Here is a 60,948-nt window from a genome sequence, read left to right as displayed (position 1 = left end):
GCAATTAAAAATATTATCCAGAGAAGGAGACCATAGGCTTTACCAGAGGGTCTACAACCCCTGCAAGATGGTGTGACCTTGACCCTATCAATCTATACAGCCAGCCAAATCCTGATTTGGACACATCTCTAGCTCCTACTAATGTCACTGCCCTCCTTGGGAACAAACTTATCCTGCCCTGTGGGTCTCAAACATTTGACACTCAGTACATTCTGAGCCAGGACTGGCCAAGGCTACCACTGCTACAGGGCTCTGAATAGGCTGGAATCATGCCCACTCAGTGTGGCATGTGACAGAGGGACTCATCTTTGTACATCAGTCTTTCTGAGACAAGGGGAACAGCTCTTGCCCTTGATACTAAGGGTATTAATCAATGATTACCTAGGAACGTGAATGGAACACCTTCATATCCCACATAATCATGAGGCTTCCTAATTGGCCTAGAGTGATCTTGGGATTGGAAAATTGGTGAATGAGTGGATCCCAGATTGGTGAGGAGTGTTCTGGGGAGGAAGCCGGATATAGAAGCATAGAAATTAAGTAGCATCCAGTTAAGACAAGATAGTTTTCTTTTATTTGAATTCCCAATTACCTTACCCAAGTGGGTTATTTCTGAATTTGTATATCCTCTCTTCCCTTATAGATAACATCTAAAAAGCCTTATTCTCCCTGGTATGTAGTAGACAAAATTAAAGGGGAAAAAAAATTCTGAAGCAGGTACTCTCAGGCAGCCAGTTACGGTGACAGTGGTCCCCCCAAAAAGGAGGCAGGTAAATTAGGGATTGGTTTAATATATCTTTGAAGCCAGGGCACTAGACAGGCTAAATAAGAGACTAGGATGATTGCTCAGAAATCTCATCACATCCAGTTAGGAATTAGGCAACAGTGACATTTGGATCCTTCATGAGATCCAAGAACCTTAGAGCTAGATGAGAATTTCAGTAATCTAGTTCATTCCCATTTTACAGGTAAAGAAACTGAGGCCCAGAGAGACATGACTAGAATTGGAAGCTAGCCCCTCTGCTCCTACAGTTCACATCCTGTGCTCTTACCCCACCACCACCACAAATGGCATTACTTAGTTTCATTCTCATCCCTGTGATGACATTTCTGCCGCAGAATTGGGCCAGTCAGCACTAAGCCCAGGGAATTCAAAACATATCTTCAAAAGCCAGGTGATCAGGTACCTTGTGTAGGATAAGCAACCTCTGGGCAGTGATGGAGGAGGGGCCTTAGGACGGTACCAAAGCAGGATTGTGTCTTGGAATCCAAAGAGGGTATAAGTACTCTGTCTGTTTACATGTGCACATGTGCACGCGTGCACGCATGCCTGTGTCACTTTGCCTGTTTCCAGATTTCTTCAAGTTCCAATCTCAACAGTGTTTCCATTTGGGTCTCCATGACTCTCTAGAGGTTCTTAACCTGAGCTTTTTGGAGGCAATCACAGTTAAGTGACTTACCCAGGGTCACACAGCTAGTAAGTGTCTGAGGTCAAATTTGAACTCAGGTCCTCCTAACTCCAGGTCCAGTGCTCTATCCACAGTGCCTCTTAGCTGCCCCATGACGGACTTGTTTTTAAAAGCATTTCAAAAACTGCATTCCAATGTAACTATTTTCCTTTGTAATCCTATGTATTCTGTGCATTTAAAAACATGAGCCAGATTAATAACTGGGATTTATATAGAGATAGGAACTGGAACTGATGTAGTAAACTCTCATCTCATGAAAAACCTCCTCCCAGAGGAGCTCAGCACCTTTGCTGCTGGCCTTTCCTATAGTTTGAGAGGTGCCTAGAGACGAAATGACTTGATCAGGGTCTATACAGCCAGGGTCAGAGGTGAGAGAGACTAATAAACTCAGATCTTCCCGGCTGTAAGGCCAGCTCTTTAATCATTACACCATGAGTGTCAAACCTGTGGCCCCTCCAAATATAATTGGGAAATATTTAACAAAATAAAAATATAATAAATCGCATTGTTCAGTCGTGTGACTCTTCCTGACCCTGTTTGGGGCTTCTCTGGCAAAGATACTGGAGTGGTTTGCCATTTCTTCTCCAGCTCAGTTTATGGATGAGGAAATGGAGGCAAACAGGGTTAAGTGACTTGCCCGGGGCCACACAGCTGGCAAATGTCTGAGGCTGCATCTGAACTCAGGACTTCCTGATTCCACACCGTAAAACACAGATAATGTTAATATGTGATTTTCTAAGTATGTGGCCGACAGGGATCTTTTTTTTTTTTTTTGGTGAGGGCAATTGGGGTTAAGGGACTTCCCTAGGGTCACACAGCTAGTGAATGTTATGTGTCTGAGGCCAGATTTGAACTTGGGTCCTCCTGACTCCAGGGCCGCTGCTCTATCCACTGTGCCACCTAGTTGCCCCAGGGATCTTTTTGTATGGTTTAGTGGCTCCTGTTTCTACTTAAGTTTGACATCACTGCTCTCCAACACCCACATACGCATTACTGTGTTCCACCTGAGGCTCAAAATTTGATGAGGTGGAGACTACAGGTCTTCTTAACCCTATTTTGAAAATGAAGGAAGCCAGCCTCAAAGGAGTGAAGTGTTTGCCCATGGTCACACAGCGGGGAAGCAGTAGAAGCAGGATTCAAACACAGATCTACCCCACTCCAACTACCGTACAACCATGACTCCATACACAGAGGGAGGCGTCCATTCCCATATTCTGTGGTTTATTGAGTGCTGCCTGCCTGGCATCCTGAAGAATAAGGAAGACCAAGTCCAAGACTTCCAGTCCTTATATTTGTCTGAAATCAGACTGTAAATAAATCAACATTTGAACATGTGAGAGTAAGGAAGCCCCTTACGTGTATCAGCAGTGGAAGTAACTGTTCATAAATGTGTGGGCTGGCTTTTTTTAAAAGCCTCATAGGCCTCTAGTGGAATCGCCAATTTTCCCTTTCTTTTCCTAAACTGGGTCTCAGCTTCCCCTCTGCCTCATCCTAGCTTGAGTCACGCTCCTGCCTCCACAGGAGTTGGCCAGCCTCCTGAGAGCCCACCCAAAGATCATTCTGACCCATGAACTTCTTGCATTTAGTTTTTCTGCCTGCCTGGGGCCCAGAAGTCGGGACAGTGGGCATGCTCGGCCTCCATGTGCCCAGGCTGTAGAGTCACTGGACTTGGGAGTCAAGAGGGTTAGGGTTCGAATCCTGCCCATGCTTAGTAGTTGTGCAATCCTTGGCAAATCACTTAACCTCTAGGTTTCCTCATCTGTAAAATGGAGGGAGAAGGGAGAAAGGTGAGAATCTAAGGCCTCTAAGGTCCCTTCCAACTCCAAATCTGTGCAGTTATGATCCCTGCATCTCAATGATCAGTCTCTAAGGATTATTTGCCAGTATCAACCCCTTGATGGGGAGTTTCGGAACCCTTCCCACTTTACACATACGTGGGAAGGCCAGCATCTCTTGGCTGTCCTTTCTGAAGGAGCTGGGCTTGGTGACCCTGCTCTGTCCTGAGGGGAATACCAGCCTGCGGCAGGCACAGTCCCTCAACCCTAGCCTAGGCAAGGAAATCCATGGGCCCCAACCTGTGACTAGGGACACAGCAGGACAGCTAAATCCTTGGAGACCCGCTTGCTTTATTCAGCTTATTTAATACACAACACAACCGTGGCCCCAAAGTGTGCAAAGTTAAAGCCTTCAGCCATGGCTGGGGATGGGGGGGGGCGCTACGGGCTGGAGCAGCAAGGGAATGAGACTGAATGGACTGCCTTCCCTCCCTGCTATCTCTGCTCCCCATCACCTCTGGGCAGGGTAGACTTAAGACCAAGTCCCTGTGGGCAGCCTGAGGGACCAGGGGAAGGGGGCAGAGACCTCCCTCTGGCTGGTGGGGCAAGGGGGAGGGGTACAGGAGGCAAGAAGTCTCCTTGGGCTGGAGGCCCACAACAGCCACTGTCTGAGGGAGCAGACTGCAGCTGGACAGAGGTGGGGAGGGGGAGGCAGGGCCGAGGAGAGCACCATTCGCTGTGGGGCGAGGGGTGTGGGAAGCACCCTACGGGACAAGAAGCTAGGAATGCTGGGGTAGAGGCCTTCCCTAGAGCCGCCACCGTCCCCGCCTCAGAGCTAGGGCCTCAAAACAGCCCACATTTGGAGAAAAGGAGCAGGGTGCAGCAAGAGAGACCTGAGGCAGGCGCAAGCCCTGGGCAACCAGACTGGTGGGCTCACAGGGGCCTGAGGAGTGAGCTGCTCCTGACAGAAGAGGAGGCTTGAGTTTTCTCCAGGCCCCTGGAGAGAGCAGTCCTGGCTCAAGGGGAAAGGAGGGGGCTTAAGGGGAGGGAGAGAGACCACAACCTCCTAAGGGGCCAATTCCGGCTCCCTGCTCCCCTCCCAGAAGGGCAAGGGTTTGGGAACCCATAGTGCAAATCCATGGGGGCCACTCAGGCCACTCAGTTACGGAGGGAGGCAACGCCTGAGGGGGCCCCACGGGGGACTCCTCCACCCCCTCCTCGGCCACCACCGCTGTCCTCAGTACAGCCGCTTCTCGTAACTGTGAGAGAAGGCAGAGAGAAGGCAGAGGGTTAACATTCGTGCCCTGTCTCCATGGCAACCCTCGTCCACTCCTGCCAGAACAGTACCCAGAAACACCTATGGAGCTGAGGGCAGTAGAGACAGAGGGGGGAGGCCGAAGACAGCAAAGGATGCTGGATTCAGGGTTTTCCCCCTTCCCCCAGCAGCCAAGTCCAAGACATGCTGAGGCCAGGGACAGAAACAAGAGCAGGTGATACCACTTCTGCAGGTTCTAGTGGTGTACCCTCTACAGCACACACACAGACAAGAGGGTTAGAAGAATCCTCCACGTTCCCTCCACCTGCGCGTATCTGTGAGTGGTACAGCAGAAAGAACACCGGCTCTGGGTTCTAATCCCCCAACTGACGTTTTCTACCTGTGTGAATTTGTACAAGCCATTTAAATCTCTATGGACCTCAGGTTCCTCATCTGCAAAATGAGTGGGCTGGACAAGAAAGTCCCTGAAGGCCCTTCCAGTGATCCGATGGTCTTTTGTTTCTCCCATAAGATGACAACATTGCCCTCGTAGCTGGGGTTCCCCACAAGGCAGTGCAAGTGCCCACACTGGATTCTGAACTCCCTTGGTATGTGTGAGGGGCCAGTCTTAGAGGACCACGGTTTTAGCTGGCAGGAATCTCAGGAGGATATCTAATCCAACCCCCTCACTTTACAGATGAGGAAACTGAGACCCCAAGAGGTGTAGTGACTCAGGCAGTCAATGACAGGGCCAAGATCAAACCCAAGTCCTGTCCTCCAAATCCAGCACCCTTCCCACGACACCACTCCAGGCCCCTCCTCCCCCTACCACCCCCGAATGCCCTTAACGAGCTCCGTCCCTAGACCTCCCCTGCCTCTGGCTCAAGGAGAGGGACTCAGGGGTCACAGGGGCCACAGGCAGCTTCAGCTCTAGGGGCAGCTGGCATCTATGCAAGCTCCCAGGAAATGAATGTTTCGTGGTTCAGCCTGGACGAGGGGGCACCGTGACATTTCCACCTGCCCACCTGATTCTGGTGGAGGAGGTAGCCAAGACAGAAAAGGGGACAGGGTCGTGTGTCCCGTGGTTGTACCCCAGGTCTACCCATCCCAGTCCCACCGTTAACCCCCAGCCGCCCTGGCCCACACTAATTTCTCTACTCTACTCTACACTGGGCCCCGGGCTTCGCAATTACTTACATGGCAGAAAGGTATAGCTACGGGAGCAGGGCAGAAAGAGACATAGGTTAGATGCCCGCCTGGTGCCAGGGAAGACAGGACCCCCTAGCTACCCCAAACCAGCCAGTGCCAGGGCCACATGCCCTGTACTGCTGCCAGCTGATAGTGCACCACCCCCTTCCCCTCACCCCTCCCAATACCAACACTATTCTCAAATCACCCTGCTTTAATGCAGTGCCCCTACCAAAAGCCCCTTAGCAATCTAGGCACCACCACCAGCAAGAGCCCAGCACCATTAGCCCATAGCAGCCCCAGCTCTCCTACTGCCAGCCACCAAGCCCCTGAGGCTGAGCCATATCTACATACAGGTCGGTCAGGTGGCCATACCTACCATTCCTATGCGGAAGGAGGAGGGGAAGGGACTTGGTTAGAGGGCCAGAGATCGAGTTCATGGGGAATCTTACAGAGTGGGTGGGAGCTTCCTGGAATGGATGGAGCCAACATGAGGACTCACCTGGGCCAGGCCGTGGGTGAGAAAGGAAAGCAGAGGCCTTGGAACTAAGCCAGCTATGCCAAGAGCCTAACCTCCAACTGGGGGGGTTCTGTTTCCACCTCCTCGATACCCTGATCAAGCCCCATTACCGTCAGGCTTGGTGAGGGGAGATCCCCACACTTACGAATGCAGGCCATGGACGCCGCCTTCTATCTGAGCTGACATTGTCCGCTTCTCAAACTTAAGCTCTCCAGAATACATCATGGACCTGGGGAAGCAGGGGAAGAAGTGCAAGGTTACCAAAGGGACAGGGAAGCCCACCCTTCACCTGCCCACCACCACATCTCTCCCCAGAAAGGAGTGCTCACCGCAGGACAGAGAGGCTCCGGGCACCAATATCCTGGCAGCCATGCTGGATGCCAGCGATGAGGTAGGGCACAAACTTCTGGATGGAGCCTTTGTCTTGAATGGAACCCGAGACACCCTGGGCAACCTTCACCTTGTCCCCCTCACTGCATGGAGCAAAGAAGGGAGCTCAGGAACCCTGCCCTGCCTTGAATTCCTACCCTCTATCTCACCTGGCAGAGGAGCTAAGGATGGACTGGAGTGGGGAGAGACTTGAGGCAGGAACCCCACTGAAGTAGGATGGCAAAGACCCCCCAGGATCAGAGCCATCCCTTGAACCAGCCAACTCAGGGGAGGGGCATACATGGCATCTCCGGTTCAACCTCTCCAACACAGAACTCATCATCTTCCACCTCAAACCCTACCCTACTGAGTGACCCTGGACCAGACATTTAATCTTTTTTTTTGTTTTATTTTGTTTTGTTTGCGGGGGAGATAATTGGAGTTAAGTGACTTGCCCAGGGTCACACAGACAGTAGTGTCTGAGGCCAGATTTGAACTCGGGTCTTCCTGACTCCAGGGCAGGTGCTCTATCCACTGCACTGCACTGCCCCTAGTCTCTAAAACATTTGGGTGAAGACGGAATTGCCTCGAATTTTTTTTTTAAATGAATATTAAAAATAAATATATGTTCTGTATGGCTTCACATGTATGACTGATATATTGCTTGCCTTCCCAACTGGTGGAGAGAGAATATGAAACTCAAAATTTTTTAAAAATTAATCTTAAAAAAGGGAGTTTCTTCTCTAGGCGTTGTTTATGCTAAGGAAATCGCAGCTCTTGCCTCCCTACAATCCTCCCCACCCCCAAATCCCTAGCATCAGTAGGATAGTTTTTTAAAGACCCTCTCGTCCTTCCCTCCCTGTCCCGACAAAGAAAGCCGTCCACTGCTAATCACAGTGACAAAGTGGGCTCTATCCTTGCCCACAGTGATCACAGGCAGTGGTGGGCGCCCAGGACGAAAGCTGTCTGTGTGGGAGAAGGGAGTGTAGATGCTGGGGGAAGGCTGCACCCACCTGAAGTATCTCTTCTGACTGCTACTGCTCTTTTCCATAGCATCCAGGGAACCCATACCCCGGTACTTCTTGAGCCGTACCCCATCAGAGAAGAAGTACTCCCCAGGGGCTTCTGTGGTAGCTGCCAGTAGGGAGCCCATCATCACTGAGGGAGCATGAGGGACAAGAATCAGGCAACCAGCCCCAGAACACTTGCTTCCCACCTCCCCGCCCACCTGTTCACTCCCAATGTCCTGCTCCCCCCTCACCTCCTATTCCTGACAGACTGGGCAGCCAGTCTCCCAAGCCCTGTAGAAGTTGACCCACTCTACTGCTCTTCCCCCTCCCCCCGCTAGTCACCTGTGGAGGCTCCAAGGGCCAGGGCTTTGACCACATGCCCCACTGTCTGAATCCCACCATCAGCAATGACGGGGACTCCAAAGCGACGGGCGTATTCTGCCACCTTGTACACAGCAGTGCCCTGAGGCCGGCCACACGCCATCACTGCCGGGAGAAGGGGATGGCAAAAGAAAGACATGAGGAGCAGCCAGGAAGACCCAAATCTGAATCCTGACAATTGCTGTGTGACCCTGGGCAAGTCATTTTAACCTCTCTCTGTCTCAGGATCCCCATCTGTAAAATGGGGTTAAAAACAGCACCTACCTCACAGGGTTGCTGCAAAGAGCAAGTGAGTTAACATATTTGAAGTGCTTTGCAAACCTTAAAGCACTCTATAAATGCTGGCTATTGTTACTATTTTTTATTTTGTTTTGTTTTGCTTTTTGGCTAAGCAATGGGGTTAAGTGACTTGCCCAAAGTCACACAGCTAGTAAATGTCAAGTGTCTGAGGCCAGATTTGAACTCAGGTCCTCCTAACTCCAAGGCCAGAACTCTAACCACTGTGCCACCTAGCTTCCCCCCCCTTTTTTTTTTTTTATTAACAACGATGTTGGAGAAGAGATAGAGATGTTGGGCTCGGCTACAGAGACCTCTGCCAGCATGAGTTCAGCCCCACGGCCAGCTTATTTCCCTAGGGGCTCTACTACCATGAGGGACTGACTTTGCCATGTAAAGAAAGGGGGAGAGGAAAGACTAGAGGGGTTGGGGGTAGGACACAAGACACAGACACGCACACACACGCATTCCTACAACACAGAAGCATGACAAAAGGTACAGACCCAGGCAGCTAAATGCCCCCAAGCCCTTGGGCAATATTATCATTCTCTTCATCATTGCTAGTACTAATAACAATACTAATAACTGGCATTTATGGCTTTATAGTTTGCAGAGTGCTTTCTGCCTGTTAATTCATTTGATCCTTACAAAAACCCAAAGGGGAAGGTGCTATTATCATGTCCACTTTACAGATGGGAAAACTGAGACATACAGAGTCTTCTGATTCCAAGTCCCACACACTATCCATTCCTGCCCAGCAAACACTAACACACCTTTGAGTTCAAATTCTGGCTCAGATACTTACTAGTTGTGTAAGCCTGGGAAAGTCACTGAACTCCTCTGTGCCGCAGTTTATTAAGGTGTGAAATGAGGGGGTGGGACTCAATGGTTTCTAAGGTCCCTTTCACGGGCAGTAAGCACTGGTCAAGGGGCAAGAGGAGAACGATGCCCACCTAGCAACAATGCTGATGCAGGGCTACACTGAGACCCCAGCCCCAGATCCCAGAGGTGAAGACGGTGGCCCACAGTGCTCAATACCCAAGAAATCTCTCTAGGGCAGAAGGAGACCACAGAACACATTCTCTATGTGTCAAAGTCACCCACCGCCAGATGCTTCCACGTCATGGGATCTTAGAACACAGAATTAGAAGAGATCTTACAAGACTGCAAACCACTCCATCATTTTACAAATGAAAAATATAAGCGCCAGAGAGAAGTGAGTTATCCAAGGTGGCACAGATAATAAGTATCAGCCAAGATTTGAACCTAGTTCTTCTAACTCCAAACCCGTGCTATTTCTCTCCTCTTAATTTTTAATTTTATCTTTTTAAATTAACAAGCATTTTATTCCCCACACCCACCCCCAACCTCGATTAAAAAAAAAAAAGAATGAGAAACCCTTGTGGCGTCCATGTGTACCCAATGCTATTAAACTAGCAGGAGGGATCAATGTGGGCACAGCCTGATGGGTGACTGGGTGACACTCACCTTCCTGGGTGATACAGATGGAGCCACAGCCCATGCCCACTCGAAGACCATCCACACCTGCATCGATCAGGTTCTTGGCCTGTGCTGCTGTCACGACTGTGGGCAGGGGCATAGGAAAACTGAGGATCTGGATATACTATTCTTGCCCGTAATGAAAATAACTGAGACACCCCCTTCCCCATGAGAAGCATCCCACTGACAGAGAGCACAGACTGCCATGAGGGTCTGGGGACCGCTATGGTACCACCACCACCACCACCCCATTCCTGAGGCCAAGCCAAGGGTTAGGGAGCCTGGAGGACAAAGGAAGAAGGGAAAGGAACTGGGAAGGAGGGAGACCATCAGGAAAATAGGGACCCCAGACTCACCATTCCCACCAATCACCTGCAGTTGGGGGTACTTCTGCTTGATGTAGTGCACCATAGCAATCTGATACACCGAATTCCCTTGAGACGAGTCCTGGGAGAAGGCATGAATAAGGATCTCAGGCCCCCTCCTAAGCAGAGGAAGCCCCTTACCTGAGATGTGGGCTTGCAAAATCCCTGAGCCCCAACCCCAGGAAGGATCCTTCCCCCGGAGTCACTACCCATGAGAACCTCCCCACTCCACAGTGTACCCAACTTCCAGTGCCCCCCTTTCAATGCTCTCACCAGCACAATGACGTCGGCACCCGCCTGTGTCAGCAAGTCCAGGCGGTATTTGTCATCCTCCCGGGTGCCCACCGCGCTCCACAGAGCAACTGCTTGTGGGCATCTTTGGAGGCCAGGGGATAATCCCGGTTTTTCTTCAGGTCAGTCCGGGCAATGATGGCTACCAATTCATCGCTGTCATTAACAATAGGCAGCTTTCCTAGCATGGAAATATGGGAGCATAAGAAGTGGGCAAAGGCTTATCCGATCCCATACTTAAGTCTAGGGAAACAGTTTTTCCTTTCCTTTTCTTGGGGGGTGGGGCAGCAAGGAGAAGGGTTGAGAGGTGAGAGTCATTTTACTATATCACCAAAGACTGCCATGAGATATATGGCAGTACCTGCTGAGAATAGAGTTCTCAGGCACCAGAAGACCAAACTTGAGCCTTTGCCTCTGGTCAGACTGATTCTGGGGGTAAGATCTTTAAGCAAGGGGGAAGCTAATTGGAAATCCCAGGCTAGGCCTGGGTCATTCCTTTCCTGTTTGTAAAAAAGTCTACTCTGGAATACTCATTCTAGATTCACAGCCAAGCCCCTCTCCTTGGGAGCCCTGAAGTAGTAGTCCATGGTCAGGCCAGGCCCATGAAACAATAATAACTGGTCTTTATATACAGCCTTAAGATTTGCCAAGTGCTTTAAAAACCTAGAGTCCACTGACTGGGAAATGGCTAAACACACTGTGGTACCTGAATGTCATAGAATACTGATGTGATGTAAGAAATACAGTAAACATGATGAAAACAGAGAAGCATGAAAAGACTTACATGAACTGATGCAAAATAAAGAAAGGAAAATGATACATACAATGACTACAATAATGTGAACTGCTCCTTTGAGGGGGTTGTGGTGGGGGGAACATTGTACATAAGCTTCAAATTTTTTTGCATTGTGTCAATTGTTTTTTACTGAATTTTTTTCTTTTTTTAAAAAAATTCTTTGTTATAAGGGATGACTTTCTGGAAGCAAGAAATGAAAGGATAAGGGGCGGGGGGCGGGGAGAAATATAAATGATATAAAAACAAGAGGTGACAATAAAAATCCATTTTTAAAAATGTATTAAGTCCAAAAAGCTTTTCAGCTTGCTGAGTGAAATGCCCCTCAGCATACCCTTAGATACCCTCACTATCTGCTACTGGGCAAAGCTCAAATTTGTGCTCCTACTATATAGTAAAGGGCATCCTGGGCCATGTCCCAAAGGGGCTTCTGATCTAGGGGCAGGACCCTTTGAGTCAAGCTGGCTCTAGCCTCTCATGGGCCGAAGCCGTTCCAAGAGGCACAGGAAGACCAGCTATGTCCTCCTATAAGAGTAATCCAGGAGGCCCAGGGAGGGGTGGACCAAGCTAAAAAGGGCTGGCATTGCTTTCTAGGTTTGGTACTCCCCTAGTACCTTTCTTGCTGCGCTGCAGGATCTCATTGGCTTCTTTCAATGTCACGCCTGCTGGTGCCACCACCAAATCGTTCCGACTTGTCATCACCTGTTGTGGGGGAAGTAGAACAGGTATGTTTGTTCTTAAGTCAGAAGGCAGCAGGGGAGGGGAACCTTCCCTTTCAAAAGTACTCAGAAACCTCAACCCTTGTCACCTAATATGTCCCACCAATACGAGCCACTTCAACCCCTGCCTTAAAGGGTATCAGGCTTTGGGTCATGGCCCACCCCTGCCTAGCAGGCTTACCTCACTGAGGTAGGTCGCATGGTCCTTCTCGGCAAGGAAATCTATGTCACGGGAAGTCACGATGCCCACCAGCTTGCTGCCCATGGTGCCTGTCTCAGTTATGGGGATGCCTGAGAAACCATGCCGCATCTTGGCCTCTAGCACATCACCCACTGTGTGTGAGGGGCTCAACACCACTGGATCTGTGATAAAGCCCTGTTCAAATTTCTGAGGACAAGAAAGAAATAAGGTAGGAAGGAGGTTGGAAGCAAATAAGAAGAAAAATGAGGGCAGAATGTCCTACTCAAACAAGGCAGGTGCCCAGATTCTGCCTACTATCAAGGCAGCTCCTATGGGGTATGACATGGGCCAGCGGAGACCCAATTCTTCCCCCACACCCCACCCTGCATCACCACCACCCTTGTTACACAGAAGGGTGAGAGCAGACAGGATACTAAAGCCTGCTACCTGGTAGGTGTTTGAAAATAAAGTTAGTGGAAGGTACACAGGGATGTGTCTCATTGGCTATGTATAGAGTAAATGGAAGTTGTTCTGCTGGCCAGGGTCTAGGGTCTCTCCAAAGAGTCTAGTACTCACCTTGACCTTGCGCACCTCATTGGCCTGGAACTCAGGAGTACAATTATGGTGGATGAAACCAATGCCACCCATTAGCTGGAAGGAACGAGGAGTGGAGTCAGAATTGACAGTGTTGTCCTCCCCATACCACCAAGCAACTCAGTTTTAATTCTTCCAAAGTGAAAACCCAACTGATCACACCCCCACCCCACAGCCTCCAATATGCTCCTTCCCCACTCCCAAGGTCTACTCACAGCCATTGCAATGGCCATATCGGCTTCAGTTACAGTGTCCATAGGGGATGAGATCAATGGTGTCTTCAGAGTGATTTTCCGAGTTAGAGCTGAAGTCAAATCCTAGGGGCAAAAAAAAGTACGAATACAGGAGAGTGGAGGGGAAGGAGAAGACAGGTGAGATATGGTTTGAGGGCAGAGAGGAAAAGCATTAGTTAAGGACCATCATCCTTCTCTTCTCCACAATATCAAATACATGAAAAGTGCCAACCAGCCCAGTGATCTGTGTCTGAGGACAGCAAGAGGTGGTATGTAGTAGGACAGGGGAGTTATTAGGTTAATGACATATCCTGAAGTCATTTTCAGTCATGTCTGACTCTCTGTGACTCCATTTGAGGTTTTCTTGGCAAAGACACTGGAATGGTATGCCATTTCCTTCTCCAGCTCTTTTTACAGATGGGCAAACTGAGGCCAACAGGGTTAAGTGATTTGCCCAGGCTCACACAGCTAGTAAGTGCCTGAGGCCAGATTTGAACTCAAGAAGAGGAGCCTTCCTGACTCGAGGTCCCACCCTATCCACAGTGCCACCTTGTTGCCCTGAATAACCCTAACTCCCCCTTAATGCTGTTTTTTAATAAATTACCCACTACATTCAAGATGTAGCATAAAAGTTGTTATCAAGAAAATGCAAGCCTGAAGAAGTGGGGCTAGTCACACATTGAAATCAAGGGGTAACTGACAGAAAGCAGTCCACTGGTTGGAGATGTGAAAAAAAATAATAAACAGAGGAAGGCCCCCCAGCATTTTGAGGACAGCTCCTTTGATGAAGTTATGGTAACTGTCCACAATGAGCAGGCAAGGATGGGCCAAAATCTGCAACACTGGAAGGGGCAGTCTCATCAGTGGGATCACAATGAGATCACTTCTGTTGAAGTACTGAAGAATTTCGAATTCATAGGTCCCCCCTGAAGGGCACTGGAACAGAGTGTGTGCACGTGTAGGGGTGCTGCAGTACACTCAGGTGCAACTGGGGGACATTGAACAAAAATAAAGGGGTGGTAGAAGCTAAGAAGAGAAGTTTGAAAAACTGTACATGTCTGTTGTGTAACAGAGTTAAAGTTGTAGTGATTACATTATTTTCCAAATAAACACACAAAACGCAAGTTATAACCAATCAGTAGTCAAGTCCACTGACAAGTCTAAACAAGCAAGTGTTGGCAATTGAGCATGTCACAGATTGACAGGAAGTCCAGCATGCATAGGCAGGAATATGTGCCTGTAATAACATGTTTACAATACAATACTATACGGTTACACAACACAATATTGCATCATGAAAATTTCAGTGCAGGTAAAAAACCCCAAATTTACAATAAATATTAAATTTAAGATGCAGCATTTTTTTAAAAAATTTATATTTTTTAAAATGATGCAAATTTTTAAATAAAAACCATTAAAGGGATAAAGAAAGTATACTGGGGTGGGGGAGGTGCTGAGTAATTTTTTTTAAGGGGGTGATAGGCCAAATAAGTTTAGGAACCTCTGATTCAGATGGATAACTTTTTGCTTCTTAGAGTAAGGAATTCCATGAGTTTACTAGCCCCTATGTAAAACATAAGGTCATGTGGCACCAGAGTTAGTGCTGGGCTCCTGGAGTAGGGAAGGCTTGCCTCTAACACACTGCTTGCTGACCCTGGTTGGGTCACTTAAGTGTCCCCAGGCAATTCTCTAAGATCCTCTAAACTGCAGAAGAACTGCTGATAAGACTAGTAGAGGGAGGGATGGAATTCTTCACCAAGAACTCCTATGCCAAGGAGATCACAGGTTTAGACCCAAAAAAAAATTCGATTTGTCCTACAATTATAGTACAGTACAGTAGAAAACATTGGCTTTCGGGTCAGAGAACCTAGTTAGAATCCTGTCTCTGTTGAATTACTATCTGTTTCATTTGACCTTGGACAAGAAGACAGTAAAATGAGAAGTGGGGACCAAATGAAGTATAAGGCTCCTTCACCTTTAAATGCTACAATCTGGCCTCTTTCAAGTTCCCAACTAAGCTAGGACCCCTGTGATTTGGTAAACAAATTCACCTTCACCCAGTCCAAACAGACTGAGATATAACAAGCCTCTTATCACTCCTCAACTTTCTTTGGTTCTGGCTCAAGTCTTCCGCCTATGGCCCTCCTTACCCCCAAGGCTTCTTGATGGTTTTGGTTTTATTTTTGTGGGTTGTTGGGTTATTTTGGGTTGAGGTTTTTGTTTTGGGTTTTTTTTTTCCAATGGGGGGGAAGCTAACAGTTCTCTAAACCATTTCCAGCTAGGCAGCACAGTGGATAGAGTGCCGGCCTGGACTCAGGAAGACTCATCTTCCTGAATTCAAATCTGGCCTCAGAAACTTACTAGCTGTGTGACCCTGGGCAAATCACTTAACTCTATTTGTCTCAGCTTTCTATCTGTCAAATGAGCTAGAGAAGGAAATGGCAAACCACTCTAGTATCTCTGCCAAGAAAACCCCAAATGGGGTCATGAAGAGTCAGACATGGCTGGAAACAACTGAACAACAATAAAAAAGCTCACAGTTCCTAAACCTTTTCCAGCTCTACCCCTTTCTTGAAGGGTGGAGACAGAACACATACTAATTCTGCTATGGGAGTTCAGGCCTCACCAGTACCACCTTGGGTCACATCTGTATCACTGAGGTAAGTTTTCCCTTCAATTACTCCAAGGAGGCCCATCTAATATTTATACATTCAAAGGTGAATTTGATTGGGTGAACCGTCTCTTCAGGGTTCCTCATCAACTCATCGACTAAGAAACCAGTCAATTAATCAATAAGCATCTGCTAAGTGTCAGACACTAAGTACAGACTTTGTCTTTGAATAACTTTGTGGGTAAGTGTCTATGTGTCCAATTGACTTATTCTAATTGTGTGTGAGAAGAGGAAGAGAGGGAGAGAGGTTAGGTCATCAGATATCCATTGGTATTTCTTTCCTTATCTATTGGTGTGGGGAAGAAGTTAGTTAGACATCCTTATGGTAAGGGCTGAAAAACCTCGTCACTCAATCACTCAGAAAATTTCCTAATCAGCTAAGAATGAATTTGGGATTGGAAGGGATTGATGAGGTGAATAAGGGATTAATAAATTAAACCAAAGGAGCCCAGGTAAGGCTGATCATCCCAAAATGACTTAGCAGAGAGCTCTATCATAGGATTTAAAGAAATCTTCTAGTCTACAACCATCATTTCACAGAAAAGGAAATTCAGGACGAGAGATTAAATCCCTTTCCTATGGTCAATGAGATAGGAGTTAAGAGACAGGACTGAACCTAAGGTTTCTGACTACAAACCCAGCACTCTTTTCTATGACAATAGGATGTGGGGATGAAGAGATGATTCTCTTGAAGAACAAGAAAGAGGCTAGGGAGCTGCAGTGAGAACAGAATAACTTAAGAAACAGATATCATCTAGTTGAGGACTAGGTAGAGTTTCCATTCAATGCATTTAATTAGTTGCCTTTTCTTCCCTCCTCTTTAACCAGACTGTGATTCCTTTGGTTTGGGGAGAACCTCTATCAAAAGAGACAGGGCAGCTAGGTGGTGCAGTGGATGGAGCACCAGCCCTGGAATTGGGAGGACCTGGGTTCAAATCCAGCCTCAGAAACTTACTAGCTGTGTGACCTTGGGCAAGTCACTTAACCCTGACTGCCTCCTAAAAAACAGATATAAAACTTCTCATAAACTTATCAGTTTTAGAGAGTTGCTGAGGACTAAGTGATTAAGTATGTACCAGACACAGGACTTCAAATGCAGGGGTTCTTGACTCCAAGGACTAGCTCTCTAGCCTATGGCACACTGCTTCTGCCTAATTACTTTACCATGGTATATAATGGCTGAATATGTATATTCTCTTTTCCCCTGTAAATAAACTCTGGAGGAAAAACGCACTCTCCTGGTCTGGAATTCATCAAGACTTGGGTTAGCAGGACAATCAGGGCCAGGGCCAGACACCCAGACATGGTAACAGTGCAGAAGAAGAGGAACAGGCAATTAGGGTTTAAGTAAGTAGATGTCTCTGGATGTAAGGAGCCAAGCTGGTTCAGAGACCCAGGAAAGTCCAGGAGGCTGAATGCCAAGGATTAAGAGAAGTCTGGAAAGTAGGGAAAGATTCAAGTCTTTAAAACCAAAGACAAAAGCCCCCTGGACAGGCTCTAAGCAGGGTAGATGTTGTCTTGGCAAGATGACAGAGTCCTTAGCATAAGGATGAGGGCACCCCTTCCCCTTTTTAAGAAAAACCAAGCTCTAAGAGTCTCTTTCTCTCACACCAAAAACAGTAAACCCACAAAGAAAAAGGTACTTACCACCTCATCAGCTGTGAAGTCTATGAATCCTGGCAGGATCAGGAAATCACTGTTGAGATATAGATACGCTATGATTACTATGTGGGGAGTAGAGGCAGGAAGAAAAGAAAGCCTTTTCAAATGAAAAGTCACCCTTAATATTACTAATTAATAGGGCCAGCTAGGTGGCGCAGTGGGGTCTGAAGTCAGGAAGACCTGAGTGAGTTCAAATCCGACCTCAGACTAAACTCTTGACACTACCTGTGTGACCCTGGGCAAGTCACTTAACCCCAATTGCCTAAAAATTTTTTTAAAATTACTAATTAATAATTATTAACAATTACTTACTATGGGGCCCTCTGGACCCCTGCTCCTCCAACCCACTTCTCTCAAACACTCCTTATGGCCCATGCCCACTGCCCAGAGAATGGATGCCAAGAACTAAAAAGGTCAGGTAGCATTCGTGGCTTGCAGCAGTCACTCTGTCCCTCTCTCCTAAGTCTCATTAGGCTGCAGGGAATGCCAAGTCCAACTACTGGTGAGGCCCAGGACTGTTTCCTCTTTACCTGATACACAGTAGGTGCTTAATAAATGCTTGTTGATTGATCCCAGACTGTGACAGTCAATAAACATTTATTGCTTATTGTTTCCCAGTCAGGAGAATTTACGGAATTCCTGTCAGATGCAGGAGGGTGCTATGTGGAATGCCATGGGAAGTAGTGGCCACTGGACAAAAAAAAACATCCCATGCCACCACATATAGACGGTACCACCCTTCTCCTTTTCCCCATACAATATGGGAATGAAAAAAAAAAAGCCCAAGCACTTACTTGAGAACAACTCTTATATCCCCTCTAGGTCTATGTCAACAGATATAATTTTTTGGTCTACATCTGTGATTTCACCTGTGTGAGGAACTCCCTGTACTGGGGGAAGCTCCATCACCCAAGCAGATCAGCAGCTTTGGGTAATTCACAGGCTGAGTGAGTAGCCAGGGGACTCTGAAAGGTTATAAAAATGACTCATCCAGGTTCACATAGCTGATCACTGTCACAGAGGGACTTGAACCTGGGTATAAAAAAGCACAGTCTAAATGGAATATAGAAAGGCCTTTAGTCCCAAGAAAATGTAGTGATCAGAATACAATCATAGTTATTTATACTGAGGAAGTTTTCAGTGTGTTTCAGAAAGAACATGGATTGAAAGGAAGACTGGAGATCATTTCAGATAGGATCTTATTGGCTAGAGACGGTTCAGGAAAGGTGGGGCAGAGAGCAGAGTGCCAAGGCTTAGGGGTTGAGTTGCTCCAAAGGGTATAATTTCTTAAGTTAGAGAGATGATAGCTACCAAGCCATACACCCCAGGGACCTAGGCAGTATAAACCTAACAGAGGATACAGCCTGCCAGACACACCCAAATGCAAACCCCCGGAGCCACTCCCCACAGTGCTAAGCAAAGTGGCCCAACTAAAGCCACGTCTGAGAGAGGTGCCACATCAGACTACCGCAGGAAGAAACAGGCACCCTTTCCGTGGTCACCTGGCCTACAGCTCCCTCAAATCCAGACTTTCAGGTACTGTGCCTATAGTAAACCTGAGAAGAAAGCTGGTGAGCTGGATTTAGAGGGACAGGTGGGGTTCTTCCCTCTTCCCTTAACCAGGTCCCCCATTCTCAGCAGTAACTCCACCACACACCTTCATTCTTTTTCCACGTTGTCTCCTGGGTGTCAAGTTTAGACCCTTCCCCTATTTAAACCTTAGTTCTCCTGGCTGTTTTCAGTTAGGACACAGGATAAGCATGGAGTAAAGAAACAAGGGAGTGGAACCCTCAAACTTCAAGATCTAGGGAAAGGGAAAAACCCTAACCAAGACATCAGGATTTTCTAGTCATTACCTCTCAAATCAGGTCTATCCCCTCCATCCTTCCAACACACAGAGCCCAAATTTAGACTGTGATCTATGGGACATTTGAGGCCACCCAGTCTATCCCCTACATATTAAGGAAGTGGCACAGCTACTAAGGGTCTGTGCCCAGGCAGTTCTGACTCAAAGCCACTCTACCCACCATACCAGTTGACAACAGAACCCAAATTCCCAGCACTTAACACTGTCTACTGGGACTGGTACAGTTAGGATTGATAGGCTTAGAAATGAAAGATCACTTAGTCTAATTCCCCCATTTTACCACGTATGAAACCAAAGCCCAAAGAGTGACTTTCCTCTGGGTCATAAGAGGTGGCAGGGCCAGGAATTGTACCCCACGGTTCTGATTCCAAATCCATAACTCTTTCCATTGTACCAATAAAAAGGAAGACTGTCCCACAAGATGCCTAGTTGAGATGCCTTTGAACTCATGACTACCCCCTAGAGGTGATCAGTACTCCCTCCAATTACTTAGCTAGGGAGGATTTTTTTAAACCTCCTCTGAGGGTCGCTTAACCCCATCCCCAATTAGGAAAATAAAGTTCTGGTGTTCACCAGGACTACCGGGCAGAAGAGGGGACTGGATTGGCAGAAGGGTGAGAGAAGAGGAGACCACTTGGCTTGTGAGCGACTTCGGCCCCAGGCTCCAATGCTTCTGTCTGGCATGTGCCCGGCCCTGCAGCCAGGATCCCGGGCTAGTGCCAGGCCTGCGGCCAGCCAGGCAGCTGGAATTGGGCCTGGGGAACAAAAAAGAGCCGCAGACCAAGAGGAAGCTGCTCCCTTCCCCCACACACCCAAATCCCGAACAGAGAAGGCCAAGGAAAACGGGGGACAAAAGTGTGCACATCAAAGTGGGCACCAGGGCCAACCTGTGGGGCTGCTGAAGCATCTGGGGTAACTGGATAAGGGGGGCAGGGACCATCCAGGAAGGGAGGCAGCTCCGCTGTGTCCCTTCCCTCCCGCGGATGATAATTACCTGAGTGGCTGTCTTATCTGGGCTCCCGGAGCCCCTCCACCAACAGCAAGGCTTGGGGACTGAAATGCCCATGGCAGAGCTGGGAGCCTGGATATCCAGGGAGGGAGGCACCATTGGAGCAGGGGTCCCTTCCGCAAGACTACCCAAGAAACCCACAAGAGGAGGAAAAGGAGAGTATCCCTTCCGGCCCTCCGGATCGGCCCAGGCACTGGGGTCCTCGAGTCCAAGGATCCTCCTATGGGATCTCCAGAAACCCTTGGGCCTGCAGACTTGCTGCCACCTGTGTATGGGTGCCATATGGTGGGCCGAGCACCTCGCTCGCACATAGTAGGTGCTGCGTAAATAAAACTGCTGACCTAGGTGGCAACAAGCGGGAAAGGAGGGTGCTCTGGGCACGGTGGGAGATACATGTGGGCAGGGATGCCGCTCGGCGCGCCCCTCCTTCCCCATCCCCCGCGCCACGGGCAGCGGCAGGAGGACCCCCATGCTGGGCGGGGGGGAGGCTGCAAAGGCAGGGGCAGGTCGGGGGGTCTGCTCTGCGGCGGCGCGGAGGGGAGGTCCCGGGGAGAGGGAGGCGCGGGCACGCTGGCTCCGAGGCCCGCGGCGCGCGCGGACTTACTTGTAGGTGAGGCCGTCGGCGATGGCGAACAGTTGCTGCGCCGTGAGCCCGTCCTCGGGCACGTAGCCGGTGCCGCCGCTGATCAGGTAGTCCGCCATGCTGCTGGGAGACGCGGAGAGCCGGCATCAACGCCCCGAGTGCGCGCGGCCGTGCCGCTGGCGCTGCGCCCTCCCGCCCGGGCGGGGGGCTGCGGCGGGGCTGCCTGAGGCGGCTGGGCGAACTCGGGCCGCCGCCCTCCCTCTCTCCCGCCCGGCGGCTCCTCGATCGGGGCCGCGCCGCACAAAGAAGCCCCGGGCAGCGAGTCCAGGCTCCGAGTGGCGCGCGCACAGCCGGGCCCGGGGGCGCAAGGAGGGAGCGCTGGGGAGGGGAGTAAAGGAGGGGGGGGCGGCAAGGAGGGAAGCGCGGGGGAGGAGGAAGGCTTAGAGGAAGGGGCCGAGCCAGCGCTGGGGACACGCCCCCTCCGCCGCCCTCGTCCCGACCCGCCTCCCCAGCCCCCTCCGCTTGCGCCCTGCCACCACCCCCCTCTTCTAACCCCCCCTCCCTCTGCAGGGGGCTGCTTCGCCAACCCCAGCCTACCCAACGCTCGCCCCACCCCCGCCGGGAGCCTCACTAGCCGGGTCTCATCCTTCCCAAAGAGCAAGCCACCCCGCAGTCCTGGAATCCCTGCAGGTCTGGAGAATGAGCTCAGCTCCCCGATCGGCGGCGACGCTTTGGACCGGACCCTTTTGGACTTGGGTGGGGCAAGTAGGGCAGCTGCTCTCAGGCACTGCCCATAGGGGGCTGCAGAGCTCACACATCTCGACCCTGAAGCTGCTCCAACCCCAGGGTAAAATGCAGTGTCACTAGGCAGGGCAGTTGGATGATGGGGGTGGCGGTGGGAGGCATGTAAATTAGGATGGGGGAGAAGGATTTGGGAATATGCCTGAAGCCTGGGCCTTTAATTAAACATTCCTGATTTTGGAGTGGCCTTTCTTCTTATAGTAGAATGCCCACATCATCAGATACAGGAAATGTCAAATTATGCATCAAATCTAGAACGGTGGACCTGGAATCAGGAAGATCTGAATTCAGATTTGGCCTCAGACATTTAACCTTTTTCTGCCTCAGTTTCCAAATGTAAAGTGGGGATGATAATAGCACCCTACCGCCCAGGGTGGTTGTGAGATATTCGTAAAGAGCTTTGCAGACCGTAAAGAGCTGTGTAATTACTAACTATTAATAGAGCTGGAATAGACCTCCAAATTCAACCCCTCCTTGGGAATGAAGCAATTTGCCCAAGATCGCCCAGGTAGGAAGAATCAGGGGTGGGATTTTAACTTGACTCTAAAGGCATTACTTGGCTCCTCCTGCCCACTATGGCTACCCCTTGATTCTCAGACAGAGAGCAAATCCAAGGTGACTCAGTGCTAGGGTTCTTGTCTAATTGGCCTGACCAGTGGTTTTCAGCTCAGGGTCTCCTACTGATGCATTTGGGAACCTCCTCTGTAACTTAGGAGCAAACAGCTGGTACTTATCAAGGGAGAAAATTTAAGACCAAGAAAATTTAAACCCAAATCCTCTGGATTCCAGGGTCAGGCCTCTCTCCATTATTCCAGGCTGCCTCTCATGTCAGGGTTTCTAGCCTCATAATCAATGGGATGATCACCTTTACTCTTCCTATCCTCCACCTCTCACCTTGGAGGTAGAGAGTACCTAGGTTCAAATCTTTGTTCTGTTACTTACTACCTGTATAGTATCTGAAGTCACTTAAATTTTGGGGGCTTCATTCTCATTGAAAAATGTGAGAGTTGGACTAGATGGTCTCTTAAAAGACCCAGGCCCAGGATACGCTCATCAGGCTGGCCTGGGTGTATTCAGAACAGTCCTGGGCATCACACTTTAGCCCTCAGTGAAGGAGTAGGTAGGTTGCTGGTCTCTTGCACCTGCCTACCACAGATCTCCCTGCCCTGGGAGGCCCTGAGTTTTGTTTACTCTGTGATAGTGTGGTGGTAGTGTGACAGCAGAAGGTTCTCTGGGGGAGTCTTGGCCTCCAACCTGGGATCCTCCCTGGGATGCCCAGCCTCCCGTTAATGACACCTCCAGGGAACTTGCTGGGAAAACAGGCTCTTCCTCCCATCTGTGCATGGTCAGAGTGGGTTGGGGGAGGTTGTTCCGAGTTGATCCTAGATACTGAGGGCACCCAAAGCCTAATTAGATCCTAGATGACTGGAAATGGAAAGCAGCCTTCCAGAGCAACCCCCATAGTTTCCTGCTAAGGAAACTTGAGGGCCATGAGGTTGAGAATCTCCCAAGTGTCTTACCACCTTCACTTCAGGCAATGGACAATATAGGTTTCCCAGAACTTTCAAGCCCAGAGCTCACACACTCTATGATCACTTGGGTCAAGAAATATGCTTCTGGGAAATCTTGGTTCACTAGCAGCCCAGTGGTCTGTGCTGGTGTAGTAAATTTCTGAGGCTGGATTTGAACTCAGATCTTCCTGACTGCAGGCTCAGTGCTTTGCTTGGACAAGTCACTTAACCTCTATGGATCTCTTTTTCCTGATCTGTAAAATGAAAGAGTTGGTATATGTAATCTGAAGTCCCTTCAAGGCCTAAATCTCTGAAACTGAAACCAAGGCCACTGGCTGTAGCTCTAGAGGCTGGCAGCACCTAGAAGCCTCCCATTCCCAGCTATCCACCTTCTGGCATCATCTTTTCTAGAGAAAGGCAGAGCTGTGGCCTAGTGTTCACAGAGCAGAACATGCCTTCTGCTCAAACCCCAACTCTTTCCATTTAAATGGTCTGCTACAGGCCATTCTTTTTTCTAGGGCATGATGGGCCTCCAGATATTTCTATAAGACAAGAGTACAGCAAAGTTCTGCTTAGGGCTAATAAAGAGGACACCTAGATTCTGGTTCTTGCCTGGGATTGACCCAAGTAGATGTCCTGCTTCATGCCTTCACTATTAGAAGTAAGAACCTTAAGGGAAGGAACCTTGAGGAGGGAATCCCGGTGCCTAGCCTAGGTATTGGAACATCATGGACTAATGTGTTGACTTGTTCAACCTGTAATTTCACAGGTATAGGGACTCTTCCCAGGGGGAGACTTCCTCTACCAGTGCAGATGAGGCAAGCGTTCTTTATAGAAGGTTGCCTGAAGCATTTAAAGGTTAAATGACTTGCCCAAGGTCACACGTGCCAGTACGTGTCAAAGGCAGGACTTGAACCTAGGTCTTCAGATCCTGAAGTCAGGCTGTCTGTCTTCCACCCTACATAATAGTCCCATAATAAATGGTTTGTTGAGTTTCTCTTTAGTCTCATTGAAGTGAATTGCCTCTGACCCAGTATTCTACTATAAAAAGGAAGGCCATTCCAAAATCAGGAATATTTGACTACTTAGTGACCCACAGATTCCTTCCTCCCTTTACTACCAATGACAGGGAAGCTAGGTGGCAAAGTAGATAGAGTAATAGGCCTAGAGTCAGGGCTTATCTTCCTGAGTTCAAATCCAGCCTCAAGACACTAGCTGTGTGAACCTGAGCAAGTCACTTAAAACTGTTGGCCTCAGTTTCCTCATCTGTAAAATGAGCTGGAGAAGGAAATGGCAGACCACTCCTGTGTCTCTGACAAAAAGACCCCAAATGGGGTCACCACACAACTGAACAACAACAAAAATTACTACCAACCTCTTGAAACAGCCCTCATCTCCCCTGGCCCTAGGCCAGCAGCCTGACCAATCAAAGGGTCAGAGGCTGCTCATTACTCTAAGCTGCTGGAGTACTGTAAGCTTTCTGTATATTCCTGCCCTCTTCTAATAAACCTGCTAATCCATGATATTCCCTCCTCCCTTTTCCTGACCTTCTCCAGCTGCTTCTTCCTTGGGAAAGGGAAATCAAGATTACCCAATCCAGGGGGCAGCTAGGTGTCACAGTGGATAGAGCACCAGCCCTGAAGTCAGACCTGAGTTCAAATTCGGCCTCAGACCAACCACTTGACATGTACTAGCTGTGTGACCTTGGGCAAGTCACTTAACCCCAACTGCCTCACTAAAAAAAAATAATTACCCAATCCATAGTTTTCCTGCCAGATGGTTGCTGGGATAAAGCAATAGGAGAGCCTTTCCCCAGCCCTGTTCCCAGGATGGCTTAGGGGCCTGGGCTGGCTTGGGACAGAAGTACCATCCAGGAACACCATGTTGGCTTCAGCCAACTCTTTGGAGCAAAGGATGCTGGAATGAATCTTAGGGACCATTTAATTTAGCCCCCTGGACCTGGAGTGGGAAGACCTGAGTTAAAATCCTGCCCCAATCACATTATCAGCTGTGTAGCCCTGGACATCTCTCAGTCTCAGTTCCTTCATCTATAAAATGGGGATAATAATAGCACCTACTTCACAGGGTTATCATGAGAACCAAATGAGATTATATAAGTACAGTCCTTTGTAAAACCTTAAGGCCAGATATGACTGTTAGCTATTAGCTATTATTTTACCCAATGACACAGAAATACTAAGCAGCAGAGTGGAAATTCAGTCCCAAGTTCTCTGACTAAATCCATCCCTGGCTTCCCTAAAGTGCTTCTCAAAGAGAAAGGTTTTCCCCTTTTTCCTAAAGTAGGGGTGAGGAACCTGTGGCCCTCTAGGTCCTCAAAATTTGTTCTGTGAAGTTTGGATTCAGTCAAAGGGCGGCACTTGAGGACCTGAGGGCCACATGTGGCCTGGAGGCACAGGTTCCCCACTCCTCTCCTAAATGTGTGTTGGGCTGGAGCAAAGGGGAGAGGGAGAGGGCTAGCTTGGAACCAGTTCAGCAGTTCCTGGTGTGAAAGCTAAGGCTATGGGAGGTTCTCTCTGGAAGAAAGAAGCAGTCTCTTATAGGAAAAATGTTCTCCTTCAAGCAGAGATGGCATCTCTCAGAAAGGCCTTAAAGTGAACCCAAAAATATGGACCATGGAAATTAGTGCTGGCCTTGGAGTCCAAAGGTTCTGGCTTAAATCCTGATTCTGCCATATACTAGCTGTGTGACGTTGGGAAAAATCACTGCTCCTCTCTCAGACTCAGTTTCCTCATCTGTGAATTGGAGGTAGTAATAATACAAGAGCTGCCTCCACCATAGCACTGTTGAGAGGAAAGCATCTGCAAATATTAAACCATTATAGAACTGAGTTATTACATTAAGTAATAATAACAATTATTATTCCTGAGCAACTTGCTCTTATCCCTGACTTTGTATTTAGTACCAGAAATAGGTACCAAATCTGCTTTCTGTAGAAGCAGTTACACTTCGGTGCACATAAAGCTTCCAATCACCACTCACCCCAGGAAGTGGCTCCTCCCCATTCCCCCCCCACCCCAGGGCCTTTATTAACAGGATTTCCTGGGGGAAGATGTCCTGGGTCAGATCACCCGGAGGGAGGGGGTGGAGGAGTGTGACAGCCTGAGGCTACTTGTCGAGTTGGGGGAGGGGCACGAAGTAGCGGTTAAGCTGTTGAAAGTTCTTACATAAGCACCCAGTCTGCAAGCCTGAGCTGTATGGCTAATTCCCCCAGAGGACCCCCCCCCCAATCCAGCTGCCAGGGGTCACCTCCCCAAGCTGCTGAGCACCAGCAGATGGAGCCGGCAAAGGAGTCCAAATCCTTTGGACAGGAAGGACAACCAGTAGGGTGTCCATTTCAGGCTGCAGATAAGATCCATAGATTAGCTGCTGTCTCCTTTACAATCCAGTTCAGCCAGGTCCCAGGTCCCTATCTCCCCAGTGGGTCCCCCACCCCCTTACAGAAAGACCCTGGCTGCTTTCCTCCTCCCGGAATCATTAACTGCAGCAAATACTCAAAAAGCTGCGGAATATGCTTGGCTTCCAGCCCCCATCATACCTGTTGATTGGAGGAGGTGTAGGGTGAAGAGAGAATAATGCCTATCCATCTGCCACCCTCCCGGTGACCCCTCAGCCAAAGTCAAGCCCGGTAGACCAGGGTCTCTGCGGCCCTTGATACCCGTCTTTACTAAGCAGACCCACTTTTAAGAACGGGTCTAAAGAAGAGGGTAGCCAAAGAGCTCTGAAGAAAGTTTGCTTTATAAAGGGCTGGGAAGCCGAGCAAGGAGGGGAGAGGTGGGGGTTCGCCCATTTCACATGCCTACAGGCCCCTACCCGCTCTGGACCGGGAAGGAAAAGGAGTTGGAGTAAAACGGCCCACCACCCCGGCCCCGACCCCTGCAGAATTCTGCATTTGCATCCCCATCCAAAACTCTGCTGGCGGACCGTGCCATTGGAGGAAATGGGGGATGAAGACGATGGAAGCAGCATGGGAGGTCGCTCCCAGACCGCCTCCTCCCCAGGTGCTGGGTCCCCACCAGAGCTCTAGAGCAGGGCTCGCGCCCCCCATCCCACCCCCAAGCCCTGCCCCAGGCGTCACCTCTCAGGCTCATAGCCTGCCTGCAGCAGGCGGGCGCTGTACCGCTGCGCCGCCGTCTCGTGTCCTGGGTGCTGCCCCCGGGCTCCCGGCTCCAGAGCGACCGCCGCGGCTCCGCCTCCCTGCAACGACCCCGGTCCCGGCCCGTGCCGGGGCGGTGGCGGCTGCAGCAGCGGCACCTCCATGCGGCGGCTGCAGCCTCTCCGCCTCCCGTCCCGGGGCGGGGAGAGGAGCCCCTGCCAAATCCCCGGGCCCCGGGAAGGGGCGGGGCCCTGGCGGGGAGGGGCGGAGGCGCAGAGGAGTGGGGCGGGGAGAGGAAGAGGCTCCCCGAGAAGGGATGCGTGCATGCCCGGAGCCAGGCTGAAGGATTTCCTTCCCGGCGTCTCGGAAGGGAAACTGATGCACGGACATGGAGGACCGAGGCCCAGGGTCAGAACTGGGGAAAGGAGAACCCAGGGGTTGTGGCTCTGTAGCTTTCCCGGGGCAGAAAGTAGTGCTCGCTTTCCTTTGGCTGGCCCGGTTCCGTGCCTCTTCTTAGCTCCTCTTTCTCTTCTAAGCTTAGAATCCCTTCTTCCTCAACCAAGGAAACCCAGATCTCAGCTCTTGATCCATTTCCCCTTTTTGGCCGTCTTTCAACCGACCCCAGGGACAAAGGGCTTGTCTTTGTCATTTGAGAGAGGTGTTGCATTCTATTTTTAATAAATCTGAATTGTATTTCATCGTTCTTGCTATTCCCTCTTCCACTTTGGGGAAAGGAGTTACCTAGGTGATTGCACAGTGATTATGGGGGCGTGAAGGGAGCGTGTGCACACGCACACACACGCAACCCAATCAGTCAGGAGGTTTTGATTGCGGCTGGACGCTCGGGGGTGTTCGGGGAATCATGATGAGCCAAGGGAACTAGATACGACTACCTAGAAATTAAGGAAACACCCACGCGCACACTCCGTCGGGATGGAAGAAATTTCATTGTACATCCGCGTTCTATTTCTGATTTTATATCAGAGGATTTGGGTCAAAATCCTGCCTCTGAAGCTTACTAGCTTTGGGACCTTGGGCACGTCACTAAACCTCCGTTTTAGTGACCCTCAGTTTTCTATTCTGTAAAATGAAATGTTGGTCTAGCTGGCCTCTGAGGGGTTCCCAGCTCTAGTAGATACATGATAATCCCTTGGTTTCCTCTCCTAAGTAAACCCTAGGAAACACACTCCTGAGGTTTGGAGTATTCGGTAATGTGGTATCTACCAACGGACAAGCAATTAAATGCCCATGATGAGGCAAGCGCTAGAGATGCTGTACTAGCTGTGTGACCTTGGACAAGTCACTTAACCCTGTTAGCCTCAGTTTCCTCATCTGTAAAATGAGCTGGAGAAGGAAATGGCAAACCACTCCAGTATCTTTGCCAAGAAAACCCCAAGTGGGGTCTCAGAAAGTTGAACATGACCCAAAAGACTGAACAACAAAAACCCCTCAATATCGTTGTGAGAATATATTTGCAAGTTATTTGAAAATTTTAAAATGCTATATAAATGCTAGCTATTGTTACTATTATTAACATAAAAGGTGAGAAGGTCCCTGCTCTCTAGAAGTTTACATTCTCTTGGATTTGGAGGCAGAATACTTGGGTTAAAATCCTGAATCTGCTACTGGCTAAAAGAGTAAATGCGTTTCACTTCTCTGGGCCTCAGTTTCCCCATAAACAAAATGAGGAGATGTACTAAATGATCCCTTAGGTCCCTTCCACCTCTAATTCCTAGGAGACAGGGAGAAATTAGAGAAGTAGGTCCTCCAAGCAGGCACTGGAATTAGGGTTCCAGTGCAGGTTAATGTAAGAAGAGCTCCTCCAACCTTAAGCTGTGGTTAATTAAGACTTTAGACCTGGAGGGGCTGTCAAACTCAGACAGGGGCACTAAACCTTGCTTAAAGATCCCTGGATGTCTGGAGGGTGGGGTTTGTATATTGACTGAGAAAACCACATATTAACATTGGCTACATTCCATAGTATTTTTATTTATTTTGTTAAATATTTACCAATTATATTTTAATCTGGTTCTGATCTGGCACTAGGGAAAGTTGCTATGGCCTGGGGCCCTAGGGCCTTATTGTTTGACCCCTCTCCTCTACCTCTAAGGTTGGAGGAGGTCTTTGACCAAAGACCTCATTTCCCACTCCTGGAGCTGGAAATAAACTACAGGCTTTTTGAGAGCTGTGACCACTTCTTTTGTTTTGCTTATTTTCAAGATCTGTCATTTAGTTGGTATGGATGAGCGGTCCCCCTGTGTAGAAGATGACAGCCTCTTTATGACTCAGTTGATGAGGCAACTAGATGACCCAATGCAGAGAGCCCTGGGCCTGAGAGTTAAAAAGACCTCAGTTCAAATCCTTCCTTAGTCACTTGTTAGCTGTATGACCCAGGGCAAGTCACTTAGTCTCTCTCAGCCTCAGTTTCATTATCTGTAAAATTTGGACAATAACAGCATCTATCTCACAGATTAATATGAGTCAAAGGAGATAACAGTTGTAAAACATTTTGTAAATCCTAAAGTGCTGTAGAAATGCTAGTTTCATCATCATCATCAGTCTTGAGAGTTGCTATAGTGGAAAAATTGTTCACTCTTCAGCTAATCCAGTGGTGATCTCTCCAAATATAGCTAGGGTGGTTGTCAGACAATGGAAATGCAATTCATTGTCAGCCCACATTAGAAACCTTTCTAGCTTGGTAGGACATGGCAGGAGGCAGCTAGGTGGCTCATTGGGCCTGGAATCAGGCAGATCTGAGTTCAAATTCAACCTCAGACACTAACTGAGTGACCTTGGGCAAATCATTTAACCTGTGTTTGTCTTAATCCACTGGGGAAGGAAATGGCAAGCCACTCCAGCATCTTTGCCAAGAAAATCTCAAGGACAGTATTGGTCCATGGGGACACGAAGAGTTAGATGTGGTTGAATGAGTGAACAACAGATGACATGGCAGAATGGGTGCCACGCTGGCACAGCTTACAAGATTCCAGGGGTGTCTTGATGCCACAGTGAGATGCCAGTGTCTAACTCTAATGTAGGGAGTGCCTACTACCTACTCAATAAATGTTGGGTAATTGAACTCAGTAGGGGAAAAAGGGAAAGGAAATATGCCCAAGTTCCTCTATTGAATCACTCTGGCTCTACAAACATTATTCAATGCCCCCCATATACAAGACCCTGTGCTGGGTTTTGAACGTGAAGATGTGTAGGACGTCATTCTTGGCTTCAAGAAACTAATGGTTCAATTGGGAAACAGAAAATGTACCCTGAAAGACAAAACAAATTCACCAAATGAATATGGGAGAGACAATGAATAATTACAGGAGTTCAGCGCAGAGAGAAATGATGATTACATATATGTGTGTATGAGAATCAAATGAGGCAAAGTACCTCCCAACTGTAAAGAACCATATCTATATAGTTCCTCATTTAAATAAACAGATAGATCTATTTATAGATAATATACATCTATTATATTATCTATAATATATAATACATATATACAATAATATACCTATTAATCACTAATAATATATTAATGTATTATGTTTACATATATAACATATCTGTTTATATATGTAATAGCTAGTATTTATAGCTTCTTAAAGTTAGCAAAATACTTTGCAAAGATTTTATTTTATCCTCACAACAAACCTGGGAGGTAGGGGCTATTATTATCCCCATTATGCAGATGGGGAAACTGAGGCAAGCAGAGGTTAAATGGCTTGCGCATGGTCACACAGCTAACACATGATTGAGGTAGCATTTGAACTCAAGTCTTCCTGACTCCAGGTTCAGCACTCTATCTACTGTGCTGTTAGCTAGAGACAGAAAAAAGAGAGAGAAATAAATATATGCCTACATACACACACGTTCATATATATGTATCCACACACATAGTTGCATATATATGTCTATGTTGTTTGTGTGTGTGTATGTGTGTGGATGTATGTATGTAGGAGCAGTTATGTGGTACAGTGGATAGAGTACTGGGCCTGGAGTCACGAAGACTCATCTTCTGAAGTTCAAATCCAACATCAGACACTATCTGTGTGACTCTGGGAAAGTCATTTAACTTTGTTGGCCTCAGTTTCCTCATCTGTAAAATGAGCTGGAGAAGGAAATGGCAAACCACTCCAGTATCTCTGCAAAGAAAACCCCAAATGAAATCATGAAGAGTCGGACATGACAGAAACAACAGAACAACAAATGTATGTATGTAGGTAGGTATGTATACAGCTGCAAGATACGTTGCCTCATTTGATTTTGTGTGTGGTTCGTTACAGTTGTAAGAGGTACTTTGCCTCCTTTGAGTCCCACAGCAATCCTGAAGGTTATACAGAGCTGGGGTTTTATCATTCCAGTTTTAAAGATATGGAAAAGGAGCTCCGGAGAGTTTACTGCCTCACAAAGTTCACCGTGTCACTGATAAAGCTGGTCTCTAACCCAGGCCTCCAATACCAGTCCATTGGCCCCCTGAACTTTTTCTACTTTCTTAGTTCTCCCATCAAGTAGCAATTTACCTTTCAACTCCTCCTACCCCTTGGAAATCTTCCAATTCCCTTGACCCCCTAACTAACCCACCAAACCCCCTCAACCAGCCACCAAAATAGTACTTAGAAAAGGAGCTAGGTAATTTGAAAACATCGCCTTCCTTCCTCAGCTGAGTTCAAAACACTCTTTAAAAGACTATGTATAGAGAGACTCGTTCTTCTCCCCATCCCTTAGACTATAAATGTAATTTCTTGCAATGTGTTCATGGTAACAATTCCAATTTAACAAAATAATCTTCAGTGCCCCCAAGGAATTAGTCATTAAATGGAAAATTTTGCTGTAAATTGCTGTTTATACATGTATTATATTACTGCTACTGGGGGAACTATTTGTTTTTTTAAAAAAAGAAAAAGAAACTGTTCCAGGAGAGATACTTGATTTAAATAAAGGCTCAAGCCTCTGTAATCATGTATTTGTTGAATGAAATAATCTTAGGAGCATAGCTCTAAAAGGGACCTAGGAGGCCATGGAGTCCAACTCCCCACATTTTACAAATGAGGAAAGTGAGGCCCAGGAATATTTAATAACTTAGAAGCCCAAGGCTACTTAAGTGGCCTCAGAGACCATCTAGTTGAACTTCCTTATTTTACAGATGAGAAAAATGAATCCCAGAAAACTTTAGTGATCGAGTCACCACCACTTAAGTAATATGGATAAAAGGGGAATTCAGATCCCTGGCCTCTGACTCCAGGATGCAGGGTTGGGAGCCACTTAACTAATGCTGAGGAAAAGAGTTGTCTGTCCAGTTTCTCAATTCTTCTTCCTTTTTCTTAGTTAAAATCAGAATCACATTTGCAGTTTCATATACAATCATCTTTTTTATTGTACTATGTTATAGAAATGCTTGTTTTATTCCACAAATTAAAGTAAAATAAATAGAAACTGAAAGAAAATATCAGGATCACATCACCTAAGAGGTGAACAAAATCCTTTACCTCAGAGTGTCAAACATGTGGCCAAGGGACTCATATGGCCCACAACATTCCCTGGGGCAGCCAGAACCAGATTAAAGTGTAGTTCCTATCTGATTTGAATATGCTGATGTGGTAATAAAAAAAAAAAGAACTATGTGAACATGTGGCTTTCAAAATCAACTTATAGCCCAAGAGGATCCTTATGGATGGCTTAATGGCCCTCGTGTCTATTTGAGTTTGACACACCTGCTGTACTATATGGCACTCCTTCTGCAGAAGAGAAAAGTAGGGGAGGAGATTTTCACTTCACTGAACTCCAGATCTAGTAAATGATAAGACCAGGACTGAAACCCCAAACCTCTTGACTACATAGTCCAGTAGACCAGGTCCTTTCACTCATACTGCACAGACCTGTTGGTATTGGTGAAGTTTATCTAGGCCTAACTTGTTCTTCTTAAATACTAAGTGTTTATAAACATTTCCTAGAATCATGAAGTCTGGTGTGACCTTGGGGGCAGTCCCTACATAAGTTCCAACATTCAATTTTTTTCTGCTCTGACTCAGCAGAAATCCCTACTCTTGGAGCCTATTCCAAGAAGTTACTTTCTCTTTGGGGGAAAAAAAAAGGACTGGCATTGATTCTATTGAGATATCACTGTAGGAGCCTGAATGAAAAGTCTGAGCTCTGATTCTTTTTCTCTCGGTGTTTGTCTATCTGTCTGTTTCTCCTTTCTTCCTCTCTTTTCTCCTCTCTTCTCTATCTCTTATTTTCTCCCTCTTCTCTCTTTCTTCTCTCTGTCTCTCTCCATCTCTCCCCTCTCTTCTGTCCCCTCCTCTCTTCTCTCTTTCTCTCACTCTCTCATTCTTTCTCCTTCTCTTTTTTCTCTCTCTCTTCATTTTTCTCCACTCACTCTCCCTGTTCCTTTTCTCTGTCTCCTCTTTCTTTCCCTTATTCCTCTCTCTTTCTCTCTCTTCTCTTTTCTCTCTTCAACACCCCCCCACACACACATACACACACACTTCCCAGGCAAGAAAAGGTGGGAAGAGCTGGAAGAGATTGGAGTAAGCAGTGTTGACACAGTAGTTTAGGGCTATATACAGTGACAGTCTAATAAATAGTGTTAACAGAATAATTTAGGGAAGACTGCCAAATGAAGTGTTAGTGTGGTAAACAAAGAAACTCAGTGATTACAGAAAGAGTGGAGTAAACAAGAGCTTAATAGTAGGCAGAAGAATTTCCAGAGGGATGCATTTCAGGTCAACTTTGGGGAAATATATTATTGGATGGATAAATGTAATAATATCCAGAAACTCTTAATGCCTCTCTCACTTTCTAAGCATCACAGGACAGAGACATAAGGAAAGAAATGGGCATTTATTAAGCACCTACTATGTGCTGGGCACTCTGCTAAATGCATTACAGGTATTATCTCATTTGATCTTCAAAACAACCCTGGAAGGTAGATGCTATTATCATTCCCCATTTTATAGATGAAGAAACTGAGGTAGGCAGAGTTGAAGTGACTTGCCCAGAGTCACACAGCTACTGAGGCTGATTTGAACTCAAGTCTTCCTGACTCCATGCCTAACTCTCTATCCACTGCACCACCTGTTTGGCTTTGATAAGAGAAATATAGCCAAGGGCCATTGTGAAGTCAAACCCAAGCCTTGAGTTTCCATTTCTCCAGTTTCTTAGCATTCATGTTTCTTAAGCCTATTCTCTGCAATTTACACAAGGATTGTAGGGGGGAAGGGAAAGGTTCTGTGAGCAGCTTTGAAAATAGACCATTGCATTTATTATATACTTAAAAAGAAAAGCAAGCTGTTCACCACGCAGAATCATAGCTTCATATACAATCCTCTCTTTCTGTTCTGTTCTGTTCTGGATATGGAAATGCTGATCTTATTTGGTGTTGGTTGTTAAGAAAAAAGAAAAATAGAGAGTGTTATATGTACAAAAAAAAGATGGGGGGGTGGGGAGACCTTGAAGTGAGAAGCCTAGAAACTGAGGCGGGAGAAGAAAAAGGGAGAAACGACAAGAAAAAACAGAGCTTTGCAGAGACTGGAGGAAGTAGGACTCAGAAATTTGGAAGGGAAAGTAATGAATCTGAGGATTCTGGTGACTGTCCCTGAAAATGCCAGACCTCTGGTAGTGGGAGCGGGCCATCTGTGCCTTGAATGTATTGAGTGAGTGAGGCCAGGTTGCTGACAGAAGCAGATGTGCTGGGAGATTAGAGGCCTAAAGGCCTGCACACCTGTGACTCATTTCATAGACCAAAACAGATATCTGAACTCAAAGATTGAGTTGAGGTTGACAGGAGGGGCACAATGACCTAGATGAGCCCCCCCTGCAATTTTGCTGTTAGCTCTCTTGCTTCTCATCTTCTTCCTCTAGTTCCAGGACCTCATTTGCTTAAATACTCTCTTTCCTTATTCTGCTCTTTTGCATACAAAATAAGGATGAGGTCTGGGAGTTTGTCATTTCAATACGGATGCATAATACCGGAAGACACAGGAGTTCATCAGGACCTCTTCTTCTAGACCAGGTGTGGGGAACAGTGGCCTCGAGGCCACATGTGGCCCTCTAGGTCCCCAAGTGCGGCCCTTTGACTGAATCCAAACTTCACCAAATAAATCCTTTTAATAAAAAGATTTGTTCTGTAAAACTTGGACTCCATCAAAAGGCTTCATCCAAGGACCTAGAAGGCCACATGCAGCCTCAAAGCCACAGATTCCCCACCCCTGTCCTAGACCCTAAGGAAACTGTTCGAAGAAACCAACAGCTCATTATCTGCATGGCCCCCATGGTGGGAGAATCAATTCAGAGCTGGAAGGGACCTAAAAGGCTGCTCCAGCCCCTTCACTCTACATCTGCATTCTGAAAAGGCACCCACCCTTTTGTGGTTTGTTCAGTCATTTCTAACTCTTCATGACCCCGTTTGGGGTCTTCTTGGCAAAGATCCTGGAGGGGTTTGCCATTTCCTTCTCTAGCTCTTTTGACAGATGAGGAAACTGAGGCCAACAGGTTGCCAGGTTCATACAGCTAGTAAGTATCTGAGGCCAGATCTGAATGCAGGAAGATAAGTCTCACTGACTCCAGGTCTGGCACTCTATAGGGTGTGCCACCGAGATGCCCTTATTTGTTGGCAATGGGTGGCAAAGGAAGGACTTCCCTGAGTAGTAGCTCCATTCTAGCCATGCCCTGTCCCACCCCCACCCTCTTTCCCACTTATTCCCTAGTTCAACCCCACAGGGGGAAAAAAGAAGCAGCAATGTGCAAACAACACACTTTTCTTCCACTGAAAGTCCCTAACACTGTCAAATGGCATACCAGCCCCCGGCCTTCACCACATCAGTGGCCTAATGTTCCAGCCGACAGTTCCCAGGCCATTTCTGCCTGCAGGACAGGGCTCTGCAGCAGGAGAGAAGCTGCCCTCCAAGGATATAGGAGCCAACAGAGATTTCACCACCAGAGTCAAAGCCAAATAAAGCTGGTAACTGGTAAAGCTGTCACTGCATTTGGAGGCCTGGGTTGGAGTCCAGTCATCTTGTGAAGGGGCAGTTAGATGGTGTAGTGGGTAGAGTGCTATGCCTAGAGTCTGAGTTCAAATCTAGCCTCAGCCACATATTAGCTGTGTGACCCTGGGCAAGCCACTTAACCCTGTTGGGCTCAGTTTCCTCATCTGTCAAATGAACTGGAGAAGGAAATGGTGAACCACTCTAGGATCTTTGCCAAGAAGACCCCAAATAAGGTCATGAAGAGTCAGACACAACTGAACAACAAAAATCTTGTGAAGTAGGTAATACAAGTAATAGTAAATATTAATTATATTTAATATATAAATAAACATATAAATGTAAATTTATAATATTAGTATTAATTACATCATTAGTATTAATTATATTTATACAGTATTAATTATAATTAATATGCTAATAATAGCATTTATATGCTCTTTAAGGTATAAGGTCTATAAAGGACTTTATATATACTAGCTCATTTGATTTTCATGACAACCCTATGGGGTAGGTATGATTATTGTCCCAATTTTGCAGATAAGGAAACTGACAGCAAAGTTAAGTGACTTTTCTAGGGTCATACAGCTAGTATGCTTGCTGGTGAGACAGCTAAGTGGTGGAAATTTTGGGAGTGTGAAAGACTTGGTTCAAATCATGCCTCGGGCACTAGCTGAGTGATCCTGGGCAAAAGTCACTCAATCTTTCTACCTCAGTTTCCTAATCCATAAAGTAGGATAATACTAGCACTTCTCAGGGTTGCTGTGCATCAGATGAATTAGTATAACTTGACTCAAATGTTGAAGTGCTTTGTAAATCTTAAGTCACTATAGAAATGCTAGCTATTATTATTATTGATGATGACTCACGCCATCTAGGTGCCTCAAAGTTTTGTTAGCTCTATTTCACAGGCAAATAAACTGAGCTTCCTAAAGGTGAAATTACTTGCTGGCATTGACACAATGAGTATTTCTGAGCTGGCCCACTTCAATCCCAATACACTTTCTTCTCTACTATGCCCCTTATTCTCTGGTGAGGAAGGTAGGGACCAGGCGGCAAAGGAGAATGAGCAGAAGGCCCACCAGCTGCTACTTTCAGCAACTCCCTCTCTCCTTTCAGTTTGACAGAGGTGTAGAAGAAAAGGAACCCATATCCGTTGGGCCAGAAAGAAAATAACCCAAGAAGACAGCTGTTTGTCCAGTACAGAAATATCTCCTTAGGATGCCACATCATTCTTGGATGTCTCTTCCTTCTAAGGAGAATTCCACAGCCCCATGATGCTTGCTGTAACAGCTGTTCTGTCAACTATAAACATAAGGTCATAGAATTTTTTTTTTACATTTGATATTTTTATTTTCTCTTTTCTGGATTACATGTAAATAAAAAAATTTAACATTCTTTTTAAATTTTGAGTTCTATATTCTCTTCCTTCTTCCCTTTCCTCCCACCTCCTTGAGAAAACAAGCAATTTTATGTAGATTATACATGTGTAGTCGTTCAAAACATTTCCATATTAGCCATGTTACTAAAGAAAACACAGTCAAAAAAAAAACAACCCCAAGAATAATAAAGAAAGTAAAAAAAATATGCTATGGTCTGCATTCAGACTTCATCAGTTCTTTCTCTGGAGGTGGATAGCATTTTTCATCATAAGTTCTATGGAATTATCTTGGATCATTGTATTGCTAAGAATAGCTAAGTCATTCACAGTGGATCATCATACATTATGGTTGCTGCTGTTCTCCTGGTTTCGCTCATTTCACTTTGCATCAGTTCACATAAGTTTCCCCAGGTTATTCAGAAAACATCCTACTCATCATTTCTTATAGCACAATAGTACTCCATCACAAGCATATACCAGAGCTTGTTCAGCCATTCCCCAATTGGTGGGCATCCCCTCAATTTCCAATACTTTATCACCACAAAAAGAATTGCTATAAATATTTTTATACGTATAGATCCTTTTCCTTTTTTCTTTCATCTCTTTGGGATAGAAGCCAAGTAGTGATATTGCTGGGTGAGTTCACAGAATCTTTCAATTTTAAGGAAATATGGCTTTAGGCCTAATTGCAAATTGGCTGCTCATCTGTAACTTGTAGTCTTGGAGGATGGCCAGGCCGGTCTGAGAGGCTAAATCACTTGCCCAGGGTCACATTGGCAGTAGGCAATCAGAGGAAGGATTTGAACTTGAGTCTTCTTGGCTCCAAGGACAGCTGAGGACACCACCTTCCAACCAACCCAATGAGGGGCCTCAGAGGCCCTTTATCCCATTATTGTCCTCCATGCTGGAAGCTTCGGCAGCATAGTGAAATAGCAAGCCTCTGCTGCAACATCTCCAGGGATCAGGGATCTCACTCACTGCATCACCATATAGCTGCTTCTATTCTTAGATGGCTCTCAGCCCAGTGTGATGGAAAGAGTGTTGGGCTTGAGACCTTGCTCTTTTGGGTGACACTGGGTAAATCAGTCAACTTCCTGATCTCATACATGGGGTTATATCCTACCTCCTAGGTTTCTTCAGAGCAAAGGGCTTTTGTAAATATAATATGTAAACACCGTGATTGCTAGGAAGTTCTTCCAGATATGAAATTGAACTCTGTCTCCAAGACTAAGATTAAAGTAACAGCCTCATCGCTTTCCCAGGCAGCGTCACCGCCCCTAATCGGTGGAGTGACCCAGCTGACAATCCCCACTCCCCACCTCCACCACCCCTTAGCCTCTTGATCAATGACCTTGATTCTCACAGTGAAACTGCTCTGAGCCTGGGTCCATGTCTCTTCTGACACACTTGGGATCAAATCAAGCACAGAATCTCCACCTGCTAAGTCTGAGATCAAAGTTCAGCAAGAGCAGCAAAAGGCTGAAGTGAGACAATGAGGTGTACTCTTAGAAACTGGCTGGCATAGTAGAGACAAAACAAGGCTTGCTTGGCCTTCAAATCAAGAACTGTTAGAATCCTTGGACCTCTCTGTGGAGACCAATTCTCCTCTCAGACCCTCAGCTTCCTTATCTGTACAATGGGATGCTAATGCTTATACTACCTAACTCCACAGAAGAGCATTTTGCAAAATTTAAAGTACTATATAAAACAGGAGTTATTACCTTTCATCATGTCAACAACCATTTATTAGGCATTTATTAGGAAGACCAAGACAAGCAGAAAAAGAAAAAAAAGTCAGTCCCTGCTTTGAAGTAGCTTATGTTCTAATGAGGGAAGACAATTCATAAAAGGAAGTTGAAACACGGGAAGAAGGTGCCCACAAGGGGGTGTGGAATTACTGTCAAAAGTATGAGTCGTTGTGGCCCAAGAGAGTGACCAATTTTTGGTTCCTCTTGACCTCCAAAGAGCCCGGGCATTCACTCTACAAACCCCTTGTCCCATCAGGAACTAAAAGTCAGACCTCAGTTGTCTCTCAGACCACCTCAGACCCAATTCCTTTAGCTTGATGTGGGTAAACTGTCCAGTATCTTCTGCCAGGGAGATCTGGGCCTGCTTTGCTGATCTCCAGGGGCCCTTTTGTCCTGGCCCACAGCCCCAGCCTAGTTACCAGTATGGTACGGCTGTTTCCACAACCTAACTCACCATTCTCCCATAGGAACCCTTGTGCCTGCAGCTCAGATTCAGGGAGGAGCTGAGTGAAGCAAAGCCTCAAAGCAAGAAGACAATCTCCCTCTATACTCTCTCCCTCTACCCCTCCCCTGACCCCCACCCCAGGGAATGCTGATGACCTCAGGTTTGTGATGGAGAAATTGTCAAGATTCCCTCCATGGCTGCATGCACCTTCCCTCCAGCCACCCCATACCATTCTCTTCCTGATACCATCTTCCTTTCCACCCCTACCCTTCACTCTCATTCTTGACAGTCTTCAGAATACTCTCTTTCCCCCAAAATCTATCACCAACCCAGACTATCTCTTTTTTTCCTTTTCTTTCTTTCTTCCTTTTTTTTTTGGCTAGGCAATGGGGTTAAGTGACTTGCCTAGGGTCACACAACTAGTATGTGTCAAGTATCTGAGACTGGACTTGAACTCAGGTCCTCCTGAGTTCCACTGTACCACCTCACTGCCCCTGGACTACCTCTTAAGAAGATAGATAAATGTCCCCTGCCTCAGACATATCTGTGCACACCTGTGTATCCTGTTGTTCTTTCTCCTCTCCACAGAAAAACACAACAAGGAATCAGATTTGCAGACAGGAGATAAGGTAAGAGCCTTGCCTTATTTGAGACCCAATTTCAACTTGGCCAACAAAGTCAAGTGAGTCCCACAGGCCAACAGGCAAGAAACCCTGGATCATTGTGGCATGGAGGTGATCCTAGGTTCTGGAAGGCCAAGTCATCAATAGAATATTACTCCTGCCAAGTCCTGTCAAGGTAAATGATCCACATGTCTTCTGAAGGCCAGCCCAGCTAAGATCATAGGGACTTATCTCTGAAAAGTTGGTTGCCCAGTGACATATTTTTAGCCACAACAAATCATACAACTACCCACTGAGGTGAAGAGGAATCAGGATTTAGTGCTTGAAGGAACATTAAAAGTCACTTCTTTGTGTCCAGGGTCTCATTCTTACTGAACAAGGATTTCAACCCAAGTTTTTCCACCTTCAAATCCAGTGGTCTTTCCATACTCTTGTGATGGGAATGGGCACTAGGAGGGAGGGAAGAAATACCTGTATTAATCACATGTCAGATTTTTTAAAGGACACAAGTTTATTCAATAAATACTTATTAAATGACTGCTAAATGAAAATAGTTAGAGGCATCCAGATATATTAGACAGAAGCCTGCCCTTGAAGTCAGTTTGACCTGGGTTTCAGTCCAGCCTCTGACACATACTAGCCAAAGCATGGTGGTATAGTGGATAGGGCACTGGGCCTCGAGTCAAGAAGACCTGGGTTCAAATCCAGCCTCACAGGCTTACTAGCTATGTGATCCTGGGAAAGTCACTTAACCTCTGGTTGCCTCAGTTTCCTCATTTGTAAAATGAGGATGATAATAACACATACATCATAGGATTGTCGTAAAGATCAAATGAGATGATATTTGTAAAAGCATTTAGGACAATGCCTGGTACATAGTAGGCATTATGAGCCTCATAGTCCTTCAGGCAAATTTCTAAGCCTCAAAGTTACAGATGAGTTGTTGATCAACCTCAGTGGAGTTTCCACACAGGGATGAAATCACAGGTCTGAACCCTTCTTCCATCTGGCCTTCCCCTCCTCTTCCAAATAGACTTTGCTGGGTGAATGGGATGCGAAGATAAAACAGCATCCCTAACCTCAAGGAGCTTTCACAGACAATTACTATACAAATTAAAAGATGATGAATGCAATTAGATCAGATAAAGAAGAAAAGCCACCTAACACCCCAACAAACTGGGCTTCTATGTACCTTAAAAATCTAGAGGCTAGAGGCTCTTCTCAGCAATGCAAGGATCTAAGACATCTCCAAAAGATTCATGATGGAAAATGTTATCCACATCCAGAGAAAGAACGCTGGAGTCTGAATGCAGATGGAAGCATACTATTTGCTGTCCTTTTCTTTTGTTGTTTTGTTTTATTGCTTCATTTTTGTGGTTCCTCCCATTAGTTCTAATTCTTCCTTACATCATGACTAATGGGAAAATATGCTTAATATGAATGTGTAAGTAGAGCCTATATCAGATTGCATGCCATCTTGGGGAGGGGAGGGGAATTGGAGGGGGAGAAAATATAAAACTCAAAATCTTATGGATGTGAATGTTGAAAACTAAAAATAAATTAATTGTTTAAAAATATTTTTAAAATTTTAAAAATCTAGAGTCTGAGTTGGATGTGGGAGGTAGTCTGAAACCACCAGTGGTGGTGGTATTGGTAGCTCTGTTACAGGCACGGGGCTAGGGTAGGTCCCTAGCATCTGGGTCATGCAGAGCCTCTGACATCTGGGGAACATCTGGGGAGCAAGTGATGTTTTCTGGCCCAGTGCTATGTTTGAGCAGACATACCTGCATTTGGAACACTCCTTCCCCTATCAAACCTTATACTAATAGCAGAACATAAGCTTTTCACGTCTCCTGTGTTTGTTCATAATTTGTTGCACAAATAATTCTCACCACTCGATATGACTGTCATTTCATCAGAATGCGTTAGACACTGTAAGATATATCAAAGAAGATATACAGTAAGAAAGCATTCTGAAAACCAAATATCTATGCAAATGCAAGGTATTGTTGTAGTTGTCATTACTCAGGTTTTCCTATGGTGAGTACTCACAAATGTTTACCAGTAATTATTTAGTGGAGAGGAGTAAGAAATTAATTTGGTTACAAAAACTGGTTGTCTCTTACTTATGTTCAGCTGTGTAGTTATCATTTAATAATGACTACCCTTTTTAAAAAAAATATTAAGTCCCAATGCATAAATATAATGCCTAAGTTTTGTTCTAGAGAAGATTTGAGAAAATACATTTCCTTCCTGTCTTGGGTCTTGGAACAGAGGGAGGAGATTGTGCAATATCTACAGTCATTTAACCTTTGTCAGCCTTAGTTTCCACATCTATAAAATGGGGATAATTATAGCATTTAACTCCCTGGGTTATTATGAGGATCAAATGAGATAATGTTTGTGAAGTATTTTGCAAACCTTAAAATACTATATAAATGCTAGCTTTTATCATTACATTATTTTAATATTGCATATACAGTCACACAATGGATGCATTGGTTGGTTTTCTTTCTTTTTTTTTCTTTTTTATCCTTTGTTACAAGAGATAATTCTCTTCCTGTGAGAGGGAGAGGAGAAATAGATTCACAAGTGAAAGTAATATAAAAATTAGAGACATAAAAAAGTGGATTCCTCCACATACATACATACATTTGGATAATATAACATTGAAGTCTAGTTAGAATGAGTGCCAGTTAGGTATGGATGGGGGGAGGGGGAGAATAAAAGAAAAGAAAGGGTTTTGTTTTGTTTCATTTTGTTTTTAGAAATTGTTGATGTCTCTACGTCTGGGGGTGGAGTCAAGATGGCAGAGTAGAGAAACAATCATCCAAGTTCTCCCAATACTCCCCTCCAAACTATTTTAAAATAATGCCTCAAATAGAATTCTGGAGTGGCAGAGCCAACAAAAGGACAGAGTAAGACATCCTTCCAGCCCAATGTAACATAGGAGGCCAGAAAGAGAGATCTGAAACACTAGGGACAAGGCTGACCTAGAGCCCATGTGAATGAAACATCAGTGGAGAGACTAGGTGGTGGTGACAAAAGCAGCATCAACTTTGCCACCTCTCCATCCAGAGACAGTAAGGGGAAGGGCAACTTATCTGAAAGAGGTCACCAGGTACCCCTGTGCTTGCACTGGACACAGGACCAGACACTGTTTGGCAACTGCATTGTTTCTACCCACTTCTGGATCATAGCTCAAGGGTAGAAGGGAGCACTTTCGGTTGAGGAAGTGGAAACCCTGAGGGGCAGTAAGAGTTCTGGCTCCAAGGGATCAGTGACCCTTAGGAACAGTACTGATTACAATCCCAAGAGATCAGTGACCCTTCCTGGGTAGGGACCAGAGTGCAGAACAAGAGAGTTATGACCACACCTCTCCCCAGATCATACCACCTTGGAAACACTGAAAACTTCCAAACCTCTAGAACTAAATCTGAAAACAGCAGGCAGAAAAAGTCTGAAGCTTGAGATAGAGCCCAATAGTAACACAAAATTCCAAAACAAGAAATAAGGTGGGAAAATGAGCAAACAACAAAAAAAGAATCTGACCATAAAAAGCTAATATGGTGACAGGAAAGATCAAGACACAGACTTAGAAGAAGATAATGAAGTCAAAACAGCTACAAACAAAGCCTCCAAGAAAAAAAAAGGGATGGAAGAATAGAAGGGAGGGAAAGAATTTGGAACTCAAAATTTTTTTAAAAGTATTGTTAAAATTTTTACATGTAGTTGGGAAATATTTAATAAAATAAAGAAAAATACTTTTAAAAAAGAAATTGTTGGCAAAGATCTTAACATGAGTCTAATTTATTTAAATTTTTGATTTTGATTTTAAACTTGCTGGGATCTCATTCTTAAATTCACTATATCCTATATGACGTTGGAATAGATCCCTCCCTCTGCTGGTGTACAGCAGTAATGCAAAGGCTCTGCAATAATGACGCTGCCTTTGTCCCATTTAATTGGAAAGAGAGACATTTCAGCAGTAGAACGTTTGCAGCCACAAGAATTAGAACATCTCAGAGCTAGAAGGGACTTTAGAGATCACCTAGCCCCACCCCTTCCCTCATTTTATTTTGTTATTTCTTAAAATAAAAGTTTATTGATATATTTTGTTTTCATATCACCTAAAAATGTCCATATCCCAGTATATCCCTCTCCTTCTCAAAGAGCAATCCCCTATGTAAGAATGGGATTGATTGAGTGAATCAATCAATTCTCCCATCCATTTAAAGTAAATGTTAAGGTGCCATAATACCTTAAGGAGGGTGAGAACAAATCAAAGTCTTTAGCTTAAATGTGCATTGGAAAATTTTGAGGGATTCTGTTTAGACTGACTGAAGAAACTTGATCATGCCCCACGGCTCCTCTATAAAGTACCAAGCTAAAGTACTGGAACCAGGATTATTCAGAAGATTGAAGAGATCTTGGCATTTTATTAAAACTCCTAAGAGAAGGAACTGCTTCCAGGCAGGAGAGGCCTAGGCTTTGTAGAGTTTACAAGGGTCTGGAGGATTCCCCCCTTTTATCAGATCTAGAATCAGCCAGCAGAATTTGGCAGCAGTGTCCAAATCAAGAACCAAGGACTCGATGAAGATTCACAGCCTTACCAAGAACCCAGCAAAGAACCTACACCATGCCCAAAGAGGACTTTGGGGGTACCCCACGAAGGGAAGAAAAAGACTTCCAGCAACTCGGGGCTCTAAGTTATCCTTTTGCCATATATACTCTCTAAGTTTAGCCCACTTTTTGCTGGACTCTATATGGACTTGTGGGAGATGTGTTACAGAGTTTTGGAAAGATGTTTATAGCCACTGTTCTTAATAACTTCAATAAAAACACATTTCTAAAAGCTGCTTAAGATTGGCTGACTAAATGATATCAATTGACAATCATGGCAGGAAGCACACTCATGAGGACTTGGGAGCTACATAGCAACACACATGCCCTCAGGGGTACCCTTAAAGCCCTGAGGAACCCTGTTCCGAAGACCCTACTCATCAAGGGGAATGAGACTTGGAATAAGCACCTTGGAGCGCATGCTACACTAATAACAAAAAATAAAAAAGAGGAAAATAAATAGTTCAGCTAGACTAATCAAAATATCAAAAAAAGTCTGACATTATATGCAATGTTTCACACTGATAGTACTCAACCTTTGCAAAGAAGAAATATGTGACAAAATAAATAAAAATAATTTTTTTAAAAAATTCCTTCCATATATGTTTTACATGATCACACACATGTAACCTATATCAAATTGCTTACCATTTTATGAAGGGGGGTAGGGAGGGAGAAAAACTTGGAACTCAAAATCTTATAAAAATGAATGCTAAAAAATTGTCTTTACATATAATTGGGAAAAATAAAATACCATTAAAAGATTTGTAGATATCATCAAAAAAATTTCTTTCCTGTACCTTTAATGAAGGATAGTCTGTTCTAGAAAAAGGAGGAGGAGAGGTACCTTCTCTATCTCTCATTTCATGGATGGAGAAGGCAGCTAGATGGAATAGTGTTAGACTTGTAGTTTCAAAGATCTGAGTCTGAATCCTGTCTTGGACATTTCCTAACTGTGTGATTTCTTTTTCATGACCCAGCTCTTTTCTGGTGCTCCTCCTACCTATCTGACCATTCCTTCTCAGTCTCTGCTGGATCTTCCTCAGGTCATGCCCACTAACCATGGGTGTTCCCCAGGGATCTGTCCTGGACCCTCTTCGCTTTCCTTCTGTACTGTCTTGGTGATCTCATCAGTTCCCATGAATTCAATGATCATCTTCTCCATGCAGATGATTCTTAAATACAATTATTTCAGCATGAATATCTCTCCTGACCTCCAGTTTTACATTACCAACTGCCTATTAGACATCTCAAACTAGATATTCCTTAGATAGCATCAACTGAACATATCCATAACACAATTTATCTTTCTCCAAAAATCTTCCCCTCTATCAAACTTCCCTTTTGCTGTTGAGTGTACCAACATCTTCCTGGTTCACCCAGGTTTACAACCTTGCTGTAATACTCTATTCTTCACTTGCATTCATCTCACATATCTAGTCTATTACCAATTCTTGTACTTTCTACCTTCACACCATTCCTCATGCATGCCTCCTCTTTATTCACACAGTCAATTCAGGCCCTTATCACCTTACACTTGGACTGTTGCAACATAGCCTTCATGTTAATCTCACTGCCTCAAATCTCTCCCTAGTCTAGTCCATTGTCTACTCAACTGCCAAAGTAATTTTTTTCTTTAAAAAAAAGTTATTATTTATTTTTGACATTTATTTAAAATTTTTTTTGAGTTCTAAATTCTCTCCCTCCCACCCATTGTGAAGACAAGAAATGTGATATCAATTATACATGTGAAATCATATAAAACATATTTCCATATTAGCCATGTAAAAAAAAAGAAAAAGAAAGTGAAAAAAAAATGCTTCAATCTACATTCAGACTCCATCAGTTCTTTCTCTGGAGGTGGACAGCATTTTTCATCATTCAGAACTGTCTTGGATCATTGTATTGCTGAGAACAGCCACATCGTTCACAATTGATCATTATATAATATTTCTGTTACTGTGTGCAGTATTCTCTTGGTTCTGCTCACTTTACTTTTTATCAGTTCATATAAGTCTTCCTAGGTTTTTCTGAAACTGTCCTGCTCATTATTTCTTACAGGACAATAGTATTCCATTACACTTAGATACTGCAACTTCTTCAGCCATTCCCCAACTGATGGACATCCCCTCAATTTTCATTTCTTTATCACCACAAAAAGCTGCTATAAATGTTTTTGTGCATGTAGGTCATTTTCCTTTTCCTTTGATCTTTTTGGGATACAAAGCAATTTTCTTATAACACAAGTCTAACCATATCATCCCTCACCACCCCAACTCAGTAAACTTCAGTGGCTTCCAGAATCAAATATCAAAATATTGCTTGGCTTTTGAAGTCCAGTCTGGCCCCTATTTTCACCTACACAGTTCCATCTCCAGATTCTGGGCCTTTGTACCGTCCCCCCATGCCTGAAATGCTTTCTCTCATTTCCTTCTCCTGGGTTCCTTGACTTTTTCATAGTTCCAGCTACACCTTCTGCCATAGCTCTTTCCCTGTTCCCTTAATACTAATACTCTGAGATTACCTCCCCTTTATATCTTGCATGTACATGCCTGTTGTCTCTGGAACCTTAGAGATTATTTAGCTTACCTCCTCATTTTCTATGTGATGTAACTTAGGCCTAGAAACATGTAATAATTTGCCCAGAGTCACACAGTAAGTTGGAGAGCTATAATTCAATGACTGATATAATAACCATAGATTCATGCAATCTTGGAATTATAACAGCCCTTAGAGTTCAATTAATCCAAGCTTCCACATCCAATAGGAATTCCCTCTACAACATTCCTGACAAATTCGGCTAGACCTCCAGGAAGAGAGAGATAACAAGCTCACAAATTAGCCTATTCCATTTTTAGATAGTTCTAAATAATATGAATTTCCTATAAGCAGTGAAAATCTGCCCACCTGTGCAATTTGCACAGGGAGTCCTATAAAATAAATTCAATAATTCATGTTCCATTTCAGTCTTCCGTAGCTTAGAACCAAAGTTCAGGGTTTACACATTCCAGGTTTAGGAGTAGGGCTTCTTGGGGCAGCTAGCTGGTGCGGTGGATGGAGCACCAGCCTTGGAGTCAGGAGGACCGAGTTCACATCTGGCCTCAGACTCATAACACTCACTAGCTGTGTGACCCTGGGCAAGTCATCTAATCCCAATTGCCTCACCAAAAAAAAAACAAGAGTAGGGCTTCTCACAAAGATTCTCCATTTGTACTCTTTTACTACCTTGTACATTTGTACTCTTTTTGGCTTATGCTCCCATTTGGGGTTTCCTCTAGGACCATCAGAAGTTGCTTCTTGTCTATGGCTTCATAGAAAAGATTAAGAGTCCTCAGCTTCCACGCGAGCACGCTAGCTAACAATAACATCAATTATAGGACATGCTTTAAACTGCAAAGACTTGCATCTAAAAAGTCAAAACAACTCTCCTTCCCTTTCTAATGGGCCTCCACCTTTCTCAGTGATATATTCAGCCCTCCAGATTTATTATATTACAATAGGATTTACTCCTGTCCCCCATACCACCACCACTACCAATGCCACTATCACTGAGCAAGAGAAAAGCTTAGGAGTTCCTAGAGTGTTGATGTCTCTCTTTCTAGCAAGTTCCACTTGATAGGCACCTATATAGTCTCCTCTAGACTTATAGGACTACCTTGTAGTTGAAGTCCTTCATTTTGAAGGGAAATAACAGGCCACCAGATAATCCATTGTTATAGTGGAATAAATAAACCAAGTAGTTACATCTAGGCAACGATTTACTTAGCATTCATATGATTGCAGAAACAAATCAGGTCCAAGGCTCTTGGTAGCCAAGGATCCTAACCACTGGCTTCTATACAGTTAATATACAATTTGGAGAGAATGAAAATCAGGACTATAGGGACTGAGACATTTAGTTTCTTATTGGTGGAGAGGACTGGGAAACAATGAAGTGAGAGGGAGAGGGGTAGTTTTGTGAATTCTTTAAGTTGAGTGACAGTTGGGAGAGGGAGTGGTCTTGCTCCAAAATCAGGTGATTTCCAAGAAGTTGAAACTTGACTTTACAAAATGGTGGACGAGGGCATAATGGAGTTGCTCATGCTATTTTAATGTAACACCACCCCCGTCTCTTGGAACCGCTTAGTCTATATCATTCATATTGCCAGTAAAAGACAAGTTATGATGTTCTCTTTCATCTTGTGGTGTCTGTCACATATTGCTTCTCACTTCTAGTTTCCACTTGATCTGAGAGCTAAATGTTATTATATAATAACTCCTCCCTTGTACCCAAGAAACTTTGACGTGGAATTCCTATTCTTGTCCAGGAACTCCTCTATCACCCCACCTCTACTATCCTAGTCAAACTTGAAGCTCCTGATTTCCTCATCCCTTTTACACTGGCCCTGCCTCTACTTCTGCCATTTCATGGCCTCCTCTGCTGGGGCCATCATAGTGCAGAGGAGCCTCGGGGTTATGCAGGCTTCTCTCTTGGGAACCAGATCTCTGTGTGTCTGACCAGCTTCTCTCAGTTTGGTTTTTTTTCATATATCTAGCTCTCCTCTGCCATCAATATTTCTTTTATTTCTTTGATCTTTTTTGTTTTTACATCACATTTATTTCTGAATATAGCCCTCTCCTCTCTGACCTAGGGAGCCATCCATTATAACAAAGATTTAAAAATTCAGAGAAAAAAATCAAATCAGTTTAGCAAAACAAATCAACATATCAACTGTATGCAATAAATATGCAATATTCTACATTTGTTACTTCCTACCTCCTCCAATCAAGAGAAGGAGGTGCATTTTCTCAGCTCTTCTGCTGAGACAAGCATTATTCCAGAATTCAGTTTTCTTTTCTTTTTTTATTCACATTTTTGTAATCATTAAATATATATTGTTTTTCTAGTTTTACTTAACTTCACCCTCGTCAGTTCTTACAAGCTTTGCCATTTTTCTCTGAGTTCTTCATATTCCTCATTTGTTAGGGGAGCAGTAATGTCCCGTTACATTCATATAACATAATATGTTTAACCATTCCCTAACTGATACACTTCAACTTTCTTTCTACTTCTTTGCTACCACAAGTGCTCATGTGAATGTTTTGGTATATATGGGATCTTTATGTCTTTGATCTCCGAGATATGTGCCCAACAGTGGGGTTTCTGGGTTAAAGTCTATGGATGTTATAGTTCTGGCATAATTCCATATTGTTTTCTAGAATGAATGGTTAGACAAATTCACAGCTCTACCAACAATGTATTAGCATTCCTGTCTTCTCTCAGCCCCTCAAACATGGACAATTGCCAACTTTTGTCATCTTTGCCAATTTGCTGGGTATGGGGTAAAACTTTAGAATTCTTCTTATTTGTATTCAATCTTATTAGAGATCCTTTTAAAGGACAGGTCTAGTGGCACAAGTCACTTGCATGATAAGTCATGCACCCTCTCCCAACTCCACTCAAACTGACCACCTGACTGACCTATATCAGATCCCTAGAAAGTAGCTAACTACTTCTCTCTTCAAGATTTCAGGGATAACTCTGGCAGTTTCCTAGAACTGTTGCTCCAAAGTTCTCAACAAGTATGTTTTCCCCAATATCATTTAATCAAATATCATCTCTTTAAAATAATAACTCGTTTAACATCAGTTAGCTTTTACAAAGGGATATTTACCTAGAAGATAGAGCAAGGACACAAGTAAAAACACATCTCCCCAAACCATGAGTCCTTTTCTTCCTTTGAAGAGTCCCTAGCAAGTTCACTTCTGGGTGAGGCATGGTGGATGAATTGACAAATGGTCCCCTTTTTGGAGGAGGAATTTCAGTCACTGAATTGAGTTGCTCTTCAGGGCTGGCTCCTCAATAGACTTGGTTACTACTGCTACTAGCTCAAGTTACTGAAGAAATCTTCGGTAGCTCTTCAGATCTTTAGAAGTTCACAAGGTTGTAACCTGGTACTTTTGGTCTCCAAAACTTACCCAAGTTTGGGAAACAAACCCAAAGAGACAGATGTTCTGTGTGTTCATGAACACATGGAGGCTGGGTGAGGAAATAAGGAAACCACAGTAAGCTGCTGCCAGTGCCAACCCTTCTCCCTCCACCCAGAAACCCCTAGCATTTCTTCTTCCTCACTCAAAAGTCACCAGGAAAGACATGCATACACATTTTGGTTTGTTTGGGTTTTTTAAATATTACATAAATTTTCCTTTATTACCATTCATTAATTAATTATAATGCCTACCATTTGTGTATGCTTGAAAGTTTATAAATTACTTTACACATAACATTGTTTCATTTTTACAATAACCTAGTGATATGGGAAGAACAGGTATTATTATTCTCATTTTGCAGATATGGAAATGGGCTTAGAGAGGTTATGTGACTTCTCTGTGGTCATATATCTAGTGGGCACCAAAGGTGGAATTTAAAACCAAATCTCTCCTAGCTCCAAGACTAGTGGTCTTTCCATTGCAATACATTGCCTCTTGATTTTGGCTCCACGGCCAATTGAAATGCTTTTTGTCACCACACTGTAATACCACACAAGGGTGGGGTGGGGTGGTACAGAGTTCTTCAACTGTTCATGTCTCAAAGCACACTCACAAAGTCTCCACACAGTTTGGCACCAGGCAGATCATACTGTGCAGATTCTAAGGACTGGACACTCATTTCATACAAAATGAGTTGATTGGATTAGATGATCTCTAAAGTCCTTTTCAGTTCTAAATCCTGTGATCCTGTTGTTCAGTTGTTCATTTGTGTCCTACTCTTCATGACCTTATGAACCAAAGCATGCTAGGCCCCTCTTCCCTCCACCATCTCCTGAAATCTGTCCAAGTTCATGTTTGTTGCTTCCATGATGTTATCTCTCCATCTCATCCTCTGTTCTCCCCTCCTCCTTTTGTCTTCAGTCTTTCCAAGCATCAGAGTCTTTTCTAGTGAGTCCTGTCTTCTCATCATGTGGCCAAAGTATTTAAGCTTCAGCTTCAGTATTTGTCCTTCCAATGAAGAGTCAGTTAATTTCCTTAAGTGTTGACTGATTTGATCTCCTTGCTATCCAAGGAACTCTCAAAAGTCTTCTCCAGCAACACAATTTGAAAGTGTTGATTCCTAGCTTTCCTTATGATCCACTATTCCCTATCTTATCTAGAGATATTCTTCTTCCTCCTTTTTTTGTCTGTAGAATTCCTATTCAACCTTTGACACCCAAATCAAATGCCATCTTTTCTAGGAAGTCTTTCTTTATTTCCCTTGAATACCGCCCCCCCCCATCAGTAGCAACCTGGTGTTTTATCTACCTACTAGACTGCAAGCTTCTTGAGGGCAGAGTCCATGTCTTATCTTAACTTTTCATCTCCCAGAATTTAGCACAATGTCCTGTAAACAATAGGCACTTAATCTTTGCTCACCTCAGTTTCCTTATATGAAAAATTATAAATCTGAATTTGATGACCTACATGATTTTCCTCAGCCTCAAATCCATGAGCCCATGATTCAGTGACCTGGACACTACCTTTGTAACTCTCCCTACCCACCCCCAGACACATAAACAAGTCTCTTCTTTTCCACACTAAACATCCTGTATTTCTCCAGCCAGTCCCCATAAGCATAATCTTTCATCCTCATGCCAGTCCATTTGCCCTTTTCTAGCCACACTTCAGCCTGTCAATGCCCCTCCTAATCTATGGTGTTCATAATTCACTGAACAGCATAGGTCTTACATAGTCTGAAAAGCACAACATAGAGTGAGACCATCACCTCCCTTATTCTAGATACTGCTCCTATGAATTGATGTCACAAGCTTTTTTGACAGCCACATCAAACTGTTGAGTCTTATTGAAATAGATGTCCACTGAGACTCCTTCTACCCCACCTCTTCCACAAGAACTGTTGTGTCACCCGTGTCTCCTCAATCCTATGCTTGATCTTGTAAGCCTAAGGGTAGGATTTTACATTTTTCCTTAATACATTTCATCTTGTTAGTTTCAGCTCTTGGTTCCAGCTGTCAAGATATTTGTGAATTCTAATTGTGTCATACAATAACTCAGTTTTCCCAATTTTATTCTGTTCTCAAATTTGATATGTATGCCTCCTATGTTTTTATTCAAGTCATGGATAGAAATATTGATGAGGACAGTACCAAGTTCTGAAGCTGACGAAACGTCACTAGAAATTCACCTCCAGTTGGATGTTAATCTAGTAACAATCATTCTTTTGGTCTCGTTTTTTAATCCATTCCACTATATTATTATCCAGCTCACATTTTTTCATCTCGTCTACAAGAAACTTTGTCAAATGCCTTTTTGGAATCTATCTGCGGAATTCCCCTAACTTACCAGTCCAAAAAAGGAAATGGGTTTAGTTTAGCATGATTTGTTCATGGTGAACTCATCCTGGCTCCTGCTAACGTGAGGGAAAACTACAAAAAGCCAGGCTGTGATGTGTTGCTGGGGAAAAAGTTGTGACAAAGTTCAACAGTTTTTTAGCCTTTTCTAACCAAAAAAGTGGTGGCTTTTTTGCAAAGAACTGAGGGGTCATGTTGGGGGGAAGTTAAAACATATTCTTTACCACAACAGAACCTAGTTCCTTAGGAAGTAGCACACTGGGCATATTTACCTCAGTCAGGAGGTATGAAAGACCTTAAAGAGTTTTTTTTAAATTATCTTCTTCTATTAATTAAGTAATAGCTGAACTGAGAGGGGGCAGTAATAATAATTATAGCTCATATTTACATAGAATTAGTTCATTTAATTTTTTAAAAAGAATGAAAAAACAAGTTAATGAGAGTTCAAAGAGCAAAACTGATCTCAGCTTAGGTCTCTGTACCTTCTGGTTCAGTTTGGCTGAAGAAAAGAGTTTTTTGGTCACTGACTGAGAAGGCTGGCTAAGGAGAACTGTAGCCAGGTGTGTATTGGAGCCAGCCCATTCTTAAGAGTTGATTGTTAAATTCTCAGTGTGAGCATTTAAACCTCAGAAATTGGCAAATGCTATAAATGTTGTTTTGTTGATTGTCTAGCCTTAAGAAAGTGATGGGAAATGTGTGAATAATGCATATTAAACTTAGATATATGTACTGCATTTTTGGATGGCTCCATGGTTTTGTTAAACGTTTACCTCGGGTTGAAGTCCTCATAGGCATAAAACTTACATAGCATCTACCATAGATGGAGGATAGAAGATAGCACCTCATCTAAGGACTATAAATGAGGCATAATAACAGTCTGAAAGAGAAGGCTATGAAAATTGAAATGGTCTTTCACAGAGGAAAAGCTTATCAACTACAGAGACTAGATGAGATTAAGGGTGAAGATATCAAAAGAAGACATTGGTAGCCATTTGGTGTTGAAGGTATAGGTTGTCCCCTCCATATATGTGCTCTAGTCACATATGTTCCTTCTGTGTACAACTTTTCATTTAGTGCTTTGGCTATGTATGAGGGCAATGAGGTGGTATAGTGAATAGAGGACTGGGCATGGAGTCAGAAAGGCCTAAGTTCAAATCTGGCCTCCAATACTTAATAGCTGTGTGTCCTTGAGCAAGTCATTTAACCCTAGTTAAATGCCTCAGTTTCTTTATCTGTAAAATGAGCTAGAGAAGGAAATAGCAAACTACTCCAATATCTTTGCCAAGAAAACCCCAAATGGGGTCATGAAGATGCAGACATGGCTGAAACAATTGAACAACAGTGTGTATAGGTCCCGCATAGTCTGATCCAGGTCCATTTTTCTCATGGAGCATGTGTGTGTATTTGTCTGAGTGAACTTGAGATTTGGGAGTGGAATATTTTGTTGTTATTGTTATTACAAACTAAGCAAATTAAACTAGTTACTATAAGCTATTTATTAATGAATAAGTATGAGTATGTCATCTGACTGATTAACAAAGGCAAAACGTATATAAAGACTAATCCGATATGGTTTGGGGAAGATTCTAGCCCATAAAGTTTCTCAAATCGAAGATAGCTAAGTGGGTATGTATGGGTGAGGGAGGTTCTGGGTACTCTGTAAGTACTCTCTCTCTCTCTCTCTTTTAAGTGCTCACTATTTCCATTCTTGAATTTTGCCAGAGATCTTCATTCTATAGTTTCCAGAATCTACCCCGTCCCTGCCTTTTGAAAATTAGAAAATTTGTCTATGTTCTTCTGGTCCAACTTCCATTCTCCACGATTCTTCAAAGATTTTTGGTAGTTTTCTTATTCCTTATTCAGTACCCTGGGATATAATTCACCTAGAAATTTGAACATATTTAAAAACAGTTTCTCTTATTCATTCAGCTTTCTAAGAGATTAAATTGTTCACAAAACACGTCAAGAATTTATCAGATGATTTATTACTAACAAAACCCAGCAGGAAGAGATAGAGAAATTCCATTTAAAATAATTTCAGACATTACAAAATACGTGGGAGTCTACCTGCCAAGACAAATCCATGGACTCTGAGAACACAATTACAAAATACTTTCCACAAAAATAAAGACAGATCTAAACAATTGGAGGAATATTCATTGCTCATGGGTAGGCCAAGCCAATATAAGAAAAATTACAATTTTATCTAAATTAATTCACTTATTCAGTGCCATACCAATCAAACTACCAAAGAATCATTTTATATAGCTAAAAAAAAATCATCTGGAAAAACAAAAAAGGTCAAGAATATCAAGGAATCAGTAAAAAAAATAATGTAAAGGAAAGGGAATTAGCAGTACTAGACTTCAAACTATAATTCTTTTGGGGGGGGGTTGGGAGGCAACTGAGGCCAAATGAGTTGCCCAGGGTCACACTTGAACTATATTTCAAAATGGTAATCATCAAAACAAGCTGGTACTTGCTAAGAAATAGTGGTAGATATTTGGAATAGATTAGGGACACAATACACAGTTGTAAATTACTGTAGTAATCTAGTGAAACCCAAAGATCCAAGCTCTGGAGACAAGAACTCACCATGCGACAAAAAAAAATTGCAGGGAAAATTAGAGCAGTTTAGCAGAAACTAGAAATAGACCAACATCTCACACTATATCCCAAGATAATGTCAAACTAAGTACATGATTTATACATAAAAGGTGACATCATAAGCAAATTCAGGGAGCACGGACAATTTGACTTGTCAGGGCTATGGATAAGGGAAAAATTGACCAAACAAGAGATAGAGAGGATCATGTAAAATAGATAATTTTGATTACATGAAATTAAAAGGTTTTGCACAAACAAAACCAATGTAGCCAAAATTAGAAGGAAAGGAGGCAACTGGGGAAAACAAATTTTTACAGCAAGTTTCTACAGCCAAATTTATAAAATTAATAGCCATTCCTCAATTGACAAATGGTCAAAGGACATGAACAGGAAGTTTTCAGAAGAAATCAAAGCTATCTATAGTCAAATGAAAAAATGTTCTAAATCACTATTGATTAGAGAAATGCATGTTAAAACAACTCTGAGGTACTACCTCAAACCTATCAGATTGGCTAATGTGACAGAAAATGGAAATGACAAATGTTGGAGGAGATATGGAAAAAATTGGGACATTAATGTGTTGTTGGTAGAGTTGTGAACTAACCCAATTATTCTGGAGAGCAATTTGGAACTATGCTCAAAGGGCTATGAAACTGTTCACACTCTTTGACCCAGCAATACCACTACTAGGTCTGTACCCTAAAGAGATAAAAGAAAAAGAACCTATATGAACAAAAATATTTATAGCAGTTCTTTTCGAGGTGACAAAGAATTGGAAATTGAGGGGATGCCCATCAATTGGGGAATGGCTGAACAAGGTGTGGTATATGATTGTGATAGAGTACTATTGTGCTATAAAAAATTAGAAGCAGAATGATTTCAGAAAAACCAGGAAAGACTTACATGAACTGATATAGAATGAAGGGAGGAGAACATTGTACACAGTAAGAGCAACATGATTCAATGAACAACTGTGAATGACTTAGCTATTCTCAGCAATACAATGATCCAAAATAATTCTGAAGGACTTTGATGAAAAATTCTATCCACTTCCAGAGAAAGAACTGGGGGGATATGAATGCATTGGAGCATACTTTTTAAAAATGTTTTTTTATTATTTTTGTTTGCTTTGGTCTGTGTTTTTTTTTTTTTTGCAATGGCTAATATGGAAATATATTTTGCATGACTTCACATGTATAATTGATATCATATTGCTTGCCTTCTCAATGGGGGGAGAGACCTGAGGGAAGGAGAGAATTTAGAACTCAAAAATTGTTTAAATTAATGCCAAAAATAAATAGGAATTTTTAGAAAAAATAGTTTATCAGATGCCCATCAACTGGGGAATGACTTAGCAAATGTATGTAAGTAGAGGAGTATGGATTTTTACATGACTTAATAATAACAGCTAACATTTTTATAGCACTTAACAATGTGTCAGGCTGTGCTAGGTACTTTACAATTATTATCTCATTTGATCCTCACGATAGCCCTGGGAGTAAGTGCTATTACTATCTCAATTTTAAAGATGAGGAAACTGAGTCAAACAGGGGATTAAGTGACTTGCCCAGGGTCTCACAGCTAGTAAGTGTCTGAGGCAGGATTTGAACTTGGGTGTTCCTGACTCTAGCTCCCCAGCTCTATCCACTTTACCACCTACCTGCAGTGGATGCTAATTCAAATCCAACTTAGCATGGTACAGCCTGGCACATAGTAGGTACTTAATAAATGCTTGTTTCCTTCCTTTCTTAACCAAAGTCCAACTCCAATACCTCATCAGAAGTGATGAGTTTGGGTTCTTGAAAGTCTTGCCAGTGAACATAAGCTCTGACAGGTTCTACCAAGATGGAAAGGCTACGGAATGGGCTGGCTCATGGCTTGTGTGGCTGTTGTTGGAGAGCTGCGCTCACCAAAGATAGACTGAGGCATCGCCAGAAAAATGCTCAGTAAGTGACTACGTGGCCAAAGCAACTCATGAATACTTTCTTCTAAGGCATAGTAGGGTCAATATCTTAAATCCTTTCACCCTTTAGGCTGGTTTTTCCCTAAAAGGTATTGAAACCATCTTTAAGATTCGATTGACTTAAGGGACCAACGTTGTTGTTGTTGATTCACGTCTGACTCTTTTTGACCCCATTTGAGGTTTTTTTGGACAAGATACTAGAGTGGTTTGTCATTTCCTTCTCCAACTCATTTTATAGATGAGGAAAATGAGGCAAACAGGATTAAGTGACTTGCCCAGGGCCACACAGCTAGTAAAAGTGTCTGAGGCCAGATTTGAACTGAAGAAGGGTCTTCCTCCAGGCCCAGCGCTCTATCCACTATGCCACCTAGCTGCCCAAAGGGACCAAAGGCTCATCCTGGTCACGTTGGTACAAAACAGCCACAAAGGAGCTCCAGGTGGAATCCCTGATGTTTGACTGGTAGAGTCCAGTGGACAACTCTTCTACTCTGCTGAATCAACTGGAGGTGGCCTCAATGCCTATCCTTACTGAATATCCTGCTATGGCTAAGTAAATCTCACTTGGCCAACTGTCAAATGACATACCAGTGACTCATTTTGTGCCACTATTTAACTACCAGGGGTTTGGCCTGAGGCAGAACCCCTAACATAAGGTTTCTCAGAGTTGAGATCCATATCAGTCAAAGGAATTCCTGTGCCAATAAAATGAAAAAAACCCTGAAGTATCAAAGTAAGTTTCTTTCTTACTTCATTTGTCTTGAATTTTAATTCCCTCTTAACTATGTTTCTTCTAAGGTTTCAAGTTTGTAAAGCATTCTCTTAGAGAAGAAACAAAATACAAGTTGATTTTTTTCTTATTATCTGTCAACATTACACCATCTTCCTCAAGGTGTAGGCTTATCCTATGCCTTCTTTATTCTTCTATTTTTTTTCTGAAAATGACTTTTTCCAAGCCCCTTTTTCTCATTGTTCTTAGCATTTTTGTAAGCCATAGCCAATAGTGTACTGGGGGGGGGGGGTATATATAATGTGTGTGTATGTATATGTGCACATTATATGTGTATATGTAATATATAAATGTGTCTATATATATGTATATGCACTATATATGCATATATGTAATAAGCTCTCCAGAAAAAAAAACAACAAACACTGAACACATTTTGAAGTTTAACATTTTCTCCACCACTTTCTGGAGTCTAGATAATCAACAAAGCAACGATATCGGACCCTGCTTTGTAGCATTCTCCAATTTCTGAGGTGCAAATGCCCACACTGAAAAAGTAACAACCAGTTTTCTCAAGCCAGTAAGAGCTGGCTCTAGCCCACCCCTGGCTTCAGCTCATCCCGGGCTTCCATCTTCCTGACATTCTTTTTCCTGTTGATTTGTTTCTATTCATTCATTCATTCATCTATCTATTTATCTATCTATTTATTCACTTATTTTCTTCCAGACACTCTTACAATTCTGTGCCACGTTATGTTCTTGTTGGTTAAGAGCTCCACCTTTCATCTTTTGTGTGTCTTTTTAAAGTTGTGATTTTTCAGGGAAGTCCCTTTGCAGCTACATTTAATTCATTAGATGTCCCCTATAAAGATACCGCTCCTTCTCCCTCCACTCTGCATCTGTTGCCCTGCCTGTTTCAGCTCTGAGGAACAAGATGCCTCTGTGCTGGGTACCCCTGGCAACTGCTCCCCTACTTTTTCTGCTTCCTTTTATGTGTTGTCTTCCCCCTCTGTTAGCCTGTAAGTTCCTTGAGGGTAAGGACTGTCTTTCTTTTTTATTAAATGTTTCTCTAGTGCTTAGCACAGTGCCTAATACATGGCAGGCACTTATTAAATATTTATTTGAATTGGATTGGATTGGATTCCTTGATAGCTATCACTAGAGATAGTAGGAAAGGGATTGGGCCTCATCATCATCATCATCATCATCATCATTATTATTATTATTATAGCTAACATTTATGTAAGCACCTCAGGCACTATGATAAACACTTTACAAATATTAGCTCATTTAATCCTTACAATAGCCCTGGGAGGTAGGTGCTATTATCCTCATTTTACAGGTGAGGAAACTGAGACAAATAGAGGTTAAGTGACTTGCCAAGGGCCACAAAACTAGTGTCTTGAGGTCAGATTTAAACTCAGGACTTCGACTCCCACCCTAGAGCTGTCTCTACTAAGCTACCAACTTTAGTATTCCCAAAGCACTCTCTTGGACCCGATACAGGCAGAATAATCTAGGGTTTGTGTTCACCGACAGATATTGTGTCCAGGAGCCTGGCCAACTTAGACCAGCTTCCCCTAACTCCATCCTGATACCTATAGAAACATAGATCAGTGTGGTCCATACAAGGTATTCCTAATCTCTTAAGAACATACAAGAAGGGGCAGCTAGGTGGCACAGTGGCCCTGGAGTCAGGAGGACCCAAGTTCAAATCCAACCTCAGACACATAACACTTATTAGCTGTGTGACTCTGGTCAAGTCACTTAATCCCAATCGCCTCACCAAAACAAACAAAAACAAACAAACACAACAACAACAACAACCAAACTATCTCCTTTGTACCATTGCTGAAATCAGAAGGAGATACACACAAGGACAGGGCTAGAGTGACCATGGTGTGCTTGCAGGAGTTGAATAAAATAAAGGGGTGCTTCACTATAACAACACCTAGTAGCCACCAGTCTGCCATGAGTCCCCACTGAAGTGAGGAAGAATCAGATCAGAATCACCAGCACCAGGGCATCCAGGGAGCTAGGCCAGTGACTGATCTATGGACCTGGCTGTGGATGGACCAAGTAGGAGGAGGCTGATAATCTGCCAAGTCTACGTCCCAGTGTCCCTAGGGCAGTTCTGCTGTGAAGCTATAAACAGTCAGCTGCAAGGGCTCCAAGCTGCTGACGCATCTCCCTTTCTCCCTCAAAGGGATCATTTTTCCATGATATTGTCAGAATTTCATTTTTTCCAGGCTTCCTTATATGCTGAGCTGTCTTCCCTGCTAGAGGCTCTGGACATGAGATCATCTCTATCATTTTTCTAGTAGAATGTAAGCTCACTGATGGCAAGGCCTATTTTTCCTTTTGTCTCTGTATCTCCAATACTTAA

At 44.3% G+C, this 60,948-nt stretch overlaps 1 protein-coding gene across 1 annotated transcript; it reads right to left on the bottom strand.

Annotated features, from left to right (window-relative positions):
* Positions 1–551: 551 nt before the first annotated feature.
* Positions 552–27,358, bottom strand: LOC110219170 (inosine-5'-monophosphate dehydrogenase 1). The gene is given in 17 exon segments (XM_021002304.2): positions 552–4,503; positions 6,353–6,436; positions 6,537–6,680; positions 7,590–7,734; positions 7,929–8,072; positions 9,732–9,827; positions 10,100–10,190; positions 10,382–10,458; positions 10,461–10,580; positions 11,807–11,894; positions 12,093–12,299; positions 12,669–12,743; positions 12,902–13,003; positions 17,238–17,286; positions 20,114–20,200; positions 20,733–20,831; positions 27,120–27,358. Coding segments are annotated over 17 exon segments (1,812 nt in total). The 5' UTR covers positions 27,302–27,358; the 3' UTR covers positions 552–4,481.
* Positions 27,359–60,948: the final 33,590 nt, after the last annotated feature.

Source organism: Phascolarctos cinereus, unplaced genomic scaffold (assembly GCF_003287225.1).
Source record: "Phascolarctos cinereus isolate Bilbo 61053 unplaced genomic scaffold, phaCin_HiC Scaffold_1;HRSCAF=81, whole genome shotgun sequence".
NCBI lineage: Eukaryota > Metazoa > Chordata > Mammalia > Diprotodontia > Phascolarctidae > Phascolarctos > Phascolarctos cinereus.
This window is presented reverse-complemented; position numbering and strand designations above follow the sequence as displayed.